We start from the raw sequence: 72,089 nt of genomic DNA, 5'->3' as shown, positions 1-72,089 counted from the left end.
TAGTAACCAGATTGAATTGGAGGAGAAGGGAAATGGAGTCAACCAGGGAGGCAGCCAGTCCTCTTTTGCTTTCCTTAGGTCTTGACATTTAAAGTAATTGTACCAGAGAAATGACTCAGTTATTAATTAGTCCATTTCCATGATGTTGAACCCAGTAGAAAAAGGTTATAATGGCATATCGAATTTATGTAGCCATAGCTTGTATGTATCTCACATGAAGGTCAAAATTGGTTTATTCATGATGAGTGGATTAGGGGATGCTTTTCTTTTTCCTTTAAGTGGGGACATATTGATGATATACAACATTAAACACTATTATGAGGGAAGGTCTTTAGACCTTAGATATTATCTATTTCAGCTCCTCTTATTTTATTTTATTTTTTAATATAAATTTATTTTTAGTTTTCAACATTTACCTCCACAGGATTTTGAGTTCCAATTTTTACCGCATCTTGCCCCTCCCCTCACCCCAAGATGGCATGCATTCTGAATATCCCTTCCCCTAGTCTGTTCTCTCTTCTGTCTCTCCCCCTCCTTCTCTTATGCCCTTCCCCTTCTATTTTCCTGTAGGGTAGGATGGACTTCTGTACCCCATTTCCTGTATTTTTTTTTATTTTCCATTTGCATATGAAAACATTTTTTTTAAATGTATTTTTAAAACTTTGGGTTCCAAATTTTGTCCCTTCCTCCCGCCCCACCCACTCTCATTTAAAAGGCAAGCAACTCAATATAGGTTATATATGTGCAGTTATGCAAAACACTTCCATAACAGACGTGTTGTGAAAAATTAACTCTGTTTCCGTTAATCCTATCCTGCCCTCCCATTTATTCTATTCTCTGCTTTGATCCTGTCCCTCCTCAGGTTCTGCTTCTCATTACCCCCTTTCCCAATCCGACCTCCTCCCTATCATCGCCCTGCTCTCTTGTCCCCTTCTCCCCTTTTCCTGTAGGGTAAGACAGATTTCCATACCAATTGAATGTGTATGTTATTCCCTCCTTAAGCCAAATCCTATGAGAATAAGATTCACTCATTCCCTCTACCTTCCCCCATTTCCCCTCCACTGTAAGAGCTTTTCTTTTCTGTTTTTTTTGTGAGATAATTTACCCTTCTACCTCTCTCTCTTCTCCGAGTATAATCCTCTCTCATCCCTTAATTTTATTCTCCAGATATGACCCCTTAATCTTCAACTCACCCTGTGTCCTCTATCTATCTATCATCTATCTATCTATCTATCTATCTATCTATCTATCTATCTATCTATCTATCTATCTATTTATCTATCTATCTATCTATCTATTTATCTATCTATGCATACATATATTTTTTCCCTCCAACTACCCTAATACTAACAAAGGTCTCATGAGTTACAAATATCATCTTTCCATGCAGGAATGTAAACAGTTCAACCTTAATAAGTCTCTTATGATTTCTCTTTCCTGTTTACCTCTTCATGTTCCACTTGAGTCTTGTATTTGAAAGTCAAATTTTCTATTCAGCTCTGGTCTTTTCATCAAGAATGCTTGAAAGTCCTCTATTTCACTGAATGACCATTTTTTTCCCTTGAAGAATTATACTCAGTTTTGCTGGGTAGGTGATTCTTGGTTGTAATCCTATCTCCTTTGCCCTCCAGAATATTATATTCCATGCCCTGTGGTCCTTTAATGTAGAAGCTGCTAAATCTTGTGTTATCCTGATTGTGTTTCCACAATACTTGAATTGTTTCTTTCTGGCAGCTTGTAATATTTTCTCCTTGACCTGGGAACTCTGGAATTTGGCTACAGTATTCCTAGGAGTTTTCCTTTGGGGATCTCTTTCAGGAGAGATGGTGGATTCTTTCAATTTCTATTTTGCCCTCTGGTTCTAAAATATCAGGGCAGTTTTCCTTGATAATTTCTTGAAAGATGATGTCTAGGCTCTTTTTTTGATCATGGCTTTCAGATAGTCCAATAATTTTTAAATTCTCCATCCTGGGTCTATTTTCCAGGTCAGTTGTTTTTCAAATGAGATATTTTCACATTGTCCTCTATTTTTTCATTCTTTTGGATTTGTTTTACAGTGTCTTGATTTCTCATAAAGTCACTAGCTTCCAATTGCTCTATTCTAATTTTTAAGGAAGTATTTTCTTCAGTAATCTTTTGGACTTCCTTTTCCATTTGGCCAATTTTTCTTTAGGGCATTCTTCCTCATTGGCTTTTTGGACCTCTTTTGCCATTTGGGTTAGGCTTTTTTTAAGGTGTTATTTTCTTCATTTTTTGGGTCTCCTTTAGCAAGTTGTTGACTTGTTTTTCATGATTTTCTTGCATCACTCTCATTTCTCTTCCCAGTTTTTCCTCTACTTCTCTTACTTGCTTCTCAAAATCCCTTTTGAGCTCTTCCAAGGCCTGGGACTGATTCATATTTTTCTTGGAGGCTTTGGATGTAGGAGCTTTGACTTTGTTGTCTTCTTCTGGTTGTATGTTTTGATCTTCTTTGTCACCAAAGTAAGATAATACAGTCTGACTCTTTTTGCACTGCTTGCTCATGATCCCGGCCAACTGCTTGAGTTTTAAACTGTTTGTTAAGGTAAGAGTCTGCTTCCAGTGTGGAAAATGTACTGTTCCAAGCTTTGGGGGTTTGTACAGCTGTGAGATACTTGTAGGGACCTATAAATTTTCAGTTCTTCCAAGGTGGTATAATAAGGGGCAGGGTGTTTACTCCTTTGCTGGCCTATGCTCTGATCTATTAGTGACCACAAGCACCCCTTTCTGACCTGGAACTGTGAGGGGGGTTTCTTCTTCACAATCACTACAAGCTCCACCATCTCAGAGCTCCTCTTTGCCCCAGGACCGCCACCCAGAACTGTAACCCAGATCCAAGCACGGGCAAAGAAGAGATTCCTGCCTCAGCACTGGCAAAGAGATCCCTGCAATCCCCTTCTGATCAGCTATTGGATTCCCCCTCAGTCTGTGAGCTGGAAGCTCAGGACACAGCCACCACCCCAGAGCCATTCCCGCTCGGGAACTGAAGCTGAGAGCTAGCTACTCTCTCACCACACACAGACTTTTCCCACTGACCTTATAAGTTGTCTTTGGCGTTAGTGGGTTGAGAGGTCTGGAAACTGCCACAGCTGTCCTCAATTCAGTCCTCTGAGGCCTGCTCCAGGTTCACTGTGGGCCTGCGCACCCCGGCCAAACTGTGCTCTTCTACCAGTACAAAGTGATATAACTTTCTGATCAACCATCTCGGTTGTCTTGGGCTGGAAATTTGTTTCCTTCTGTCTTTTTGTGTGTTCTGCTGCTTTAGAATTTGTTTACAGCCATTTTTTATGGGTATTTGGAGGGGTTGGGGAAGAACTCAAGCACCTCACTGCTTTCACTTCGCCATCTTGGCTCCACCCATCAACTCCTCTTATTTTAGACACAAGAAAATGAAGCCCAAGTAGGTTAATTGACTTACCCCCCAAATCAAACAGGTAGTTAAGCAGAAGGGTTGGTATTTTAACTGAAGTCCTGACTGCAGATCTAATTACACCCTTTCATACCCTCCCCACACACCCCCACAAGTTTCTTAGAAGATAGATTTAGAGTCAAAAGACCAATATTCAAATTCCCTTTCTGGCACTGACCATTTGTGGAACCTTAAGTAAAGCAAATAAATGTTCTCAGTTTCAGTTTCCTCATCTGTATAATGAAAGGATTTGACTAGAATAGATAATGCCCTTGTACCCTCTCTTATGACACTTTGATCTGAGATCCTTTTCTAACTGTTCACACACACACAAATTTTAAAATATGCCATTTTTATAGACTCTTGTTTGCATTTGTCTACTGCCCCTTTAAAGATGACTATAGATTATAAAGCTAATCAATTAATAACAAATGGCCACCACTCCCTGAGATCATAATTGTTCCTGGGTAGAACAAACTTTTTTGATGTCACTAGGGGCCAGCTGTACAATTTGCAACCATAAAGCCAGGTGAATATTTGTGTATCTCAGATGCCCATGGGGAAATTGATCCAACTATATCTGTTTCCAAGCCAGAACTCTCCAAGCATTTAAGAGAATGCAAATGCCTTAATCCAGTTCTAGTGCATTAACAAAGCCCCATCACAAGACCAGATTGTCATTCTGGCCCAGTCTTCTTTCTCCAGTAGATGGATTGAGGAACTCTACTCCTCTTAACAAGTGTGAATGATTTTTGAAGCTTGCAGACTAGATTTTCATTTTTTCCACTTCAGCAAAGGAGTTAAAGATGAGATTACATGTGCAAATATTTGCGAAACTGAATTCATAGATGAAAGTTTAGCTATTCCCAATCTAGTGTACACCATAATAGAATTTCATGCAAATTTTGATATTCAGTTCTGCCATCTGTGTGTATTTTAAGGTAGTAAATTAAAAAGAAAATTTGCAAAGAGATGGTAAAATTAATCTAAATAAAGGGATTCAAAATTAAATCCCCCCACATTCATTTTCAAATAGCTTAAACCAACATCTTGAATTTGCACAGGGGATTACTACTATACTAATAGCTAGCATTTATATGGCACTTTAAGATTTGAAAATATACTAGGCTTGTATCTGAAAGAGATCATAAAAAAGGGAGAAGGACCCATATGTACAAAAATATTTACAACAGCTCTTTTTGTGGTGGCAAAGAATTGGAAAGTTGAAATAATATTCCTAAACTGGGGAATGGCTGAACAAGTTGTAGTATGTGAGTATAGTGGACTATGACTATACTATAAGAAATGATGATCAGGAAGATTTCAGAAAAACCTAGAAAAAATTACATGAACTGATGCTGAGTAGAAGTAAGCAGAACTAGGAGAACACTGTACATGGTAGGAACAACATTGAGCAAGAATCAACTTTAATAGACTTAATCCTTCTCAGCAATACAATAATCTTAGACAATCCCTCAGGACTCATGATGGAAAATGCTGTCCACATCCAGAGTAAGAACTATAGAGTTAATACAGATTGAAGCTTACTATTTTCACTTTTTTTCTTTTTCATGGTTTTTCTCTTTTGTTCTGATTCTTCTTTCACAGCATGATTAATGTGGAAATGTGTTTAATATGATTGTATGTATATAACCTATATTAGATTGCTTGCCATCTTGGGGAGGGAGAAGGAGGCAGGGAGAAAAAAATTGGAACTCTAAGTCTCATAAAATTGAATATTGAAAACTATCTTTACATGTAATTGAAAAAAAAACACTATTGAGAGGAAAAAATAAAAAGTAAAAAAAATTTAAAAAGCAAAAAAATAATTACCAAGTACTTTACAAATATAGATAGAAAGATAGATTATAGATAGATGATAGATAGATAGATAGATAGATAGATAGATAGATAGATAGATAGATAGATAGATTTTGGTCCTCACAATAAGCCTTGAGGTACAAACTATTATTTTGTGGATGAGGAAACCGAGGCTGAATGAATTTAGGTGACTTCTCCAGGGTCACATAGTTGGTATGTGGCAAGATTTGGACTCAGATCTTCCTGAGTCCAGGTCTAGCACTCTCTCTACCTCTGCTGCTGCTGCTTGCTCAATTCTCAGATCCCCTGTGTGTTTAGATACTTTCTTTCCCAGCAGACACAGTAAGTCTCTCCGTTGACAGTCCTCATAGCCAACTTCCTCAGTGCTTCAGTAAGAATGGTCTGTCTGAGTTAAATGCATCAGACAGTGAAGGGCCTTAAGGCAAAGAAGTATGAGACCAGTTTGAGAAAAGAGGTTCAAGAATATAGCAGACTGCCATTATGAGTTTGAGGTTTTGGACTTGGAACCGGTACTATGCTCTACAGGAAAGGAGTAGAGCTGTGAATCTGGTGTCCTTTCCTTTCCCAGAGATAGGTGGTACAGGGACAAAGGAGAATTATGCCTTCCATGTGGTGGGGGGAGGAGTTTGTGTATTTGTGATTATATCTTTTGAAGTAAATATCATTTTGTAAAAACCTCACCTAGAGGTCGAGTCCCAAGCACACTTACCTTTTCAGATCTACCATGTGGTACCATCCTGCCTGTGATCTCAGCTCAACAAAGCTTCTTGTCCCTGAGGATCACCTCCAGCACCAGAAACTGAAAACAAAGCATACCCCCATACCCAAAGACTTACAGGTTCCACATTGGCAATGGAGACATGCTCAGAAGCAAAGTTATACATTTCCCGTCTTTGACAAATGAGCAGGGTTATGGTTTTTGTTTTTGTTTTTGTTTCTATTTTTCACAGTTCTCATCTCAAATGCAGAATGGTCCTCTGTGGTCTCTGAGGAGTCACAGAAGTACCCTTTCACTTGTTTCTCTGGTGCCCTACCACAAAGGCAATGTTGCATTATCATACGCAATCCTATGTGCCTGGATGAAAATCTATTATGGCCAAATACAAAGTTTTGCAGATTAACAAAACAAGGAACATTTCACAAAGTTCCTGAAATAAGTCAACAAAATGAGAAGCATTTTAAGAAGTTTGCCAAATATCTCTGCTTGCTTAGCCTTAGTGCCCATTTGAAGCTTTTCTAACTCTAATGGGGTCAACTTAGTATTACCTCTTTCTCAAATGATAAAATTCTCCTGGGTAGAAATTATTTCCAGCAATTCCCCCACTGCATAAGGCCATCCAAATGGGATCTGCACAAAAAGAGAGCACACCAAAACAAAAATTTTAGGGGTCCCTCTAGAATAGGTGATCCCCAAAGAGGTTTAGGCAATTTCCTCAAGATCCCTTATCTCAAATGGCATCTGAAATTCCTCCATGGATCCGTGCAACAGTCAGGGCAAACAAAACAGAAATGAAGACATACATCAAAATAAGATAGCAAGTATGCCCAGTTAGAGAAGTAGCCCAGAATGGAATGTTCACAAATGAAAAGTTCATAGAGATATCAATGGAACTGACTGGTGCAGAGTAGGCACTTAATAAATGCTCCATCACTTTAGTCATCTATCTAAAAGATTGCTATGTTTTCCTTCTCCAGAATATGGTAAAAGGAAATAGTTGTGAACTGAGGTAATCTAACCTCCTCCCTTATTTAATTTCTGATCTCCATATACAGGAATTAAGAATATTCTGTACAATGTCATCAGTGTTTCACTACACTGTGTAAAATGTATGGTAGTAGCTTCTGGGATCATGGTTTGATGAGATTTGGACTGATTCATAACACACACTGATTTGGACTCCCTCTTCTAATATCTGTGAGTCTGAAGCAGGGTTTTACTGGTAAATACTTAACAATCAGCTTCCCCCCCCAAAAAAAAAGGCTTACAACACACTTTTACGTTTATTCTGTATTAACATTTTCTCAATTATATTATTTAGTCTAGACAATCAAAAAAAACCCCAATGAAACAGTAATAATTTGATGATAATCTGATTTATAGGGTTCGCCAATTTCCAATGTATAGATGGTCACATTAGAAGTTTGCCAATTGGCTCTCAGGAAAGCCAGTTTAAGCTGGCTCTATTTTGCTCCTGGTTCCTGCTCTTGATTCACTGGCTACATGCATTATTTCAGATTTTTTGAGGTGGAACCCATTATTCCCTCTAGAGGCAATCCATTCCACTTTTGTTCAGCTATAATTATCAGGAAGTACCCTTCCCTCCCTCACTCTCCCCTGCTCTTAAATTCCCCTGGTCCCAAGTATAACTTTGCCTTATTTCAGTTTGCCAGCCATCATCCTCACCACACTGTTTATGCACCAGCATTCTCATCTGCCTACCACAGCAAATTAGATCTCTGGGTCTCCAAGCACTGGCAGATTTACTTTCACCTTATCTTGTAAGTAATCAAGGAACCATTCTACTTCCCAACCATCTTCTCATTATGTTACTAGCTATATACTCCCTCATAGATTTCCAGCTCCACTTTTTATGTTGTCTTTCCCTATTATAATGAAAGCACCTTAAAAATAAAGACTTTTGTATGTTTGTATTTATAGCCAGAAGACAGCACAGTGTCTGGCACATAGTAAGCTCTTAAAAAAGATTCTCTCCCTAAACACCATTCCATATATTCATCCATCTATCCATCTACCTATCTATCTATCCATCTATCTATCCATCTATCGATCTATCAATCTATCTATCATCAGTATGACTTCCACTAATTGCTTCTAGTTCTGCTCTCTCAGGTCAAACAAAATAATCTAATTGTTTTTCCTTGTTCCAAGCCTAGACATGTATGGAGAGATGTATCATGTTCCATCCAAACTTCTTCTTCATTTTAAAAAAATCAGATCTCATGAACTCCAAAACCTTTTACTATCTGAATTGCTTTCTCTTAAAATTCTCCAGTTTATCATCACTCTTCCTAAAAAAAATATGTCCCCCAAACAAACCCAACACTCCAGATATTAGCAGAAGCAAGCAGAATATCATGGGAGTCATTCCTCTCTTCATATATCCCAAGACTGTAAGAGCTCTCTTAGCTGCTTGTCACACATCACACAACACACACTGAATTTCCAGTACGCATGGACCCTCATACTTTTCTCATGTGAACTGCTATCCACCTGTTCCACTCTAATCGTAATTATTGGGGTAATTTTATACCCCTGGTGGATAGTCAGTCAATACATATTTATTAAGCACCTACTGTGTGCCAGGCACAGTTATAGGTGTTGGGAATGCAGATGCAAGTAGAAAACAGACAATCCCTGCTCTCAAGGAGTTTATAGTCTAATGGGGAAAAGCAACACACAAAAGAAAGATGAAAAGGGAGAGGGAGAGGTGGGAAGGGGGGGCAGGTGCCCAGCATAGGGGAATGACAAAGTCCGAAGAAGTACAGAAGCAGTTTAACTGATGGGAGATGGGGAGAAGACTGTGCTGAACAGCTTTCTTAAAGAAAAGCCCTGGAGTTCATTGCCCTGTCCTCCAGATTGGAGTTCCAATCAAAGGGGCAGAAGACACTGATGAGAGATGAGTATTAAGCAGATTCAATCTTACCAGATAATAAGGTTTCCCAATGATAAGTTTCCTGGGGAAGGGAGGCATGATGGAAGAGTCCAAAAAAGGCCAAAAGTATTGTGGTTGATGGGAAATGGGGATACAGCATGGAGATGGACTTAGAAAAGCTAGGGTTTGAATCCTTCCCGAGACACTTTGGATTATAAAACTGTATCACTGTGGACAATTCTGTTCACTCATCTTTAAAAGGACTGAAGATAATGATAGCACCTTCTTTACGGGTTTTCATGAGGATAAAATGAGATATTGTATGTAGAAGATTTTGTAAACCTGAAAGTGCTATATAAATAGTTAACTTTTTCTCTTAGTAATTGCTCCACCCATTAGCTCTACAAATGCCCAAATCTCTTTCAGATAAATTACCTCTAAATGTCAAGTTTTGCCTCAAGTACTTTTAACTGTATGTTTCAACTTAAATCTTTCAGAAACTCTGGCCTTTCTTCAAACTGAAGAGTGTAAACCTCAGCAAAGAACCAGCAGCAAGAACATTTAGGCAGGTCTTAGGCCAGGTTTCCTTTTGAATTGAGACAATTCAGGCAGCTTGCTCAGACCCACAAACTCCCCAATCCTTTCTTTCCAAATATAGCCAGTTCTGATCACAACAGCAATCTTTGCCTGAATAACAAGTTTATTCCTGTAATAGAAATGATTGCTAAGAATTCCAGGTTGGATTTAAATTGGAATTGAGTGGCTAAGCAGGCAAAGGATAGCTTTACAATCAACTGCAAACAAAGACTCTATCATATCAACATTGGAGTTGATTTAAGAGACTGGATTGGAGGCTCGTGTTCAAATGTTTAGCTGGGGATTACCTTTCATCTTGATGATACAGAAAAAAAATAGAGACTATATGTGACATCCCATAATTCTACTAAATCATAACAGTATACGTTATTGTGATACATAGGAACATGCGTTCTTTTAGGATTCATGTCCTAATATTTGTTGCTTTTGAAACTGAGAGGAACAATTGTCCAGGATGTATCATCTGACATGTATCTTGCCTTCAGTTTTCATTAAGATGGCCAAATCATTAACAGGACAATTACACCACTTAAAAATCTAAGCAGTATTTAAAAAAAATACAAATAAAAATACACTAAGTGATTTTTAGGTCTTTATAGATTTTTAAAGGAAGAAATATTCTTATCTTGTTCTGAAATCCTTTATAGTTTTTTTCTCTTCTTCGAAGAAATTCATTTTATCTGCCTGAGAAAATTGAAACTGCACAAAAGAAGAATTATAAAATTTCACAAAAATGAGAATAAATGTAGGAATAAGAAATAAAAAGAGAGATACAAAGTGATTTATTTGTAGGCTGAATAAGTCTTGTTGTAGGCATCTGTCCAGAAAGTACTTGACAGATGGAAAGTTCACCACATTTAACATTCAAACAAAAAGTCAATATTTAAAAGGAAGAGGGATTTCTTTCTGTTCTTTTTTTGGAAATATTGATTTTAAAAAAATAAAGAGGTTGTAAGAGAACACACACACACACACACACACACACACACACACACACAACAAAACCTTAAGCAAACTGGTTGAAGTTCTAAAGATATATGCAGTTCGCAGCTGTCTCAAGCGTGGTAACCAGCTGTCCCTTGGGTAGACTTAAAACATGACTTGAAAAACAATTGTCCTGAATTTCAATTCCAATACGGAAATGTAAAAGCTTCACTGAAATGGATATCTGTCAGATGGCAATTAACGCCAGCTTACTTAATGAATGCAGTAAACTATTCTGGATTATATATGTCTGAAAATCCTTGATTCTTTTTTTTCTCTTTTTTTGATCAATTAAAGGTACCTTTACCCTCTATCTCTTTTTCATGAAACTGGCTCATTCTTTATATGCTTCTCCTACCCACCAAATCTCCATCCCTCACTCCCCCTCCGAAAAAACACTATACTAAAAAAGGTCAAGTAACAGAATTATTTATATCCCCTGGGTCTTCTCTCACTACATTCACAAAGTAATTGTATCAATCACTGATTTCTGTTGTGCAGCCTAGAGCTAACCTAATACACATCTGAAAATATAAATTCCATAATTAAATGTTCTTAACTGAACCCTGAACCATAAACTAAGCCAAACTGACAGATGCAAAATTTATTTAGAACTAATGGAAGCCAATGACCTTCTCAGATAACCATCCATGTGTGTGTATACACATGCATATAGACATATATGTTTATATAAAAAGATATATCCATGAAACTAATAGCTAGATGGATAGTGATAGATAGATAGAGAGATAGATAGATAGATGCATATGAATTTATTCTGAGGTCATTAATTCATATAGATAGAAATAAAACATACAGAGCTAACAATATAGAGAAAAAGAAATAGAGATAAAAATAGACATATATCTAGATGTATAATTTCATCATCATGGGTAACTTATGGTATGAAAATACCCTCCACTGATGAAGATCAGCAACTCATCTGAAACTTAAAAGTCTCAGAAAATTGCCTGAGACTTGGAGAAATTATATGACTTGTTCATGTTGATATAATTAGTATATGTCAAAAATATGACATGCACTTAGATTATATAGAAACCAAAATTGTCATTCAAACCACTGAGTCATGTTACCCCAAGTTCAATATTGTGAGAAAAAAATAAGTCAAAAATGGTGTGTTTCTCTGTTATACATACTAGTAGTTTTTCTCAAGATCGAGTGACTTATCCATGATAACATAGCTAGTATCAGCGGCAAAATGTGAATATAGGTTTCTTTTAAATCTAGCTCCAACATTCTCTCCACTCCAAAATGCCGCCTCTTAAATGAATGACAATAATTATATTTGAATCCAGATTTGCAGAGACAATTAATGAATAGGCTCTTGCTTTAATTGTTCTGCCACCTCATCTCCTTTATACTACTAGTCATAATGCTACTATTATGGTATTCCTTTTTACATTGTGATAACAGTATTTATATGGTTTTTAGTACATCATAGAGAAATAACACATAAGTTAACTTATTTTCCCATTTCCTACTCCATGATTCTTCTCTTTTAAGAGAAATTTAAAAAAGAAAATAAAAGGAAAACCAACCATCCAATCAACTGAGCCTGATAGCATATCACACACCTATAGTTATTGACTGTGTAATGAATGGAGGGAGATATTTTTTCTCAGCTTTTCTCTGGACCCAGCCTTGTGTGTATTAATTACATTGTGTTCAGTTTTGTTTCATTTTATCTATTGTTTTTGTTGTAGTTACATTTTATTGTTTTCCCAGGTCTTCTTACTTTGAACTGTATCACTTTATATAAATCTTTCTATTTTTTCTAAATATTTTATATTTGTTCTTTCCAGATTGTAATGCAGTTATATTTACTACATTCATGTGCCATACTTTGTTTAATTTTCCAATTCTTGGCCACTTACATTTCCCCCCCCCCCATTCTTTGCTACCACAAAGAAACAAAGCACTTCTTTGAATATTTTGATGTATACGGGATCCTGTTCTTGATCTCTGACCTTCTTGGAATATGTATCTAACAGAGGTTATGGACATTGCAATCACTTTTTTTAGCATAATTCCACAGTGCTTTCCAAAATAGTTGGAACAACTGAAAGCTCCATTGTAAGTGTATTAGTGTGCTTGCCTCCTGTAGTCAGTGAGTCAATTCAATAGTCCTTCCAATATGGACTATTTCTATCTTTTATCATATTTGCCAATTGTTGTTGTTGTTGTAATCCAGGAACTAAGTTAGTCTATGATATGGTTAGGTAACAAACAGAAAAGTTGACAAAAGCCAAAAATAAACGTTTCCCTGGTGGATGATTAAAGGTATAGGCACCAGCCTACAGGTATCTTACAAGGAGGGGTTTCCCAAGGAGCATACAAGCAACTTACGTATTATTCATAGGCTTCTCACGTTTAATGGAACATCAAGATTCTTGTGAGCTGCCTTCACCTAGGTTGCTAAGGTTGTATTCACATAGCAATAGGGAAGACCATAGAATATTCCTGAAGCTACACTCACCATATGTCTTCACACCGTTGTTTAAAATTATATCCTTTGAATCTCAGTAAAGCAACCCTACTTTCTTTTTTAAAATAATATTTTTTCATCAACTATATGCAAAAACATTTTACCATTCTTTTTTAAAAAATTTTTAGCTCCAAATTCTATTCCTACATTCCTCTCCTCCCTGCTTCCTAAGATGATATGCAATCTGATATATGTTATACATGTGCAATCAGGTAAAACATTTCAATATTAGTAATTTTGTGCAAGAAAATTCAAAGGAAGGAAGGAAAGAAGAAATGAAGGAAGGAAGAAAGAGAGAAAGAAAGAAAGAAAGAAAAAAGAAAGAAAAGAAGGAAGAAAGAAATAAAGGAAAGTAGATAGGAAAGAAAGAAGGAAGGAAGGAAGGAAGGAATGAAGGAAGGAAAGAAGGAAGGAAGGAAGGAAGGAAGGAAGGAAGGAAGGAAGGAAGGAAGGAAGGAAGGAAGGAAGGAAGGAAAGAAGGAAGGAAGGAAGGAAAATTATGTGCTTCAGCCTGTATTCAGCTGTCAGTCTTTTCTCTGGAGGTGGATAGCATTTTTCCTCATGATACCTTTGCAATTGACTTTAATCATTATATTGCTGAGAATAGCTAAGTCAAGCACAGTTTTTCATTGTACAATATTATTAACTGCTTACAATGTTCTCCTGGTTCTGCTCACTTCACTTTGCATCAATTCATGTAAGTCTTTCCAGGTTTTTCTAAAATCATCTTCCTTGTCATTTCTTATAGCACAACAATATTCCACCACACTTATATACCATAATTTATTCAGCCATTCCCCAATTGATGGGCATCCCCTCAATTTCCAATTCTTAGCCACCACAGAAAGAGGTCCTACAAATATTTTTGTACAAATACGTTCTTTTCCCTTTTTAAAATTTCTTCAGAAAATAGACCTAGCAATGATATTGCTGGATCAAATGATAGGCACAGTTTTATAGCCCTTTTAGGCATAGTTTCAAATTGCTCTCCAGAATGGTAACCCCCTTTGTATTCCAGATCTATCTATCTATCTATCTATCTATCTATCTATCTATCTATATGAGGCAATCTTGGTTAAGTGGCTTGCCCAGGATCACACAGCTAGTAAGTGTCAAGTGTCTGAGGCTAGACTTGAACTCATGGCCTCCTGACTGCAGGGCTGGTGCTCTATCCACTGACTGCCTGGCTGCCTCCACATTTATCTTCTTAATGCTCACTGTACCAGATCAGAACCTCCTTGTATAGGTCAATGGTGATACTCAATGTTGTTTTGCTTTGCATTTCTCTTATCACTTATAATTTGGAATAAAATTGCATATCAATGGAAATCATTTCTGATTTTTTGAGTATTTGTTCATATCTTCTGACTACTTATTCACTTAGAGACTGCTCAAGATCTTGTTTATTTTTTGTAAATTGCATGTGTGTCTTGGTTATTATATCCTCATCAGAGTTCTTTGATGTGTTTTCCTTAATGAATGGTTTCCCTTCTTATACTAATTGAAGTGATTTGTTTTCTGTAAAACCTTTTCTATTTCATGGAATTGCCATAATTTTTATCCTTTGTTATCTTTTCTATCCATTTTTTAAAATTCATCTACTTGAGAAACTTTTCTTCATCTATTTTGTTTATTGAGTATCCATTTGGAACTTATTGTGGCAGACAGTATAAGATGGTGGTCTGAACCCATTTGTTTTTGCCAAACTGCTTTACAGTTTTCCCAGAACTTCTTGACAAATAAGAAGTCCTTGCCTATGTAGTTTACTTTCTTGAATCACTATTCTCTTCCATTGTTCTACTTTTCTATCCAGTACCAAATAGTTTTCACTATCACTATTTTCTAATATAATCTGAGGTCTGGAAGTGTTATTCTTCCTTCATTGCTACTTTTAACTTTCAGTCAATTTAAAGAGGAACATTTTCCATCAGTTACTTGAGTTACCAGATTTCCTGGAGAATTTCAGTAATATAAACTTAGTCTTAAATTGTACTGACTTTGAAAATCATGTTTCTTTTCAAAGTTCAGTATATACACCTGGTGAGTAATCAAAGGCTTAAAAACATGTTCTTACTCTCTTTGCTCAAATCTATGAATACACCAGGTGTTTGGAATGATAGAGTTTGGCAGCCAAGTTATGAAATCTTAATGGTGTGTGCATGTGTGTGTGTGTGTGTGTGTGTGTGTATGCGTGTGTGCATGCACACACATGCATTTGTTTTTCTGTCATACTGAACCAACTCTTCATCTGAGATTTCAAAAGATTGTGAGTAGGGTATTCATAATCCTAAGAATGGCTCAAAATGCTTTCAGTTTCTTCAAATATTTTCTTCTTTTCTTTGATTAGAAAGAAGGAAGAAAAAGAATTACCTCCTACCTTACTTATTGTTTTCCCCGTCTTGGAGTCCTGTAACCTGCTTTCTCTATCCTTTCTCCATCTTTACTACGATTAGAGTTCCTCTGAAATCCTATTATACCTCAATAGAGACATGTTCCTTTAAACGGTATTCTTTTTCAAAAGCGATGTACCCAGTTTCTAAACAAAATTGAAATTGATGTCTACAGATGGTCCTCCACATACCCAGACTTGGAAGTAACATCAGAGAGTAGCTATTTATACCTACATGTGTTAAAGCAGGAATTACTTCTGCATATACCCTGATAAATGGTCATACTAAAGATCACCATGGAAGGGAAATTCACTAACTCTAAAGTCAGCCCATTCCATTTTAGGATAGTTGTAATTGTTAATAAATGTTTTGGTTTTTCCCTACATTTAGTAAAAATCTGCTTCTCTGTGATTTCCAGCTGTTGGTAACCCCAGTCTCACTTGTCCAATTGTTTGCTGGGCAGTTGTCTCTATGTGTATGCCCCACTCATTCCTCAAACTCAAATGGCCAAAAATGGATGTATCACCTTCTTCCTTCTGCCTTTCTTCCTAACTTCTGTCTGTATCTGTTAAAGCCTTCATGATTCATTGTTATTCTTCATGTCAACTGCATTGACTTTCTTGATGTCCATTACACATGACATGTCTTCTCCCAAATTGAAGCTTTTGAATAGGCTAGACTTCATTCATGGAATGTATTTTCTTTATCCCTATACCTCTTACCATGCCTATATCCTTTCAACACACAGCTTAAGTGATATTTCTTTCATAAAATCTTTCTGCTAGTCACTCACCCACCTGTGGAATGAACCAGTATTTGTTTATATATATATATATATTCACATATCATTAAATGCAAGGGAAGGAAAAGAAAAGAAAGGAGAGGAGAGGAGAGGAGAGGAGAGGAGAGGAGAGGAGAGGAGAAGAGAGGAGAGGAGAGGAGAGGAGAGGAGAAGAAAGAAAAATGAAAACAAAAAGAAAAGCAATTTCTCCACTTTCAAAAATATCAACTTCATAGTGTTTGAGGTTTCCAAGTGGCTTGCCTCATAACAACCCTGTGAGGCAGATCATTAAACTGTTAGTATGTTTTTCTTATATATGAAGCTTGGAGAATTTAAGGGACTTGTACTTATTCACATAGCTAGAAAGTTTCAGAAAAGTGTTATGAAGCACTATAAATCACCTGAATCCAAGTCCTTTAGTCTTTCTATTACTTTTCTAACCTTCAGTTTCCTTATCTGTAAAACATGGGCAAAAATGTAATTTACCTTCAGGGGTGGTTATGGTGAAGAAATGAGCTAATGTATAGAAAACACTCTGTAAACCATAAAGGTCTCTTCAGACAACAGAAAATAGATGGTAGCAAAGTTAGAATTGTTTTTGAAAACACGCTGTCTACCTTAGTAAATTACATTAATTTTAGCCATTTAGCTTTTGGCCACAATCACACAATAGTACTGTTAGTTGGAGACTTCAATACAATAGTTTTCTCTTGATCCCTTAGAACATTTATCCTAATTCAACAGTGCTGAATATTTCTCTTCCCTATTATCAACACTATTTTCCCTCTGAACTGCCAAGTTACAAAATAGTGAAGTAGATTCATTAAATTAACATTCACCATGGGCACACAAATTATTTACAGACTGCTTATTATAGAGGAAAGTCTCTTAATAATCAAAAGTACTGCAGACACAGCTTTCTGGAATAAATCAGGACTTTCCCATATGCAACCACGGCTTTCTTCCTAATTCATATTTTGCATTAGCCAGTGTCAAGGTGATGCTGATGTCTGAATAGTGAAGAGAAAGAAATAAGTGTTGTACAAAGATGGAGGAGAGTACAGTGAGAATGCCCTGAGAACTTTCAGCTCTGCTGTGGTTTTTGACAGCACATGCCAGGAAGGAGACGCTTTCTGCTGGACTGGCAGAAACAAGAATGCTTAAGTGAAGCAGAACTGATGTATTCTTAGAGAATCAGCTGTGATTTCCAAAGAATGCAGAGTTTGATAGAAACTTGGTAAAGCATTTAGTGTGTCTGTATATCTCAAAAATCTTCAGTGATTCCCAGCTAAGTTTAGGATAAAATACAAGTCTCTCGGACTTTCACATAAGGCTATTCACGACAGATTTCAGACTACTCTTTTATACACATTTTATGCATTCTGTTTTCTGGCTTATTTTAATAAGACTTGCTCTTCCTGAACTCTTCATTCCATCTCCTGCCCTTATTCCTTTGCATGGGTTGTTCCCCATACTTTGATTGAAGAGGTGAGAAGAGATTTCATTTCTGCTTTTTGGAATCCTTAGCTTTCTTCAACAACTAATCCAAGAGCCACTCTTTGTGTGGAAATTTTCCCCTAATTCCTCAGATTTTCTTGCACGCCATCTCTTAACGTGCTACAGGCCCCCACAATAGTTTTTAAGCTCCTTGGGGATGCAGACTATTTTGTTTTGTTTTGTCTCTGGGTCCTAGCATACAATGCCTTTCAAATAGTAGATAGTATAAAAATGCTTTTTGAAATGAATGGAAAAATGACAATTCTTCCAGTGGGTAAATCATTTACTGAGTGCCTATTTTGTGCCAAGCTTAGTGACAAGTGCTGGGAATGCAATGAGAAGTAAATAATAATAATAATCCCTGCCCTGAAGAATCTCTCAGTCTAATGGAGGAGACAATGTGTAAAGATCTACATACAAACAAAGCTATATGTAGAATAAATTGTAGATAAAAAGAAAGAAGGCACTAGAATTAAGGGGACTAAGGAAGGGTTTCTTGGATGAATCGAAGAAAGAGTCACCATTACAGTGGAAACTGTTCTGAAAATTAGCCACAAATAAGACCAAATCAATAAGACAGCTATCTTCACAACCATTTAGGGTTTGATTCATAAGTATGTGATTATATTACATTGTCTCACATTAAGTTTATCATGCTGATTTTTAAATTTGAATCCCTGTTTTCCAGGTTGCTTTGATCTAACATTATTATTTTTTTATTTCTGTAAAGAAAATCAATGTGGCTTTTCTCCCACCTCAGCGTTGCCTTCCTCCCTCCCACCCCCCCAAAAAAAACCCCAAAAAACCTCTGAGAAAGAATGCAGCAGTCTTTATGGACTTTTAGAAATGGATGCCAATGCAGCTGTGAAAACAGGAAAATATGACAATTAACCATTATTCTGTTTTCATATTTACATGATCCCTGGCATTGCAGCACACTAATATTATATTTGTCTGAGATATGTACTTCATCACTGTTGTCCCCACTACCCCTGCTGTGCTTCCTTTCTGCAAATCAATAAACTTGAAAACTGCCTAGTAATAGTTACAGCATGTGTCTCCAGGGAGGAATTGTTGTGTTAGTGTTTCTCCTGAATGTTGACACTCTGCTGAATTCTTTTGCCAATGGACTGACAGTTGAATAATTCTGATAACCCAGCATATGCCCTGCAATACGGTATCTCATCCTAGGACTACCTATCTTTGTGTAAATCCCTTCATTTTACGTATGTGCAAACTGAGACCCAGAGAACTTAGGTGACTTGTCCATTATACAGCTAGTAAATTTTTTAAGGAAAGATTCGAGTAGGACTTCCTGACTTTATCCTGAGCCCTCTCTGCTGTGTCTCTCCATTATCTATCAGTACCACTATCCTTCATCTGATTTCTCATCTTTAAAAATCTTGATGACTTTTTAAATTTTACATTTACTCTTATTCCTGTTGATTCTACCATCCTATTCTTTAATTCATTCTCTTTTCTATCCTAGTATTTTGCCATTTTACCACTATCTATATTACTGTAAAATCTTCTCAGTGTTCCTCCTTCCAATTTCTCCCTATCCTGGTCAACTTTTATCCTACTGCCAGACTAATCTTCCTTTTGCATATACCTAATAATGTTGGCTCCAAAATCATTCACACTTCTCCCTTGCATACTTAGTAAAGTTCAAACTCCACATTAAAAATTAACCAACCAGTGTAATTAAAAGTTCTCCTACTTATCTAGTATTTTCTCATATTGCTCTTCTCCACATGAGCTACATTCCTGCCAAACTGTACTATGGTCTGCATCCTGAACACTTTAACCATTTTACTAGTTCAACACATTTTTACTACCTCTACTCATGTTGTTTTCTCCTTTTGGATTGCTATCCCAACCCCTCTTCATTTGATGAATTCCCTATCTTTGAAAGCACAAATCCAATACTACTTACAGGAAGCCTTCCTCAATCCCTCCTATTGGGAAGAATCTTCCTTAGGATTCATAATTCACTTTTCTGGTTCTTTTATCAAGTCATATTTTGTCTTTTAGTGGTTGGTATTTTGTGTCTTTATCTTCTTGCAAGTCATTCAAAGCAGGGATGTTGTTGCCATGATTAAATTCTGTATTTGGCCCAGGGTCTAGTATAGTAAGAACTTAAATATACACTGAGTAAATGAAAGAGAAGCACAGGTGCCCCTGGGTAGAAAGGGGTTTGCAAGAGGAGTGGATCCTCCTGGTGATCTGTGGAGAGCTATGATCAATTGGATTTAGTTTCTCATATCTCCATAAACTCCCATATACTCTTAGTTGACCTTTGTGTTTAATACTATATCTGAGATGCAAAGTATAATACATTTCTCAAAAGCAGTGTCTTCTCCGGATTCAATGATAACCCTTCCCCTAGGTTATAATGATAGCACATAAACATATGTATGCATGTATATATGTATGTATGTACATATATAGATACCATATATATATATATGTATTATATATAGACATATGGTTTGCAAATAATTTTAAACACATGATCTCATTTGATCCTCATAATAACCCAAGAGATAGGTGTTATTATTATTTCCATTCTACAGTCAAGGGCTCTGAGGCAGAAAACGGCTATGTGATTGACTCACGCTCAAAAGGCCAGCAGTAATATCTAAGGCAGGATTTGAACTCAGGTCTTTCTAACTTCAAGTCCAAGCATATACCCCATACTACTTATTTTTTCAGGCCTAATGAAAGTGATTTGGAGTTGTGCCCACTGTCTGCATTCAAGTATCAATATTATTGTTCTGATTCTGTTAGGGAATGAATGCTAGTTTTTAGATATGGTAACCCAGTTCCTTTGAGGAATAAAAGAACCACACTGGACAGTAATGTTAATAATGAATAAAGCAGCAGACCTTTATTATAACAGATTTTCCTTACATAAGAGAAGACATAAAGATTATTTAAAGAGATCCAGGGTTCAAGCATGAGTAAAGAGGGGCAAGGGAAGAGGGGAAGGAATCAAAGAATACCACTGAGATTTAGTGACTGGAATTGAGATGGCATAAAAAATACATCTTGCTCCCAGACAATAGAAGAATCAATTGAAAACAAGATAGTGTATAGTTTAAAGGGTTTTGAAATCTGAGTTAGATGACCTGAGTTTGAATTTTACTTCAGGTTATAGCTGTATGTCTTTTGACCTCTTTAAACCTCAGTTTCCTTATCTATAAAATCAGGAGAAGGGGATTCAAAGACCTCTAAATATATGTTCCCATGAAGCTTGATAGCCATGTTAACAGAAGGAATGAACAAGAGAGAAGGGTAGGGGTATTATCAATATTTCTTCTTGAGGGGCAGCTAGGTGGCACAGTCGATAGAGCACCGGCCCTGATGTCAAGAGGACCTGAGTTCAAATCTGGCCTCAGACCAAAAACTAGATGCTTACTAGCTGTGTGACCTGGGCAAGTCACTTAACCCCAATTGCCTAAAGACAAAAAACAAAAAAATACCAAATATTTCTTCTTGAGAGGCAGCTCCCAAATTCAGAACAGCTAATTTTGCCAACATGACTTATCCCCATCTTTGACTTCATATGCATGGAACTCTTTCCAGTAAGTGGACAAATATTACATAGGGGATGATTATATAATGGGTGGAAATCGAAGTGTAGCAAATTTAAAATCATTATCAGGGAAAACATTCTAACATTTAGAGTTGCACAAAAAGAGAATGAGCTATTTTGAGAGGGGTAGTGTCTACATCTTTGCAATTTTTCAAGCAGAAGCTGGATAACCATTTGTCTGGTAGTGTGGACATTCTTTTCAGTTATTAGTTGGATTAGGTGGGCAAGAAATTCCTCACCAACTCCAAAATTCAATGATTTCATCATTCTTGGAAAAGATTGTGGCTTTCAAAAAGTTACAAAGTAAAATTCAAGAAAATGGTCAAGAAAATCAATAAGAAAAATGGGAAGAAAGTCACAAACTGCACTGTTGGGCAAAGGCTGCATTGATATATCTCTAGGAAGCACAAACCATTGCATAAGATGACAAGAAAATATCCACAGTGAAGAAGGTGCAAGTTAGTCACCCTGTGTTCCTGCTACTGTAAAGGAATCCATATATTACAGGACCTGAATCATATGTAACTGTGAAGTATCTGCCACAAAAACTAAAGCCCAGTTAGTCTATAGGTTTATAAACCCTTCTTTCTATTAAACTCTAAACATATGGGGAAGAGAATTTTCCTAATAAAATACCGATCTATCATATGAATAAATTATAGAAATGTGAATTATGTAAGTGAAATATATCAAGCTGTACCCATTGAAAAGTAATATCAGTTACCCCAAGCAGGTTTTTCTCTAGAAATGTTTGCTGTCAGAGTCTCTATTTTAATGATTCTCAAAGTCATATAACAAAGTGGAGCTTAGATACATATTGACATTTTATAAGTAGGTGGATGGGTCCTAGGTTTATTTATTTAATATGTAATCAAAAGAGGGCAAAATATACCTACACTAAAGGAAATCAAGAGCCAGTTTAAATCAAGTGTTCTCACATTTTTTTGTTTCTCTCCTGAGGCACCTTAGGCTATATAGCAGATAGAATGTTGGGCTTTGATTCAGGACAATCTCAGTTTAAATCTAGACTTAGATACTTAGATACTCAGGCAGCTAGATGGCACGGTGGATACAGTAAAAGGCCTAGAGTCAGGAAGACATCTTCCTGAGTTCAAATCTGGCCTCAGACACTTAGTAATTGTATGACCCTGGGTAGGTCACTTAACCCTGCTTGCCTCAGTTTCCTCATGTGTAAAATAATCTGGAGAAGAAAATGGCAAACCATACCAGTATCTTTCCCAAGAGAGCTCCAAATGTATTCATGGAGAGTTAGACATGACTGAAACAACTGAACGACAATCAGATATTTACTAATTCTGTGACTCTGAGCAAGTCTCAGTTTCCTCATCTGTAAAGTATAGATAATAATAATACCAACCAAATGAAATCATATTTATAAAGCATTTAGCACAATGACTGACATGTAGGCATTTATTAAGTGCTTATTTCATTTCTTCCTGAATCCCTTTGGCAGTCTTCAGAAACCTATGGACCCCTCCTCAGAATAATGTCGTCAAATGCATAAAATAAAATACTTAGGTTTATAAACAAAATCAATTCTATTGAAATACAGCTTTCTCTCTATATGTCTCCCTCTGTCTCTCTGCCTCTCTGCCTCTCTCTCTCTCTCTCTCTCTCTCTCTCTCTCTCTCTCTCTCTCTCTCTCTCTATATATATATATATATATATATATATATATATATATATATATATATATACATATATATGTATATATACACACACACACATATGTATATATGTATGTATGTATGTATTTAAAGTTTGTAGACCCCAGTTTGAGAATCTCTGTTCTAAATTGTTATGTTACCTTTTTTAGCTATTTCCTTGGCATTCTTTGGCTGTCCCTCCTATTATTATTATTCACAAGGATTGCAAGTCCCAAATGAGATACTACATTAATTGTATTGTGGGCAATTTTCTGATGACAACAGAGAGGATGAGACCATGAAAACTAATTTCTTCCTTTCAATACTTCAGGGACCTGTGATATCATCAGTATGAGTACTTCCTCCACACATGCAAAGCCTTTAGTAGATGTCCTTGAGAGCTTCTGTGGCTGAAAAATTTATCACCCTATAAAGGAGGTGATGACAAGCCTTTCCAAATTATCAGAGAGTAGATATGCAACCAATCATTGAGTTCTTGCTTGAAGGCTTTCCAGTTCCATAAGAAGTCAGGATCACCTCCAGATTACTACGATGAGTCCTTGAAGAGGACATTACTGGAAGAATGACAGTATTCAAGGATTTACAGATGTGTGTGTGTGGAGAGGAGTGATAGATGACAAAATGTGGCTTGAGAAGCAATAGAAATTCCTCCTACATCCTGATTCTTGTACTAAATTTTGGCCATTTCAAGTCCCAATGTTCTCTTGAATCATACACATCTTTGCCATTTCAAGTGTCACTTTGGTGATGGTTCCTGCTTCTTCAGGTTCTGTCAGTCAGATGGGTAGTACCTGTAGTGAGTAGAGCAAAGGAGAGAAATAGGGCAAGAAAGCCAACAGTAATAAGGGAAGAGAAAGGCAAATCAGAGGCAGCATCATTTCACATGGAGAAAGGGTTTATCCCAGAACTTCTCCCAGATATTAAAGTTTATTACAGCTGAGGGGAGTCAACGAGTTGCATTAACTGAACTAGACAATTGAAGCAGGTGTCTGGCAGCAGGAAGACATAGAAATGGTTCTCTTTTCTATCTGCAATCAAGATGGGAAAGATATAACAGCATCACATATCAATTCCAAGGTCCATACATGCCAACTATGCACTGCAGATGGAAATGTGCACAACCTCCCAAATGATTAAGGACATAAAGTAGTCAAAACAAGTGATCAGTGATTCATACCCAAGTGAAAGAACTGTTCTTTCCGCCACTCAAGTCATGAATATGCTTCACAGATGTAGTCACAGAAACTTGCTTCCTTTCTATGACCAATCTCTGCCCAAAATAAATATATACGAAAGGAAATCATGAATATTTACAATTCTTTTAATGCAATTCATTTCATTCGCCAATATTTATTAAGCCCTACTCTGTGCTAGACGCTATGCTAAATGTTGGGAACACTAAGTCTAAAAAAAAAAATCAATCCTTGACATCAAGAAATTTCTGTTCTCCTGAGGAGATACACTGTGTACAGAAATAAATTAATCCAAAGTAATACAACAAATAAATACAAAATTATTTATTTAGGGGAAATATAATTTAGAGGGATCAGAAAAGGTCTTATGTAAAAAATAGCACTTGACTTGAGACTTGAAGAGATGTGGAGATTACAAGAGGAAGAGGTGAAGAGGGAGAGCAGGAGGGACAGCTTGCAGAAAAGCACAAGGGAGAGATAAAACATCTTGTGCAGGGAACAACTGGTAACCAATTTTAAGTGGAATTTAGCATGTATGAGGGATAGATATAGATGATTTTGGATGAAGGATGGAAAGACAGATTGTCAGATTTCCAGAGGTCAACGGGAATGATGTAATGTTAAATTAAAGATTTCCAATTCTTAACTAATTAAAAAAACATAATCTGGAAATATGTATTTTTTTCAATCCCATAGAAAAAAATATTTCAGTTCAATTCAACAAGCACTCACTGAGGACTTTCTACAGGGTAGATAATGGCCAGGCATTTGTGATACAAATTAAGAGATAGCCCTTGCCTTTAAGGAGTTTAAACCCTACTGGAACATAAAATGTCTTAACATAAGTGATCAGTTGTGAACAATCCAGTTTTCTAAAGGCCTCTGAAGTTTTCAAAGATATCAGGGACTCATGCAAAATATGATGTTAAATTTCTGTCTCCTTTGATGAGTCTTAAAATATATCTGCTACAACCACAATTCAAGCTTGCCACTTGGATCAACGACGTGGAGTTCCATTCTTGGTCTGGAACAGATGAGCAGTTAACATCACATCAACTATTTTGCTGGTCTGACATGAAGTTCACCTTGGTGATGCAATTCTACAGGCAACAGGAAGTGAGAGGGTACAGAACTAAAAACAGGAAGAATCTATATTCCCTTTTCCTTTTTACCATAACTCAGGAAAAATGAAATGAGATAAAATAGTATATAGAGAGAAGAGGAGCAGAATAGAGTGCTGTGGGACACCCAGGTTTAGTGGATATGACCCCATTGACAGAGGTGGCAATCAGCTGGAGAAAGGCTACCTCTTCATGTGAGACAGGAGTGAAGAAGGAGATAATGGGAGAAAGCATCTGGCTGATATGAATGAAGAGGAGGGGAGAAGAGGAGTTCTTAGAGAATTTTTTTTTCAGCCTGAGCATGGGGTAAGAAGGAGCCATAGGAAGCTCAAGGAGAAATGAAAAGATTTAAAAGAACCACTGTGGTTAGTGGGACAGCGAGTTAATTAGAAAGTAGAAAAAGACTGCCTTGAAACAGTGAGAGCCTAGTTGAGATTATGCAACATTAATTTGCAGTGGTTTCAGTCCGCACAGTTCTGGAATTTTCTCTTCCTCTGCTCAACATCAGGCTGTGGGTGGTGGGAGTTATCCAAGACTCAGGCAAGAGCAAGTTCAATTACATCAAACTAAAATCTGTCATTCTGCTAAGTCCACCTTGTTCTGCCTTTAGATTTATACAAAAAAGGCATACTATTCCTTCCACAAGAACACATTTCATGTGCTAGAAATCTGCATAACCCCTTAGTCTTCTCCTCTTCAGCCTAAACATGTTTGTACTGTATGGTTTTCAGTCTCTTACCAACCTCCTCCTCCCCCACCCCATTTTGGATGTTATCTGTGATATTTGAAAATTCTGAGAGATGCAATTTCCATGTAATTAATAATCAATTTTCTTAATTATGGCTAGCAGAAAATAAAATGGTCATTTGGCTTTCTCTTATAAACTAAAGATGAATTATGAAGTCCTTTCAATGCTTACATATCCTTGGAAGAATAGGTGTTCCCAACAGGTGGAAATCAGTTCTCATTGGTTAACAATTAATGAGAGAATGAATATTATAATGAGACATGGGCCTATTCTAATGAGGGGGTGGGAACATGACTCTGATAATGTCATTCATGGACAAAGAGAGACTCATTGAAAGCCAGACCACTCCCACCTAGTAAATTTATACAACATATCTATCCTCCACCCAGTAAATATGGTAAGGTAAGAATTCCACCTAGATAAGATATTCTGTGCAGGTTGAATTCTTTGAGCAGGGTCACAAATGCCCTTGAGAGGTTGGACTTTGAATGAGGAAATAGAAAGGGAAAAAAAAAAAACCTGGATCCTCCCCCCACATATTAATTAGTTATTAATATAAGAGAAATAATAATTTCTCTCAGATCCAATTTACCACTGTCTTTTATAAACTTTTCCTCCCATAAGTACATACACTAGGTGTGATCTGAAGATCCAACCTAAGGTACAACAGAATTATCACCTTCCCTTGACTGACACTAATCTACTGATGGACTCAAAGGCCAAGCCCAGACTTTTCTCTGCAATGTCACTTCACTGACTAATTTTGAACTTGTAGTACTTTCAAATCAACTGTCCCCTAACCATACTTACTAGTGCAATGAATATTTTTAACCCAGGTTCGGGACGTTACATTTGTCCCTGTTAAATTTAATCTTATTCATTGCTGAACATTATGTAGTCACTAGAAGGGCATCCAGACACTTTAATAAGTGGTGGTACCCATAGGAAGAAGATAATATGCTTAAGTTAATTGAGTTTAACTTTTCTAAGTTTGAAGGTTGTATTCATGAAGTGAATTTCAGATCAGAATTTTACTTAGTGAAATTTTATTATGTAAAGCAATGGTGTCAAACCCAAGCTGTGGGCCACAAATTAGGAAAAAATAAATTAACATTATGTGTATTTTTATTTATTTTGTTAAACATTTCCTAATTGCATTTTGTTTAGTTCTGGATTGTACTCAGAGTTTTGGGGGTTGGTTGCCTGTGAGGAGGTAAGTTTGATACTTCTGAATTGTAAAGCATACATAACTATCTCCACATTTCTGCTTTCTTCTGACACAATCACGTTCCCTACTTTGATATCTCTTTATAGGTGAAAGTACCTTATAAGTGTTTTGGATATTTTTGTAAGTCCATTCCAAAGCCCCATTTGGTAAATATTGGTAAAACTAGATTTTTTTTGATATAACTGTACAAGCTGGATGAATTGTAAATTATCTTATATAAATTTGAGAGGCATCAAGAAGGAGCCCCTGACTAAAACCTAACGTATTTCACATTCCTACCATGGTGAGTGAAATTTCACCATTCATTATGGAAATGGTGGGAAAAACGTTGGATTTGGCACTAGGAAGAGCCTAGTTCAAATATCACCTCTGGCTTTTTGTATAGTCATTGGCAAGTCCTTAACTTTATTAAGTTCAGTTACCTCATCTATGTTAACAGAGTAACAATACTTATACTATTCTCAAAGAATATTTATGGGGAAGCACTCATAAAATGTAAAGCTTCATATAAAGAGGAGTTATATTAGTATTATTTACTAGATTGTTTCATGAGATATGGCCAAAATTCCTCTTGAAACTGAAAAATATCATAGTAAAGTTAGGGAAGCAATATATAATAATGAATAAAGTGCTAGATTTGGAATCAGGAAGATCTGCGTTCAAATCTTGCATCTGACACTTTTTTGCAATGTGAATTAGGTTGCTTTGTATGTATTTGTTTGCATGTCTCCTCCATTAGATATCTGGGACTGCTCTTTTGCCGCTTTTTGTATCCCTAGCTCTTAGCACAGTGACTGACAAATAGCAATCACTTGAATGTTTATTGATTATTGATTGATTATGGGTCAAAGGGATCAAGTCATTTAACTTTTATGTGCCTCAGCAATTAACTAGGACTTATCCTGTTTTTGCCACTTCCTGTCTGACATTGTGCAAATCATTTAGTCTCTGTGTGCCTGTCTTTATAAAATGAGATGGCTGTACAAGATGATCTCTATTATATAGACATTGTGTCTCTGTAGTAAATATATGATCCCTTTATTTAACAGATCATTGAAGGATTATGAGCTGAATTGTGAGGAAGTATTTCCCTTTTGGAAGTTTCAAGACTAAATAAATCAAAACTGTCTGGCATATATGGCTAAGATCCCTCCATGTACGTTTCCAGGGGAAAGTATTATCTAAAACTTCTACTCATAATTGGTACCTGTTTCCATGTGAACAAGCATAGCTTGACTTCAGAGAAATCACCTTCAAATTCTAAGCCTAAGGAATTTAGGAAATGTCACACATTCACTTTGTGCAATAGCATCCCCCAAAACTACAAAATGTGAGGCTGTTGTGCACACCATTTGTTTTCAGCTGCTGACGCCAGCAGTTGCGCTCAGCTTGTCTCTGCTAAATGAACGACATTTAAATTTGCCAATGTCCGAAACAGCCAGCTTAATTCAAGAAATGTTTGGTAAGAATACATGTATATTAAAAAAAAAAGATAGATCCTTGACCTTAATAGATATGCTAAAAGAGCTTGAGAATAGAATAAACACATTCACAAATAACTACAAGTTAGTCTTAAAAACAGGACAGGCCCAATTGACTTGTTAGACTCAGGGATAGAGGATTCAGAGATAGCTAAGCTTATCAAGAGAAGTTCTATGGGAAATAGCATCTGATTTGGGGCCTTGAAGAAAAGAGGGAACTTCAAAAAGTAGGAACAAGAGCCAGGCAGACTATTTTAGACAAAAGAGACGGTGAAAGCAAATGCTCAGAGGCTATGAAGAAAAAGATGAGATTAGGCAAATAGTTCAGTTTGGATGACATGATTTGTACATTGAATGATATTTTCATAGCATCAATGATAAAGCTATAACTAATCCTGAAATGACTGACAAAGTATATCGGACTCAGATATTTGAGGGCATTGAATGTTGGGCTCAAAAGTGTGTGTGTGTGTGTGTGTGTGTGTGTTTTCCACAGTAAGCAATGGAGACTCATTGAAGTTTTTTGATGAAGGAAGTGAAATGATTATTAATATGATTAGAGAGGAGAGACAAGACAGGAATGCCGGTTTATAGAGTATTAGAGTAAACAGAAAAGATAATGAGGATTAAAACTAAGGGTTTGGCAGTGGGAATAGAGTACACAAGAAAAAAAAAATATATGTAATATATGACCTTACTAGGTGACAGACACTGTGCTAAGTTCTGGAGATACAAAGATAGGTGAAATCAGTCCCTTCCCTCAGGAAGCTCCCACTCTAGTGGGGGGAGCAAGGAAGCAACAAGCAAATGGAAGATGAGAAGAAATAGGGAAATTAGCAAAAGAGGTATGTGTTTTAGAGAAAAGTGATGAATTCAGTTTGAGATTAATAATCACTGTTATCCTGAGCACTAACAGCCTCCATGTAAACCAGTTGAATAAAGAAATCATTAGGATGGTAACAAAATGGTCACATAGGTACAATTCAAAGTTGGTTATCATACAGGATGTTAATCAATTGTTAAATAATTGGCCAATGGGGAAAACAGAGCTATACTTTCAAGAAAAATACTGATCAAATGATTGACAGATTGAGCTGCTTTATGACAAAAATAAGACATTTAGGCTCTTTGCTCTAAATGCCATCTAATTCTATCCAGCTAATGTAACAGTTATTCAGGTGCTACTAGGTGAAGATACTTGGAAAGGCAAGGGAAAGAAAAAGTTAATTTTGAAAATTAGAGAAAATATCCCAACCTGCTTCCAAAAAATTAAAGCTCAAATTAAATTATCTTGGTTATTAAGCTCATAGGATCTAGTATCATAGATTTAGAGTTAAAGGAACTTTTGATATCATCAGGACATTTTATATAAGAAAAAGTCAAATGTAAAAAAAATGAATAATTTGCTAAAGATGTATTCTACATTCCCTTTCAGCAGTGTTTTTTTTTAATTTGGTTATAATGTGATTATAACAAATATTTTGAGCATTAGTTTTAGGTTTTTTGTTGGAAGGTTAATATTTTTGTTAATTATACTGTTTTTTTAAATGTATTACTGCCTTCATAATTGTGATTTTATGACATCCAGAGGCAGATATTTCTCCCAATGGAATGAATCCTTAATCATAAGAGGATGATGAATGAGTAAATAGGATTCAGGTTACAGAAATTTAATTTATGGTAAATACAATGATTCCTCTTTTAAATAAGGGATAACTATGTTGGGAAATTGCACAAATGACCATTTCAGACATTGGCCTTCAGAGATCAGATACCGGGCACGGATCAATAAGCTGGGAGCATGCCTACATTTCTAGTAACTAGTGCATTTGTAATGGCATCAAATTGGATTCCACTGTGTCACTCTGGCCATATGCTCATTTATGCAATCCAAACTCCATGGATTATAATGGTTCCATGGATCTGAAGCTGCCAGCTTCAATCTTTCCAACCAATTCTAAGTCTATGAACCAAAACAGATATATAAAATGATTGAGGGATGAATTCCACGGCCAAGAAAGCAACTTAAATGTTTTTTCTTTGTAAATGTTATCAAAGAGGTAAAATAACAGCATAAAAAAAAACATGGTCCCAAATTGAAGTGACTTCCTTCAAAAATAGATACAAACATAATATTACCTAAGATTATAATTTAATCAGCAAGGCAATTCTTTGAAATTTAGTAAGCATCCAATAACAAAAATGTACAAGCAAAGTCTTTTGGTCATGATGCTAACTGTATGCACCATAGGGTAAATCTCCATAACAAAGCCACATTTACTAAGCCATTCGTGAATATACAGTGTTGAAAAATTTGGAATGCCAAGTCATTCTCACAAATGGGTTGCTGTGTACCATATGTAGGAAAAATACAGATGAACTACAGAGACTCCATGAATTGCCATGGTTTAACAGCCAGAGCAGCACACCCCCATTTCCTGCAACATTAAGATTTGTTGATAGTGTAATTCCAGGGTACATGTACATATGATTCTCCTAGGCTCAAAGAAGGTAGCTGACCAAGACAGACCATTCTACTAGGACTTCAGATTTTGCTTTATGATTTAAGGTCAATTTTAATCAGAAGAGGTGAAAAGGGAATAAGATTGTTCAATCCATAGCTTCAAGAAATCAGAACGATCATTCAAAATACCAGGGGTAGCTAGGTGGTGCAGTGGATAGAGCACCGGCCCTGAAGTTAGGAGGACCTGAGTTAAATCAGACCTCAGACCAAACACTTGACACTTACCACTATATGACCCTGGGCAAGTCACTTAACCCCAATTGCTTAAAAAAAAAATTCAAAATAGCAGCCATTTTTCCAAAAAGAAAATGTTAGCTTTTTTTTTTATCATTTTAACTGTGAAGATATTGGAAAATATTGAAAGAAAGGGTAGAAATAAAAAAAATCCTGAAATCTTTAAATTTATGAGATTCTTTGTTTGTTTTGCTACTGATTTATTTGGGGGGGGGGGAAAGAGGTTTAAATACAGTCAAATAATCCAAGGGGAGTGTTACAAAATTTCGAAGAGTCATTTTGTTAGTAAGTGCCTGAGGGAATGTCTGCACCTATCTCTCCATGTTTCTCTTTTAATGGCAAAACATAAACTAGAACAGGTGAAAGGCCAAGGCTGACTTCTAGGACTTGACACTTTGCTTCAGCCAACACAAGTTGACTGTAACTACCTATCTGGGCTTTGCCAGCAGATATTTCCAGAGACATAACAGTCACAGTTTGCTTTCTGGGTTATTTCTATCCTCTGCCTGACTATAGTTAAAAATTAAATGATATGACTGCTGGGCTTCAAACTTTGCCTAAGCACTGTAAATGTAAAGTGATGGAGATAGGAAACTGCCATGGGAGTAATCAGTGTTTGTCCACTGTGCTCTGAACTTGAGAGAAAAAAGGGCCTTTCCTGGCCACATTCCATTAATGGAATATGGAATGGAATAAGCATTTTTAAAGCACCTACCATGTGCCAAGCACTGTGCTAAGTGTTTTACAAATATTATCTCATTTGATTCTGTCAGTTTTTTTCCTCCTTTTATAATTGAGGAAACTGAGGCAGAAAGAGGTTGAAGACTTGCCAAGGGTCACACAGCTACTAGGTGTTTGAGCCAGATTTGAACTTAGGTCCTCCTCTCTCTAGATCCAGCATTCTACCTACTGAATCACCTAGCTGCCTCATTAATAAGTCAATAATGTCTCTTACTTAAATATACTCCTGCTTAAGCTTCTTCAAATCTCTGAAATTAGTGATAATGATTTCTCTAGTGCTAGAAACTCTAGGGCTAGGGTATGCTAAAACACTCAGCCCCAACTTTATGCTTGTCTAGTAAATGTCTGAGTTAGGGTTTGAACTCACTCATTGAACAACCTTCCTGACTCCAAATCTAGCACTAGAGAAATCATTATCACTAATTTCAGAGATCTGAAGAAGCTTGAGCAGGTTGCCTGCAGGGATTCTTATGTATACTTTAGTGACCACTGTTTGTATGTGAGTTTATACCAATGTTTTAAAGGACCTGTATCACTGACTCTTCCCCTGAAGGGAAGAGGGGATGGGAATGCTAACCTATCTCTTGGGGTTTTAATCCTTTTTGTATTGTGGCCCCCTTTTGCTGTCTGGTGAGTCCTGTGGATCCCTTCTCTGAATAATGAATTTAAATGCATAAAGTAAAACTCATAAGATTAAAACGGAAAATTATTGTACTGAAATACAATTACCAACATATTCCCTTACCCTCCCCCAAAAAAGTTAGCTCATGGAGAGTCTCAGATTAAGAAACTGTAGGGCTAAGGTATGCTAAAGCACTCAGCCCTAACTGTATGTTTGTTTAGGCTCTAAGTATTCCAGGGAACTATCTAAGGTTGTAAATTACCGAGGAGCTAGTGATCTACATCAGTACAGGGAGTTTCCATACGTAATGATTCCACACCAATGTGTGATTCACACCAATGAAATCACAGGTCTGGGCAAAAAGTGAAGTAAAAAGAGTCACACAGGTATTACATCTGAAAGTCACGCTACAACTGTGAGAGGTAGGTAGCATAAATGTGTTTTTTTTTTTATTCTTGTACATAAGGAAACTGAGTTTCAGAGAGGTGAAATGACTATTGGTAGACACATGGCCAATGAGTCCTGGAGCTGAGATTTCCAGGTGGGACTCATGTCAGCTGGATGTTCTGCTATATCACTGCCAATTTAGTGCTATCTAACTTTAATGTGATGATTAAGTTAATCAGTTACAAAGTAGCACACTTTGAAAGAATATTCTGAAACCAATTTATATTCCATGAAAAATAAAGTTTTTATTTCAGTCTGGTAAGAGTGAGGTAGGTCCAGTAGAAAGAGTGCTGGGCCTGGAGTCAGGAAGACTCTCCTTCTTGAGTTCAAATCTGAATTCAGACGCATACTAGCTGTGTGACCCTGGTCAAGTCACTTAGTCTTCTTTCCCTCAGTTTCATCATTTGTAAAATGAGCAGGAGAAGGAAATGACAAACCACTCTAGTAGCTTTACCAAGAAAATCCTAAATGGAGTCCTGAAGAGTCTGAAATGATTCAACAACAAAAAGAAAGAGCCAGCGTGACCTGACAAAGTCCTGGATGTAGGTTCAGGGAGACCTCAGTTAAAAGCCTGCTTCTGGCACTCACTAGCTGTGTGACTATAAGTAAATCTCTTATTCTCTCTGGGTTTCAGTTTTCTTTCCTGTAAAATGGGGGTAATGTATTTTCAGTACCTCACAAGTTTGTAGAGAGGTTTAGCTGATAAATTGCATGTAGAAAGCTTTGAAAACTCTTCTGCTATCTACTTAAATCACAAATAGATCAATCATCTTCTGGTTATATTTCTTCCAAAATAATAATAATAGCTAACAATTACATAGCACTATATACTAGGTACTGTGTTAAGCACAGTACCTAGTATATAGTGCTATGTAATTGTTAGCTATTAAATAGGATAGTTATCCTATTTAATCATCACAACCTTGAAAGACAGGCACTATTATTATTCTCATTTTACAGATAAGGAAATAGAGGCAGAGAGAGGTTGAGTGATTTACTCAGAGTCACAAGCTAGTAAATGCTTACAGTAAAACACATAGGATTAAAAGGAAAAACAATTGTATTGAAATACAATTGCCAGCATATTCCTCTATTCTCCCCCCAAAAAAACTAGGGCAACATTTAACAGTTTTAAGATGTAATAGTACCTGGGTTTTATGGGTTTTTTATTCATTTTGTTAAGTATTTTCCAAATACATTTTAATCTGGTTGTAGCAGAACTCAGGAGGGTGTGGACCACTTGTCTGACACCTCTGCTGTAGAGTGTATCAGCACACACTCTACATTTCTGTAATTCTGAGATTAATTGACTAGCCCAGGGACAGCCAGCCAATATATGTCAGGGGCCAGACTTGAGCTTGAGCCATGCAGATTCTACTGTGAATCTTCTGTCCACTAAACACTCTGCCTCTTGATGATATAATGATGCATGGAAAATTGTTTTTGAAAGTTCTTATGGGGACAAACATTCTTCTCACTTCCTCTCCCTAAAGCTCTGCAAAGTTACAAATTTCATCTCCTTCATTTTATTCCTTCAGGGGCTTTATTTCCCTCAGTGCTTTGAATATTGTGGGTACCTAGAAAAGGTTCCTTGTTGAATTGAGAGACAACTAAATGCTTCCTCTTCAGAGATGAAGCAACAGAAATGAAACTTCTCCCCTAACCACATCACATCTTCTAATGTAAACTGATTTAAAATATTATTAGTTTGTAGGGTTTTTTTTCTTTTTTGAAGCCAATAAAAGAAATTCTTATACATTTAAAATATATGGGGAAAAAGGGGGAAAAAAAACCTCCCTGGGTAAGAGGAAACATGTGGGAGTAGAATATTCACTTTCAAAGCCCTTCATTCCCTAGACATAAAAGGCCCTCTCATTTTCTCCAAATGAATTCCAACCCTGACTTCTTCTGTGCTGTCTGATTCTGGCATGTAATAAAATGACCCTGATCTGGAAGCTTTAAAATGCTCTCCGTCTCCTATAATATTAACGAGACTGTGCAGGAAGCTAAGGAGGCAGGAGGCTGGACCCATTCCATCTGAGATCATCAGCAGCTCTTCAGAGGGATTTATTGAAGGGAATTTTATCTGGATAATAGTATCTTCCTCATTATTAATGATGCTCTGAAATCATGTCCTTCCTAGAAAGCTTTTCCTTCCCTTTACCAAACTGCTTCATCTCTTGAAAATGGACGGGGCGCCAACAGTTTCTCTAAGGGGCTGGAAAGGGCCAATCTTTGATTTCTTGCCATAGCCACAAACACATTTCCCCTCCCTGTCCAACTAATTAATGAGGCATTATTACCCAAACAACCTCAGTATAATAAGAAGTTTTAAATGCTCATGTAAGGTTTAATAGGAAAGAATGTTGCAAATGCGGTACAACCAAGATGAACAGATCACTTGAGAAGGACCATAGAGTGAGAACATCATAGGAGACCACAAGAGACATTGTTTTCATGATATCTATTCCATCTAAATAAGAGCAGAAAAATAACCCTGGGCCTCAGATTGTTGGGAAGCTTTCCATGTTGTCGGTCCATGTTGTCGGTGTGCTACAATTTAGCTGGAATAAGTATTTCCAGATTCCAAAAACATAATTTATAATTCCCATCACTTGCCTCCTTACCCTTGAACATTGTAAATCAATAGAAGCATTTAGGACTAGGATTAGAATAATCTGGCAACATTAATTCAACCAACATTTATTAAGTGCCTACTGTACGACAGCCTCAGTCTTTCTAATATCAACATTCTTCCAATTTATTGTGTTCTCATGAGCCATGGAGAATTACAGGTTCTAAAAAATTGCAATTGAATATTATTAAGAAGGCAGGGAACAGATGATGGATATGAGCATACTGAAATATATTATAGAAAAGAACATGGGAATGAAAGAAAAAAGTAAAGGATGTCATTAAAGAAAGATGTAATTGAGAAACATGGATTTCTCATGTGATGAGAGTAAAGGCTAACATATGGAGATTCTGTGTCCTGTGGAAGAAATAAGGAAGGCCCACAGATCAGTGGGTGTACCCACTGTGGTGAACACAGAAGTTATGCACATGAGTCACACAGGATGGGAAGGTATAGATGGGTCCTATCTACATCATTGAAGAGAATATCTGTATCAAAGATATTAGTGACCCAAAGCCTTCGAGATAGAAACACAACAAGGAAATAGCCCCTCCTCCTCAAGGAGCTTACTTTGCTAATATAAATTTAACTGAATGAAAACAAAATGTCCGTATTTAAGTAAATAAAAAATATATTAAAAGTCATGAGTATGCTGCAAAGGGGGTGTGGCTAAAATCAGAGAGAAAGTATAAGTATGGAATGAGGAATACACTATCAGACATTGCTAAAGTATTGTTATTTTTGCTGTTTGTTTTATTGTACTTATTTTTTTTTACATGGAAAGGTATGGTAGTGATCAGGGAAGTCTTTAGGAAGTTACAATAATGCAAAAAAAACCCCACCATATTTGTTTAAAAACACAGAACAAAACAAAAAATAAAATAAAAAATAGAATGGAGTCAGGTTATGAAGGGTTTTTAGTGTCAGTCTGAACTTTATCTTAAACATAATAGGGAGCTATGCAAACTTCTTAAGTTAGAGAGTTATAGTCATACTTATGCTATAGTAATATCAACTTTGACATCTACGTGAAAGATGAGTGCGCTGCAAATACCAGCTAAGGACAGCTTTATGTAGGGTACCCAGTTTATTAGGTAATGAAAAGGTAAAAGTAGAAAACTTACAAGGAAGCAAAGAAAAGATGGACAGCTCTCAACACAATGTGTAATATTTATGATACAGGCTTTCTTGAAACAAAAAGTTATTATTGTATATTTTGATTTTTTTCTTATGTTCATCTATGCACATGACAAGATTTTTTTTCTTTTTATACTTTATATTTAAGTTTCAATTTATTTAAGTTTATGACTTTTTTCTTTTCTCTATTCTATATTTGAGTTCTGGTGTTTGAATCTAAAAATTAAAAACAAAAGAAAAACTATTTTTAAAAGGTAAAAGAGTTAGCGACTAATCCTACCAATTTGTCATACCATTCTGTATCACTATTTCCATCTGAGGCCTCAAAAAGGTTCAAAATTTTTATCAGCAAATATACATATGATGAACTACCCTGAAGCTCTTCTCTGCCATTGTCTTTGATTTCTATGATGAAGAAGGATGATGGGGATGGGAGGGATGGTCTCTGTTCACAATGGCACCAATGATATTACCAGTTCTACCATTCCTCCATTGGAAAGACATAGGATTTAGAACAAGATTATTCCTCAACACATCAGGGATCTCATGAGTAACTTACAGATTGAGAACTAAGAGGTCAAAATATATTTGTTTGTTTGTTTGTTTTTCCCTCCTCACTTGCTCCAAGAGCTATTTCATCTTTCTTGGTCTCTTTATCTATAAAATAAGGAGGCTAGACTAAGTTTCCTCTGGTTGTGTTTATCCTTCATTCTTGAAGAGGACCATCACATCAGGGAGATGATTACATGACTTTCAACTGACTTTGATTTGAGTGAGGGAGTGCTGTGCAATGTCACCAGCCTCACTTTCTCCTCCAGAGACATCTGGGTCCAGTGGCCAGACATTCATCAGGATGACTGAAGAGGTCTCTTGCAGCTCTAAAATAGCATCAGATAACTGTGATTTCTTTGTAATCTGTGTCTTTATCTCATGATTTCAAAGTAATAGTAATCTCATCTGGCATTTATAAAGGTTTTTACAGTGCTGTTTGATCATCACAGCCACCTTGTGAGGGAGATGCTACATTATTATCTCCATTTGAAGAAATCACATTTCAGAGAGGCTAAGACACTTGCTCAAGGACAAATGGCGGGAAAGTCTAAGAGGCAGGCTTCAAACCCAAGTCATCTTAATGCCAAGTCCAATGCTCATTCTTATTCATCACATTGTCTCTAAATAAAGTTGATTTGAAAAGTTTGTTGCTTCCTTGCTTCCTAAATAATTTACATGTGTAACCACAAGATTATGTGTAACAAAAACGTAATCAAATGACTAAAATGGTGTGAATAAAAATGTCATCAATTGTAAATAAAGTGGTACTGTCTTTTCTTCTTAGTACCTTTCTCCTTGCAATCCATTGCGTGATACTCAAGCACAGAGATTGAGAACTGGAAGGGACTCCAGAGACCATACATGGTATAGCCCTTCATTTTATAGATGAGGAAATTGAGGCTGAGGAAGGTTAAATGATATTCCTCAGGCCATATAGGTAGTAAGCATTGAAGATGGGATGTAAACCCAGAGCCTCTGACTCCCCTCTGCCAAATGAGGAAGAAGCCAGATAGCATCAATTAAAAGACACAAATAGGTTAAGATTGAGTGTGTCCCACAGCCCTTCCATAATTTAATAGATAAATCTTAGGAAGTTGTCTGAGACTCAGAGAGGCAGATTTACTTTGTGATGTCTTCCTGCTTCCAAGTCTAGCTCTCTACGGAAAATGCCATATTCCCTGTGGGCAACAATAGTTGCAATATTCTTGAGAATCCTGGAAGAAAAGGGGCTGAAAAGATTATTTTGCTTTAAATGCCTCTATAACACTTCCTGGACTTAAGTGCTTTAAAAGAAAGTTTCTTAACTCTTAATTAATACGAAATTCCCAGACAAATAAGAATTCAGTGGTACTACTGTTACGACAATTTGAAGACATCAACCCCAAAACACTAACACAGAAAAAAATGTTGATAATGATAACTGGCATTTACATACTGCTTTAATGTATGCAAAAATGCTTTCCATATGTTGTTTTTCTTTTCCAACCTTACAAAAATCCAATAAGGCTGCACTACAAGTTTTATTATACATATTTTATTGATGAAGAAGCTTGAGGTCAAGTGGCATGTCCATGGTAATACAACAAGTTGATTGTCAGAGAATGGAATTGAACTCAAGTCTTTGTGCCTCCAGGTCCCTCTCTTTCTTCACATTTCTTTTTTAAAAATACCTGTAATTTTATTTTTATTTTTATTTTTTTGCGATACACATGAGCAAATCAGGCCTTATGATAAGTCATTGATATAGTTAGTGTTCACAGGATTGTAACCTGAGAAAAGACCTTAGAGATCATCTAATCCAATTATTTCACTTGATGGGAAAGGAAATTAAGGCCCAAAGAATTTAAATGACTTGCCTGGGGGCATATATTTTGGCAGTTGCAGAGGCCAAATCTTCCATTCTTTCTCATCAATTTAGGATTTTTTTATTTCACGAGTTGACCCTCAAATAATAAAATGATCGTTGAATTGTCAATCTAATTGATTACTTAGTCACTGACATACAATATAGTATTGATAACTAATTACTACATATGTTGTATTTGCTATTGGATGAGCTAAATCCATCTGTTTCACATTGATTTATTAAATTATATGTGTATTGACTCAAATATTCAGTTGTGTAACATTTTGGCAGCACACTGTCACTCACCTTGCAGGATGAGCATCCCTGGCCTGGAAGAGCCCTGCACAACCATAGTGGAGGGTTCACTGGTATCACTGGATAATGGGTGCCTCCAAGCTGTGTCACAGGAGATGTACTGTATTTGTGGACCATTTCTGAGGTTCTGCCTGGATTGGCCCAATCACTTGTATGGACCATGAGTTACAGAATTTGGAGCTAGCTAAGACCTTAGAAATCATTTAGAAGTGACCCCTTCATTTTACAGATGAAAAAAACAAAGGCCAGAAAAATCAAATGAATCCCCCAAAATTATAGAAGAGTGTCTGGGAGGGTGCCAAATTTCTACATGGAAAATCATAGAAAATCAAAAGGCATGATAAATAGCCCATTTTATGTCATTGAAAATTTAATCTTGGAAAATTGACATACATTCAAGGGGATTAGCTATTAGATTTGTCTAAAACTGACATTCTGTCCTATCTTGCATCTCTTTTTTTCTTGTAAAGATGATAATTCATAATGATGAGGATATTGTTTCAATATTACTGCTATAATTTCAGAAGTCCAAAGCAACCTATGTCTCTCAGGGGAAGTATTGCTCTGGGGGAATTGGAGCTTTTGTATTCTCCCTCAGTGACAGTTCCCACACTGTATAACTCAATCTCTCCTACAACAGATGGGAGGGGTAGAAACATAATGGAATTATTGGCAAAAAAAAATAGTGGATTGTAAATCAATCTGGAACTTCAAAGTCATGAAGACACCCCTAGACAATTAATTAAGGAATGTTTGGAGAGGGAGCTGGATTCTTGGAAGTGCTCATTTGGTGAGGGGGAGTATCAAAAAGAAAGGCAACTAGAATGTACAGTGGATAGAGGGCTGAGCCTAGAGTAAGAAAGATCTGTGTTGAAATCTGGCCTTAGACACTAGCTGTGTAAAAAGAGGAGAGCTGTAAAATTGAGGAAAAGGCAATAATGGAGGAACAGCTGTCTGAACCTGAATATGAACACACACACACACCTATGTGTGTGTATATGTGTGTACTATATATGTATATGTACATGTATGTATGCATGTACATGCTTGTACTTGGGTAGGTTAATAGAAATAGAAATAAATATAGATATGGATATGATGTGGAAAGGAAAGAAAGATGAGAGTGTATGTGTCTCTGTGTGTGTGTGTGTGTGTGTGTGTGTGTGTGTGTGTGTGCGCAAGAGAGAGAGAGTTTCCCAGAACAATGTCATAAATAGAAAACAGTATTTCCTACCAACATGAATTGCAGCTATTTGGATGCTATGGTATTTGTCTTTTTGAAAGAAAACAAAGTATTTTCCCAACTTTATTTTTCATTCAGCTTCTTCTGTGGGTAAACATAACCCTATGGTTTATGTTTTCCACATCCACATTCCACAGGTTGTTTAAATGCTTTATGACTTGAAATTGCTTTAACATTCTATTGCATCTAAATATATCAATTAATCTCGGTGTGTGTTCTATCACCCTCCCCAGTAGAGTGTGAACTCCTTTAGGGCAGAGGTTATTTTTTTTCTCTTTTGTAACTGTGGAACCTTTCAGAGTACTTTGCTCAAAGGTCTCTGTACTTGATGAGTAAGATGTAGTGGACAATATCAAAGCAGCCGCATTCACAGAAACCTCAGTTGAAGGGTGTGCTGGAGTCAGCTTATACCCTCTGGAGAAAGTTGATTGTTAAATTTTCATTGTGAGGAATTACACCTCAGAAATTAGCCAATAATAGAAATCAGGACTTTATTTGTTTATTGTGGTTATTGATTGTTTGGACTTGATAAAGTGATGGAAAAATGTTAATAATATAAATTAATGCTTTATTTTTTTCTTTCAGAAAGGAGTTGTTAAGCATTTACCAGCACATCTTTGTCTGAATTTGACTTGTCTCTGACAGTTATTAGTCATGTGGCCCAAGGTAAGTCACCGAACTTGTTCCTTAATCTGTAAAATGGGGATAATAATAGCACTTACCTCACAGGGCTGCAGTGAGGATCATATAAAATGTGTAAAGTGACATATAAATGTTAATCATTATTATTATTAGCCACTTACTAAATTTTTGTTGAATTTAATGATGCTTTTTAAGAAGAAGGTTAAAACCAAATGAAAATAGGTTAAATTAAGGTTATAAAATATCATTCCTTATATACATTTTATCACAATAAATTTGGGTCTACCTAAATAGTGCCAACTCCTCTCCCCCTCCCTTCCAATATAGTATGAGTGATTGTAGAAAGAAAACAGTAAGTTTGGAACAGAGATGATTTGAATTTTCCCATTTTGTCACCATCTATTTATAACATTTCAAATGATGGCAATTGGAAGGTTTTCCCTAGGAGACTGCAAAAAACTTTGATCAACTTTCATAGAAAACACAGCTGCAGTATTTTGTTTTTAATTATAGCTTGTTTGATGATGACCAATTACCACATTAAATAGGGAGTCTGTCAGACCTCATCATAAAATGTCTGCTGGTGAAGCCATTGCTTTAATTTGGGAACATTCCTAATCCTAAAGATTTTGTTGAATTTAAGATCTATCCATGTCTTTCAATTGTTGAAATGATCCATTGAAAGGAAAAATTTTGGTAGGGAAAAGAAAGATAGTGCAAAAGAGAAAGAAAGAAAGAAAGAAAGAAAGAAAGAAAGAAAGAAAGAGAAAGAAAAGAAAAAGAAAGAAGAGAAAGAAAAAGAAAGAAAGAAAGAAAGAGAGAGAGAGAGAGAGAGAGAGAGAGAGAGAGAAAGAAGAAAGAAAGAAAGAAAGAAAGAAAGAAAGAAAGAAAGAAAGAAAGAAAGAAAGAAAGAAGGAAAGAAAGAAAGAAAGAAAGAAAGAAAGAAAGAAGAAAGAAAGAAAGAAAGAAAGAAAGAAAGAAAGAAAGAAAGAAAGAAAGAAAGAAAAAGAAAGAAAGAAAGAGAATGAGAAAGAGAGGAAAGAAGAGAGGAAGAGAGGAAGGAATAAAAAAGGAAGGAAGGAAGGAAAGAAGGAAGGAAGGAAAGAAAGAAAGAAGGGAAAAAAGAAGAGAGGGAGGCAGGGAGAGAGAAAAAAGAAAGAGAAAGAAGAAAAGGAGGGAGGGAAGGAGGGAGCAAGGAAAGAAGCAAGGGAGGAGACTGGATTATGACCAAATCATCAAAGATGATTAAAAATTAATAGCTTACCCAGTACATAGGTCTCTCGTGTCAGGAGGTGGCCTGAGGCTTTGAATGCCGTGCTATAATTGGCATTGATTTCATTTTACATTTGAAGAAGTCAACCTTTTTCTGGCTGCTTTAGAATCTATATATTTAAGAATCTGATTTCAATTGAGTGCTGATCCAGCACATAGCTCAATGCCTGACATAACAGGCACATGAATACTTGGGTTGAAATACATTGAAATAAGTCAAGATAAATAAAAATGATTTACCTCTTTGATTTAAGGTCATTTTTGCAGCAAATATGAACTTTGTTGAAGTATTCACCATGTCTTCCCTCATATCTGTGATATGGTCTAGTGTAATAGCAAGTGGGCTGGGTTTGGAGTCAGGATTACCTGGCATCAAACCCTGACTCTGACGTGTCCTAGCTGTATCACTGAGGGCAAATCATTTAAGCTTTATGAGAGGCATTCCCCAATCAATGTCTATCAATCCACAAGCATTTACTAGATTTATTATAAGCTAAGAAGTGTGCAAAGTGCTGGAGATACATAGGAAAAGCTAAAACAATCCCTTCTGTCAAGAGTCGTACATCTGAATGCAGGAGATAATCTGTATTACACACACACACACACACACACACACACACACACATATACATATACGCATATAAGATGTATGCATATTATGTTTAAAAATGTGGATAAGTAGTATAATTTATTCCATGTCTTGTACACCTTCCAAAGGACTATGCTGAAGTCCTTTATTTTTATCATTATCCCCATCCCTACTTTGCTGTGAACAAGGGAGACCTTCAATAAACAATGAAGGTGACAAGGATCCAGGGGATCAGTCAATCAGTCAACATCGATTTTCTAATACCTAGGATATGCCAAATACTTGGCTAGCTGTTGAGGATACAAAGGCACTAAAACAGTGACTGCCATAGAGGAGCTTCCATTCTGTTGGTAGAGACTCATTGTAGATATAGACATACATATAGAGGTGCAAGGTAGCTTAGAGAGAGAGGGCAATAGCCTTAGAGGAGATTAGGAAACGCCACATGTAGAAGATGGTGTTGGAATTGAGTCTTCAAAGAGCTAGGACATTCCAAGACGTGGCAGTGAAGAGGGAGACAGGTGTAATGTCATGTGGGTGCCAGTGAAATTTATTCAGATACTCATTCTGAGACTGTCATGTGATTCCCAATTCCAGAGAGATCATCTGGAAGAATCAGATTATAATTGTGACTTGGAATATTAGAAGAAACTGTAACTTTCAATTTTTTGGTCAGCATCAATTATGTTGTTGGCATAGTGAGCACCCTGTAAAGAAAATCCCTCTGGAAACTGCTCAGCAATTTATAATCTTGAAGAATTCCTTGAAACACTGAGAGATTAAGTTATTTGTGCAGGATCACAGTCATTAAGTGTCAGAAATGGAACCTGAAATGAGGGAGCTCTGACTGAGGACTTCTCTATATACCTATGCCATACTGGCCCCAACCTTAATTTTGTTGTAGTTTAGTCGGGTCATGGAAACTCCTTAAAAGCTTCTTGACATTTAAAGACAGTGGTTAGAGAGAGGCAGTTTCATTTTAATGTAAGAAAGACACAACTAGCGCTGTCCTAACTATGTAATGGAGTTTTTATGCACAAAGATACCCATGACTGTACGTGTTCAAGTAGAAGCCAAATGATTAAGTGTTAGGGACAGTGTAAAGGGAGTTTCTACTTTAGATAAGAAGTTGGAACAGAAAACCTGTAAGAGAAGTTCTTCACACTTAGGTACACACCGAGATTTAATGGTTACATGAAAATGAAAAGGAAAAAATACATATATACTTCTTTTCACTAGATTTAAACTAAAATTTAACATTTCCTTTAGTTATGCTTAAAAAATACATATTCTGAAAAGTCCATAGACTCTACAAGACTGCTGAACACAGCCATGACACAAAAATAGGTAAGAAGCCCTGATCTATAAGATTCCTTCTGATTCTCAGATTTAATAAGACAAAATTGCTCAACTTCAGTCTATCTTGCTCTCCTTTCTTCTACACTTAGATTAATCTCTGGTGAGAGGATGGTAAGTGGATGCCAAAGGTGGATAAGCAGCCCTGAAAAGGACTTGGCAAGCCCTCATACCAGTGGTTCTAGTCTTCTCTGAACACTCCACACCTTCAACTCTCATCAAACTTCTTGAGTTAGGGGGATGTCTACCCCAAGCACATGAAGACCTCTCCCTGGCGGAAAGGATCGGTGAAGACAATTTGCTCCAACAGCCCCGAAGGAGCTGTGGAGTGCTTAGAGTTGGGTTAGACATGGAAGACACCAAGGTGATCCACTGCATCCTAAGATATTGCCAGTTGTCCTAACTTTTGTCTTGTCACTGGACTTCCATGATTGGAAGACAGAGTGAGACTGACATACATTTGGTGCAACACTGCCTCACTTAAATCCAGTACGTGCAAAGGTCAAAACATCACCCTATAATGTCGTCAGTCCTCGTTGAAAAAGCCAAAGATGAAAACAAGATTAATCCTTGGGAGTTGGGTGTTAGGCTAGTACAGTAGATAACAGGACAGTCTTAGAGTCAGCAAGACCTAGATTCACATCCCACCTCTGACATAGTGCCCATAGACCACAGGCAAGTTACTTAATCTCTCAGTGTCCTCTCCCTTCCTCATCCAAGGCTCTAAACTACAGAAGAGTTGCTTTTCTGCTTTAGTAGATAAGGATTCCCTCACTGAGAATTCCCTATACTAAGGAAATCACAGATATTGATTAGATTATTCTCTCTCTCTCTCTCTCTCTCTCTCTCTCTCTCTCTCTCTCTCTCTCTCTCTCTCTCTCCTCTAGAAAGACAGTGCTCAAATTTTCAAATTAGAGTATTGCTTTTCAATGTCAAAAAATGTGTAGACTTTCACATAACTTTCACATGAAGGTAATTTTATTCATCATCCACTGATTAAGAAAATTGATGACGAAAAATATAAATCAGAAATGCTTTTAAGGACATTTATATTTTATTTATCTCAATAGTGTCTACACACTTTGAAATTAATTAGTGAATAAAAAAACATTTATTAGGCTCTTATTGTATGCCAAACAATGTGCTAGGTACTGGTAATTCAAAGATAAAAGTAAAGATAATCTTGGCCCTAAAGGAGCTTACATTCTCATAAGGTAAATACTTATAGGAGAATGGTGGCTAAGAAGAGATATTTTGGTTGCGAAAGTCATGAGAATGGTGAATGGAAAATAGAGAGTAGATTAGGACATCCTTTTCAACAGCAATGGCAGTAATAATTAGATTATATTTCTAGAACAACAAACCAGGAATTTGTGTGAGTAGGAGGATATGCCAGTATATCTAGCATGTATGTGCTCCATCATGGTATATGGAAAAAGAGTTTAGGTATAAATTGAAGAGTGGAAGTGTGGGCCAAGTTGTCATTCATTAATGAAGACAGTGGGCCACAGGATGGAAGCCCTTGAATTGAAAAGATTTGGTTCTCCAGAACATGATTTCTGATGTAAAAGGGTAGCTGATGGGATAGGGAGAGCTTTTTTTTTTTTTAATAGCTATATCTGTGCACCTTTTATTTAGTCTATGGAAAGTACATTTACTTTTTTTTCCTTCTCCTAAGTCCTGTTAAATATTTACTGAAATTAAAAAGTCAAAATAATGCATAATAGAATACAGATTTTCAGGTCCTTTGCAATAACTCTGTCAAACCCCAGACACAGGTAGTTTCACAGTTTGGCAACTACTGCTCTAGATAATGTGTCACAGCATGCATGCATGCACATATGCGTGCACACACACACAACATAAATGTTATTGTAGTAAAATAGTTTGAAAGACATCTAAAGACAGACTTATTTCAACTATAGTCAGTAAAACAAATTTCAGCCCCATGGGGTTTGATGCAATGTGACTTTTCTTGTATCATGGTGCCCAAGTGGCTGAGTTAAATTATGAGCCTCCTTAAGTAATAAATGTCTATGGGTGACCTACATACTGAGAAAAACATCTATTCTTTCTGTCTCTGTATTACGCATGAGACCCACTACAGAATGCAACAATGCTATACCTAATTTGCTAATAGTTTGTCAATCTAAATCAGAAAGAAAAGGTTCTCAAGTGCTGGATGAATAAAGCAGTGGGATGGCAGTGTATGTGTGTGTGTGTGTGTGTGTGTGTGTGTGTGTGTGTGTTGGGGAGGTGTATTTGTCTGAACATGTGATTTCTTAGACATGAGAAATTCACAGGGTAGAAACTCCCTCCAACAATACAGATCAAGGTTACTAAAAATGTAAAATTATTTGCTCAGGGTCACACGACCAGTATGTGTCAGAGATAGCATTCATAATCAGCTCCTCCTGATTCTAATTTCAGAATCCATCATGACCAACCATCATGCCTCACTACCTATCTGTACTATGATGTAGGAGACAAAAGCTGCCTCCTAATTGTCCACCCCATTTTATGTTTTGTCTCTATCATTTAATCTTATAGCATTCCTGGCAAGGAAGATTTGTCTGAGAAGTTATAGGGATAAAATCTTAGGGACTGATCTTTGCTTGTGAAAACTTGATGCGTGCTGGGTGGCCATTAAGTACGTATCCTGTCAGAAACTCAATCTTATGTTGGTAGGGCAGCCCACCCCTGACTCATGTCATATTCTGGTAAGTCTGCATAAAAGAAGATTGTCAAGTAATTAATTAATTAGCTGAGAACAATGCTCCTGAAGTAGTTACACCATCTTCTAATATACTTATACCTGTTGCCTGCTGCAACTTTCCCTGACATTTCAGATGGTCTGGCAAGAGGGGAACACTCACTGATCCAGGGAAATTATTGACCTAGGGGTAATATCAAATACAGTTCAGAATTATTAGTTAAAGAAATTTCCTGTCTCTCCTTCAGTCTGATCTGGGAAGCTTTTGCCTTTATAAGATATACACAATTGATGTTTCTATAATCATATGATTTACTAAACATAGCCCCCCCAAAAAAAAAAGCACCCTTTAAAGAGACTACCAAGCAGTCCATCTTTTTGGAGCCCTTTGCCTAATAATCTACCAATTTCCTCTTGGTTTAAACTCTCATTTCTTTAGTATTTCTGCAGGATAGCCCCATATCATCTGATTTGACCTATTCTAGAAAGAGAAGAGAGGGGAAGGCATTATTCTGTGTGTGTGTGTGTGTGTGTGTGTGTGTGTGTGTGTGTGTGAGCATGTGTGCATGCACATGCATATATGGGTCTGGTGGCTCACTTCTGAAGCTAGAATTTAAATAAGAAGTCAAGGACAGTAGAGCCACACAGGTCAGCCTCTCTAGACCTGATTCTCTTTCACATAACTGACATTCTTTGGACCTCCCTCTCCATTTGTTTCCTGGTCTTTATCATGACCAGACAGCTTCCACAGTGCTAGCTACATTTCAGCTCCTAATCCTCACAGGTAGAGTTTCCAGCCATTTAAGCTTTTGTTCCTACAATCTAGTCTCAAATCTCCCTCTGCCAGTGTTGGTCATAGCAAATAGAGGTTCAAATCTTAGCTGTCGGAAAAGCGAGGCCCAATCTTCAAAACACACTGCCATCTGCCAGCCTGCCAGGGAAAACTCTCAGTTCCCTTTATAACAATTCTTTTCATTATCATTTCCTACTCCTCATCCTCCCAACCATCCTAGGATGTGGAATGAACACCCCAGAAGTCTCCACAGGGTAAAAAAAAAGATTGAAATAAGAGTGAAGAGGGCAGGGCAAACCTGTGCAAACCTTGCATAAATCTTACCATCCCACCATCTTCTTAGTGCAGATTCCTGTTCAAACAGCCAAGAAAAGAATTCCAGAGAATGATGGGGAGGGGGTTGGGGGAAAAACACTGTGGCCCCAAGAAATACTCCATTGTCCTAATCTCTGTCCATGGCCTGACATCATTCTGGGCCCTGGAGCAGAAAGAAGTCCAGAACAGTTAAGTGAAATCTGCCCTGGCCACTCTGGCACGGACATTTGACTATATCTGGTTTGTTTTGGTTTTGGTGGAGATGATTTTTTTTTGTTGTTTTGCACATGAAAAGCTCCATTAACTATGAGGGGTCCAATAATGTCTTCTACAAGGGAGTTAGGGAAAAATGGCAATGTCATTTTTCTTAGTGTTTCAAGTGACAATTAAAATATTCTCCAGACCCTATATGATATATATGTGTGTATATATATATATATATATATATATATATATATATATATATATATATATATATATATATATATATATATATATGTATATGTGTGTGTGTGTGTGTGTGTGTGTGTGTATAGAATGAACAGAGATAGCATTTCCTGTTCTGTGCTTATAAAATGAGAAAGACATAGATACTAGCAAAATACATCATGAGGTCCTTTCTGTACCATATGAGTTTGGGGAACAAATCAATTGGTGCTACAGTGTTCAAGAGGATTGAGAGGAGATAAAAAAAGAAATACAGCAGATGTGCCATAGGAAAAGTAGCAAAAAAAAAAAAAGGACCTCAGTTAATTTCTAACAATTCTGAGATTTGATGTAAGCACAACTCAGGGATCACCTCCCTCACATCCACTTTGCTGCTGCTCCCCAGATGTTGCTGTTCTCTCCCTTTTGAAATTACTTTTCATTTAATAAGCTCTTTGAAAAATATGTTGCTAATAAAATGAATTTCACTGTAAACATCTGAAAAATCTAAATACAGACAAAAAAGATTCATTAAATGTGTTATATAGTTAGATATCTGTCCACCAAAAGAAAAACAGCATCATTCTGTAATAAGACATCTTCTCAATGCTAGATTTGGCCATATAAGGGTTCATTACCACTGGGCTTGACTTTTAATGTTTTTCATACATGATCTTCAGTAATTTGATCAACTTTTCAGGATAATAAATGCATTGTGACAAGTCAAGAATTGGTAGCATTCAACATTTCCATAAACAGACATGTGGAAGAGACAGCAGTGAGTAGGTAGGTAGACTAGATACATAGATAGACAAACAGACAGAGACATACATAGAGATAACACCCATAGCATTTACCCTGGAAGACTTGTTAGACTTAAATGAAATTTTATATATATATATATATATATATATATATATATATATATATATATATATATATATATATATATATATATATATATATTTATAAAATACTTTGTAAACCTGATAATACAGTCACATATGATATATATACACATATACATACATATATGTGTGTATGTGTATGGATATACACACACACACATGCATATGTGAACTGTGTATAGATATAAAATTGGAAAGAAGTTTGGCAGAAATTTTGTTTAGGCCAATAGCTTACACAAAATACCACAAAAGCTCCAAACAAATAAATGGTTTAAATATAAAAGATTATGTGGGGAAAAAAGTGGCAGAGAATTGAAGGAGCTGTCTCACACAGTTATGGTTAGTGGAAGAATTCCTAACTAACTTGAAACAGAAATATCCTTAGAAGAAAAATAAATATGTAAAGTTAACAGCCTTTTACATGAACAAAATCAATTCAGATACAATTAGAGAAATTGTTAATTGAAAACATTTTGTGACAAGTATCTCTGACAAATGTCTGATATTCAAGTTATATAAGGAATTGATATAAATTATAAGGTATTCCCTAATGGATAAATTCTCAAAGGATATGATCAGTTTTCACAAGATGAAGTGAAAATTATCAACTACCAGATGAAAGAATATTCCAATTCTCTCATAATGAAAAAGTAAAAATTAAAATAACTCTGAGGTTTTAGTTCATATTAATGAGATCAACAAAGAGAACAAAAGACAGAATTAATAAATCCTGGACAGGTTGTGAGAAAACAGGCATACTAATGTACTATTGATGAAGCTGTGAATTGGTCTAATCACTATAAAACAATCAAACAAACTTGGAATTCTGCTAAATTATATGTGCTCTTGACTCATTCATGCCACTATTAGAATATACCCTCTAGGAGGTGAAAGAGAAGAAAAAAATATACACATGCACACACACATATACACACTGCATATATGTGTGTATATGTATGTGTATATATGTATGTTTACTATCATATACCATATATGTGTGTCAATACATATATGGGTGTGGGTATGTATATGTGTGTATGTGTGTATGTATGTACGTATGTGTATGTGTGTGTATCAGCATGTAATAGTAAAAAAATAAAATAGTAAATAGTATATAACTGGAAGAAAAGTGGGTGCTCATTGATTGAGAAATGGCTGAACAAATTGAGGCATACAAATAAAATATAATCATATTGTATCATAACAAATGACAAATTTAGAGAAACTTGGGAAGTCTTGTCTGAATTGATGCAGAACAAAGTAAAGTTAGGAAATCAATTTGCACAATGACCACAAGTATGTAAGATTTTTAAAAAAGTGAAAGTCTTCCTAACACTGATGAATGTATTGACCAATAATGCCATAAGATTATTTGATGGTAATGCATACCTCTTGCTTATTGGCAAAGAAGCAAATGAGCATAAGTGTACAATGACATGCATGCTTCCAAAAACAGAAAATGTGTTGACTGCCACCATACCTAGTTGTTATAAAGAGAGTTATTTCTCCAAGAAGTAATGATAGGAGAGTCATTAGGAAATTACAGCAATATTTTAAAAAATGGAGAGAGAGAGAGAGAGAGAGAGAGAGAGAGAGAGAGAGAGAGAGAGAGAGACAGAGAGAGACAGAGAGAGACAGAGAGAGAGAGAGAGAGAGACAGAGAGGAGAAAGAGAGAGAGAGAGACAGACAGACAGACAGACAGAGAGACAGCGACAGAGAGAGAGAGAGAGAGAGAGAGAGAGAAAATGAGTTAGACAAGAAAAAAAAGAAAGATCTATCCCAAAATATTTTTTCCAACAGTTCAAAGAAAATTATGCTCAAATGCCATAGAAGTTGTTCTTCACTTAATTGTTTATCTATAAATCTTGGGTCTATTTCTGCATGTAGACAATTCAATGAATAGACTTAGAGACCATTTATACCAATTCCCCCATTTTCCAGATGAGGAACTTGAGATCCACAGAGGTAAAATAGCTTGTTGATAGTTATAAAGGTAGTAAATGACAAAAGACAATTTGAACTGACATCAAGTTCTCTCATCCCAAACCTACCACAGTTTCTAGGGCATTTCACTGACTACTTTTGTCTACACATGTAGCTCATACTGGTTCACAGAATTCCAGAATTTGACTAGGAAAGGAACCCAGAAGCCATAGCTAATTAAAAATCATAGATGTAACATTCTAGATAAGTGGTCATCTAATCTTTACTTGAAGATTTTCTTAGGAGAAACTCATTACATCCTAAGACAATGCATTCCACCCCATGGAGTAACTCTGTCTTTAATAGGAATACTGAGGAAACACTGTTTCCACATCTATCTGCCTATCCTGGGAACATGACAATAGCTTTGTAATACTAGTATGGGGGTGTGAGTATGTGTATGAATAACTCAATCTTTTAGTCAATTTCATTTAAAATTGGCAAAGCTGGGCTGCACCTGCAGAAGGTGAGTAATGTTCATCTAGCTTGGGGAGAAAGGAAGCTATTTCTAATAACATGGCTTATTTCAAAGGAAAAATCATTTTTGTTTGTTTGTTTTGATCCAAATCCAAAGCCAGAAGGCTGACTTCTGCCATGAAAAGAATGTATTTTGGGATCCTTTTGAAAAATCACAGCCCTCATAGAATCCCCACATGTTGAGCAGGATGTTTATCTGAAGTATAAGGATGAATACAAATCATAGGAATCTCAGTGAACAGGATCATAGAATGGAATTTATTCCACTTATAGGTTCATTAGTTCAAACTATTCTTCTTTTGATAAGATTGCCCATAGATGGAGATGAACCATGCTGAGCACAGTCTCATGACAGTATTCTGCCTCTCCTCTCTATGGTCACATTTTCTTCTTAGGCAGTGTGACATAGTGGAAAGAATACTGGATTAGGGGTCATAGGACCTGGGATTGACATTGAGCTCTGCCATCTACTCACTGTGTGATCTTGGGAAAATCACACATCTTCTGTGAACTTCAGTTTCATCATCTGGAAAATGAAAGAATTGGACTAGATGGCCTCTAAGGTTCTTCCAGGTCTAAATATATCCTATGATACTGTTCTTTAAAAAAATCAAATCATCCTGCTGAGATTAATACTTAATAACTAATCCCCAGGTGCAGGGCCAAGATGGAGGAGTAGAGATAGCAACCCAAACAAACTGTCCTAAAATAGCCTTCCAAACAACTTTAAAATAATGCTTCAAAATGAATTCTGGAGAGGAAGAGCCAAGAAAAGGTCAAGCTGAAACATTTTTTTTTCTAGCCCAAGACAACTTAGGAGGTCAGTATGAGAAGTCTATAACACTGGGGTGGAGGCCAGCCTAGAATTCACATGGCAGTAGAACCAGCACTGAGCCTTAGGGGTGGCTGCAATAGCAGCAGCAGCAGCATGTTCAAGAGCTCTCAGCACAAAGACAGTATGGGTGCTGGTAAACTAGTTAGAAAGAAATTAGAGGGGACCTTTTATTGACGTTGGGTGCTACTGGTGCTTTTTGGCAACTATTGCCCCTACACAGATTCAGGGCAGAGAGGAGAGCTTGTGGTCAGTCACAAGGGAGTAAGGGCTCTGGTCCCAGTTCCAAGGCAGAGAGGAGGATTAGCGCTTGCAACTGCAGGGAAATAGCAACCATTCCAGGGCAAAGACTAGAGTATAGAACAGGATAGCAATGACCACACTTTGCCTTGGATCACACCAGCTTGGAAGCACCAAAAACGTTCAGATCCCCAGAACTATCTCTGAAAACAGCAGCAAGAAAATGTCTGAAGATTGGGATAGTGCCTCTTCTCACAGTGAGCAGAGCCTGATTTTACTGTGAAGTTCAAAGTCAAGAAATGGGCTAGAAGAACGAGGAAAAATAGAAAAAAAAAGTTGACCATAAAAAGCTAGCACAGTAGAAGGAAAGATCAAGACGCAAACTCAGAGGAAGACAATTTGAAAAGAGCTAACACCAAAGCCTCAAAGAACAATTTGCCAACTGGACACAAGTCCAACAAGAATTCCTGGAAGAATAAAAGAAAGTAATATTAGTGGTAAAGGAAAAATGGAAAAGAAATGAATGTGATACAAGAAAATTATGGAAAAAAATTAACAGCTTGGTAACAGAGGGGCAAAAATACTGAAGAAAATAATATCTTAAAAAGAAAAAAAAAGATTTTGCCGAATGGTAGAAAGCAGAATAGGCCAAATGGAAAGAGATACAAAAGCACACTGAAAAAGATAATTCCTTAAAAATTTGAATTGGGCTAGTGGAAGCTAATGTCTTCATGATATATCAAGAAACAATGAAACAAAGTCAAAAGAATAAAAAAATGAGAAAATGTAAAATCTCTCATCAAAAAAAACAACTGATCCAGAAAACAAATGGAGGAGAGAAAATTTAAGAATGATTTGACTACCTGAAAGCCACGATAAAAAATGAGTCCAGACATAATATTTCAAGTAATTATCAAAGAAAACTGCCTTGATAGCTTAGATCCAGATGGTAAAATACAAATTGTAAGAATCTACCAAATATTTCCTGAAAAAGATCCCAAAACAAAAACTCTCAGGAACATTATAATCAAATTCCAGAGTACCCAGGTCAAGGAGAAAATATTTCAAGGAGCCAGAAAGAAACAATTCGAGTATCATGGAGCCACAGTCAGGATCAAACAAGATTTAGCAGCTTCCATGTTAAAAGAGCAGAATGTTTGAAATATTATGTTGTGGAAGGCAAAGGGATAGGAATACAACTAAAAATAATCTACCCCCCAAAAAATAGAGTATATTTTTTTCAGGGGAAAAATAGATAGTTAATTAGAGGACTTCCTAACATTCCTGATGAAAAGACCAGAGCTGAATAAAAAAAAATTTAAAAATGACAAATAAAAGCCTCTAAGAAGTATAAAAAGGTAAACATAAAAGAGAAGTCGTAAGTGAATCAATAAGATTAAACTGTTTACATTCCTATATGGAAGGTGATACATGTGACTCCTAAGAATGTTATCATTATCAAGGCAATTGGAAGGAGTCTACATAGATAAAGGTCATAGATATGAGTCAGTTATGTTGGGTTGATCTTAAAAAATAAGATAAAATAATAAAGTAAAGGTTTGGGAAAGAGGGGTACACTAGGAGAGGGGAAGGGAAAGGAAGAATGAGAAAAATTATCACACAAAAAGAGGCATGCAAGAAAGAGCATTTAAAGAGTGAAAATAAAAAATAAAAAAAATAAAGGGAGAAATGGTGGGGGTAGTGGGCTATTCCTTAACCTTACTGTTATTGGGATTGGTTCAAAGAGGAAAAACTATATATATTTATGTATATGTATATGTGTGTGTGTGTGTGTGTGTGTGTGTATAGGTATACACACACACACACACACATACAAAAAATCAGTTGTATATGGAAATCTATCTTATCCAATAGGAAAATGGGAAGGGATAAGAGGAATGAGAATAGGATGATAAAAGGGAGGTCAAATTAATGGAGGTGGTGGTCACAAGTAAAATAGACCTTTGAGGAGGGATAGGATAATAAGAAAGACAGAGAAGAAGAAACAGAAGAAATGGGGTAGAAGGAAATGCAGAGTAAGTAATCATTACTATGAATGTAAATGGGATGTGCTCACCAATAAAACAAAAGCAAATGGCAGAATGGATTAGAAAATAATCCAACAACAGGATATTTTCAAGAGGCAGTAGAAATAAAAAGACAGAGAATTAAAATAAGGGGCTGGAGCAGGTTATGCTCCAGCTGAAATAAAAATGGCAAGGGTAGCAATCATGATTCCAGACAAATAAAAAGCAAAAACAGACACAATTAAAAGAAATAACTAAGGAAACTACATTTTATTGTAAGGTACCATCGACAATGAAGTAATATTTTTTAAAAATTACCACAAGTTTCTCTGATAAAATTCTCATTTCTCAAAAAGATAAAGAACTGAGTCAAATTTCTAAAACTAAGAGCCATTCCCCAATTGATAAATATGCACAGGATGTAAACAATCAGTTTTCAGAAGAAAAAAAATCAAAGCTATCTAATGTTATATAAAAAGTGCTCTAAATAACTATTGATTGGAGAAATATGTATTAAAATAACTCTGAGGTACCACCTCATGCCTATCAGAATTGATAAATGCTAAAGGGGATGAGGAAAAATAGGTAAACTAATGAACTGTTGGTGAATAGTGAACTGGTCCAACCATTCTGTAAAGCAATTCAGAACTATACCCAAAGGACTATAAAACTATGCATACCCTTTGATCCAGCAATGCCTTTACTGGGTCTATATCCCAAAAAGATCAAAGAAAGATGAAAAGGTCCTATCTGTACATAAATATTTATATCAGCTCTTTTTGTGGTGGTAAAGAATTGGAAATTAAGGGGCTGCTCATCAGTTGGGGGATGACAGTACAAGTTGTGGTGTATGATTATCATAGATTACTATTGTGCTATAAGAAATGACTAATGCTAAAAGACATGACAAGACCTATAAGAACTGACACAAAGTGAAATGAGAAGAACTATGAGATAATTGTTCACAGTAAGAGGAATGTTGCAATGATGATCAACTGTGAAAGACTTGGCTACTCTGATCAATACAATGATCCAAGGCAATTCCAAAGGATGCATGATGAAAAAATGCTATCCACTTACAGAGTGCAAATGGAAATATAATTTTCTCATTTCTTTCCTTCCTTCTTTCCTTCCTTCCTTTCTTTCAAAATATGGCTAATATAGAAATATATTTTGCATGAGTTCACATGTATAATTAATATTGTATTGCTTGTCTTCTCAGGAGGTGAGGGTGGCTGTGGGAGGGAGGGAGAGAATTTGTAACTTAATTTTTAAAAAATGTTAAAAATAAATATTTTGAAAGTAAAAAAGAATATCATTTTCTGTCCAACTTCTGATGATAAGTCTCTCTAAACTTGGCAAGACAGACCTTCAGCTAGCAGCCACAGCATCTCATCAGGCATGTGCTTTGAAGGCTTTTCAGATTGGTAGAGACAGCTCAAACTCCTACTCTACTGTCAAGATGAGTCTCTAGAGGGTGACTATAATAGAGTTGATGAAATGCATGTTGCCTTTCTAATCTGACTTTTGCTTAGTACATAAAAAAATTATTTGTAACATATCCTAAGATGATAAATTTTGGCAAAAGCCTAAGAAATGAGTGACTTTTCACTATGATTTAAAAATCTTTAACATTTCCCCTACGTCTCTCCCCACTTTTTTTCTTGGTTTAAGATTTAAAGGAAATGCAGCTGCATGATATTAACACAGGTGATGGAGTGCAAATAGCAAGTTTTTTAATTTATTTTTCTTTTCCAGTGTTTCTGTTAATATTTGAACCTGTTGGGAAGAGTCTTAAAGATGCTTTAAGGCTAATGTGTCTATTCATCCTTGTGTTCAGAAACATCTCACACTCTCTAGCATATATATGTAATCTTTCATCAGAGACACACATGACTCAAAAAGCTTTTTGTGGGAATTATCTGACTTTCTTGGTTCATCAGCTCCCAACCAAAAAATCTGGAAATAGGTACAATATGTTTGGTACCCCACATTTTTATAAAGCCAAGTCCCCATGGAAAAGTTTACAGGTTTTTTCAATATGGAAGAAGAAAATTTAATTAAAAGGAAGAAAACAAAACATAGGCCTGTTCATTTGAGTCTAATTAGCCCCAAATGTTCCAAATCCCCACAATTACTTATGTTCCCCTTAGGCAATCTAGACTATGCTAGTGTAGTGTATCCCTAGTGGAAGCAGCCCCAGGAGGCTTTCTCCTTTAGCTCTTTCCCATTCTGAAAAAATCATGCTACTTGGTTTGTAGGATCTCATTTCCAGTGCTGAGATTCTCAATTAAGTCTAAGAGATACAACAAGATTGTGTACCACTTTGCAAGAGTTGCTAAGCTTTCTTCCCCTTTCTTCCCATGCTGGGAAGGTCTCAGGGCTATTTTGGAGTTAGTCATTATACAATTCAAGCCCCTTTCCCGTGGTTCAAAAAGACACCAAAGAGTAAGAACTAGATTAAGGATAGGGAAGTAGAAAGGGTAGCTTGTTATAAGAATTTGTACCCCTGTGAATTGGGGAAAGTTTCCTTGTCATTTAGATTTGTATACCATTTTATTAAAAATATTTAGCTTTAAATTAATCTACCCACTGGTTTGTCTAGGAAAATAAACACAAATGGGAGCTCATTGTTACTTTGAGCAGATCTGTGATAGATTTCCCAAGAACCCGTGATTGAAAGGGCCTTCACTAACTTTAGTTTAAGATGGAATTAAGAGACAGTTATTCTGTTTATAGATAAAACCTTTGAAATATCCTGAGAAAAGGAAAGTTTGTGAATGAGTAGCTGGGAATTCTTAATAGTACCAGGTTACTTGGAGAAAAAAAGAAGCAAACAATCTATATGAACAAGGGTCCAAAAACAGAAGCTCTGTTCTTTCATCTGGTTGGTGAAAATAAATGTACCAATAATACATTAATAGCCAAGATCTGTGAGCCAGTAATAGCACCCTCTCATTTATAACAATGGGAGCTGAGAGAAAATGGCAGGCAACTTGGTGAGGGGAGAACTGCCTTGTGAGAAGATGGAGACCATGGTTCCTTTCAATTGATGTTGGCATGGGAGATCTGGCACAGTGAGAACCAGGGTTGACCAGCATCTACAATATGATAGGCACAGATGTTATCAATTAAATAATAGGCCATCAATAGATGAAGTTAAATGTTATAGACATGGAGCCTACTTTGGTTAGATTCTATCTGCATTCCAAAATGACCTGGACATCTGGGAGACTGCCATGACATGAGATTAGTTGTAGAAGTTAACAGAGGGAAAAAGGAACCAAAACAACATCAAAGGCAAGGAAAGGTAGTAAGAAAAAAAGAGAAAAATATATAAATTGAGATTTAGTTTAAGCTATCAGAAATGTGAGGGGGTGGTGGTTATTAACCTTCTCTCATATCACACCTTATGAGAAAAAAACTGGTCATAAACTGTAATTATAACAAAAATCGCTTGCATGTGTAGTAGAATAGACTTGTAAGCATTCATTAGAAGAAATATAAAATGTAAAATCATGACCCATCCCACTTATGATCTCTTAAGAAATGAATACATCTTTTTTGGGATGGCTGAACAGGTATTGCACGTTCATCTTAAATCTGTACTGTCTTAGCAACTTACAAGGTCCATATCTTCTGGCCAGGCATAAATACCTTCTGGCTCAGAATGGTCTTCTTAATTGTCATCTTTACTTCCAAAAAGAAGTATCACTCAGGAAATACCCCCCATTGGGTAAGCAGTACTGAGTCTAGCACCTAAAACCTCTAATGCTCACGTGTCTGCAATAAGCCCAGGAGTGTCTTATCTCCAGTTTGCTGGTTTCTTGGTTTATATCTGTGCTTAGGGAGGAAACACATAGGAAAAAGGTTCATATGAGACTTCGGGTCTTATCTCAGATTCTACTGGACAGGCATATGTTGACTGTCATTGCCACTGAACTTGAGATACAGTTCACCATGGTTGCTAGAGAGAGGGAAATAAATCCCTTCCCTTCTGCTAGGGGTGCAGAAATATCTGGACCTGATGCTATGAACACCTGAGTTCAAATTGGGCCTCAGGTACTTATTAGTTTTGTGACTTTGGGAAAGTCATTTAATCAGTTTGCCTCAGTTTCATCAGTTATAAAATGGGAATAATAACAGCATCTACCTCACAAGGTTGTTGTGAGGATCAAATAAGATATGTGTAAAAGAACAGTTATTACAGTGCCTGACACATAGTAGGTACTATACAAATGCACATTCTTTTCCTTTCCCTCCAGATCTCCTGGCTGGAAGTTCAAGGACAAGAAAATACTGATCTTTTCTATAGAAAAGTCCTCAAAGGCAATCAGAAGTATTTTTTTTTTCACTCACACCCTATGGAAGAGGGAAGCTCCCCCCACCCATGACACTCAATGGCCAATCCTCTTTGACATAATCCCAATCATAGGAACCAACGAGAAGGTATTGTATTATCTCACTAAAGCACAACCTGTATCCTTCAGCAAGAGGCTAATGATCATATTCATTCCAATGGAGCCAACAAGCTCAATCCCTAGGACATTTCTGAGTCCAGAAGATTGGAGGAGTCCGTCATCGCCTGTGTTATACATACATAAAACACATTTACAAGATATCTTGTAGGCATTTTCTCACCAGAACTTTATAAAACCTAATGGAAAGAAAAATGAACTTGGTGTAGAACACATGAATTTGACACACAGATCACTAATTAGTTAATTACTTCTGGTGTGGTCTTGAACAATACATGTCACTTTCTTGGGCCATAGTATCCTTACCTGAGAACTAGCCAAGTTGGACTATATCAGGAGTGGGGAGACTGTGGCCTTCTAGGTCCTTGGGTGCAACCTTTTGACTGAGTCCAAGTTTCACAGAATAAATCCTTTTATTAAGGGGATTTGTTTTGTGAAGTTTGGATTCAGTCAAAGGATCACACTTGAAGACCTAGAGGGCCACATGTGGCCTCGAGGCCCCAGGTTCCCCAGACCTGGACCAGATGATCCATTAAGGCTCTTCAGTTTCTAAAGCTGATGAGCCTATGAGGAGGGTAGGACAAGTTCTATTTGTCCCCACATATTTTAATTAATTGGTAAAATACTGTCTTTAGTTTTTGTTCTTTTTTTAAATATTGCCATTCCTATTTTATAGATGTGGAAGCTAAGGCTCAGAGTTGTCTCAAGATTTGCATGGCTTATAAGAAGCACAGCCAGTCTTTGAATCTAGGTATTTTGAATCCATGTTCACATATACACAACAGTAAACAATTGTTTTGGAGAAATGTTTCCTAGTATAGACAATTCAGTCATACAATTATTTCACTGAAATGATTCTGCAGGTCTATTCTGGTAGCTGCATCCATAAGAAAGATAATTCTTTGCATGAAAGTATCTTTAGCTTCTTATTTATAGCCATGATAGATCAGGTTTCTACTCTCCTTGATGCTCACTTATCACTCTCCAATTCAGTGCAGACACCTGTGACAGTTAGTAAGCTACGTACAATGTTCAAACTCAAGAATCATGCTGAAGCTAAAAGTTTCTTACAACATATACACTGAGATATTTCTGTTGCCATCTATAAGAACAAAACAAAACAAAAACAAAAATAAACACAGAATAAGTCCAATAAATGAAACCTAGGGACATGGGAAAGATGAATTGTGGGTTGAGTTGAGAATTTAGAAAAGGAAGTGCAGGTCAGGAACAAGAAGAAAAGAGTCTGGGATTTTTTTTTTAATTCTATCATGTTCAAATGAGAGAGAGAGAGAGAGAGAGAGAGAGAGAGAGAGAGAGAGAGAGAGAGAGAGAGAGTCAGATAGACACACAGAGACAGAAACACAGAGACAGAAAATAGAGAGAGATGTTGAAGACAGAGTCAGAGAGAGTTCAAAGGACATATGCAAACTTCAAATATTTAATATTAACTATCAGTACATGTTCCATTTCTAGCTGAGATCTGAAACTTTAAGAATTATTGGAATTGCAGTTTCAAAATAAAAACTAAATTCATTAATTTTTAATTGTACTGTGTCACCAGTCCACCTTGAATGTCTCTGCTGTGGTATAAAGAAATTATAGTACATTTCTATAGTATGTTGAGGTTGACAAAATGTTTTCTTTAAAATAGCCTTATGAAGTGTATAATTTGTGTTATAGTTAAAAGATATAAAAAGATGTAGTCAAAGGAAAAAAAGAGAAGGAAAAGAATGAGAAGGAAGAGGAGTAAGAGAAGGAGGGGAAGAAAGGGAGAGAGAAAGAAAAAGAATAAAGTTTTTTTTTTTAATTATTCATGTAAGGAAAGTGAAGGATGACCCCATGCACTTAATTGGGGTCCTGTTGATGTGATGGCAGGACAAAAGGAAGAAGACCTTCAGCTTGTTGGGAGTACCCTATATGGCAAACTTACTGGAAAGACATAGAGAAGAGTCATACTAAAGGGGAAGTCCTAGATAGGTCGCGATCTGCATAAATGGAACTAATACTTACAATGATGAAATCACAGATCTGTTAGCATTTCTGAGGATTTTTTTTTGTCATCTTGTTTTTGATAAGAGGAACTTCAGCTCAAAAAAACTGAAAACTGAAAATAAATAACTGAAGAAATGTCCATCGGTCGGAGGATGGGTAAATACATGAATGGAATGGAATACTATTGTGACATAAGAGATTATGCAAGGAATGGTTTCAGAGAAACCTGGAAAAAGTTGCATGAACTCTTTCAGAGTAAAATGAGCAGAATCAAAGGAACAATTAATGCAATAGAATTAATGCAAAAAAAATTTTTTTGAAAGACAACCACTCCGATCAATACAATAGCTAACTTGTCTACAGGACTGGCTGTCCACACCTCCTGATAAACAGATGATGGACTCAAGATAAAAAATTAGACATACATTTTTTGGCATGGCCAATATGACAGTTTGTTTTTGTTTGATGAAGCACAGTTATTAAAAGGGGTTTTTTCCCCTCTTTTAATTTTCAATGGGGAAGGTAGGAGGAAAACAAATACTTGTTAAATGACAAAAATAATGAATTAAGGCTTATATAAATTGTATTTTACTTGGAGTTGCAAAGCTAGTATTAGAAATGGAACTAAAAAACAACTTCTCATAAGGGTTGTTATAGAGACAGAAATGTGAAGAGGCTTGCCCCTGCCACTTACTATACTGGATTAATTTCATCCTTCCAAATACAACCATCCTGAACATCATTTACATGCATTAGAGACTCCAAGCCTCAGGCCATCAAAGGTACTACAGTGCCTGCGTTTCCAGGGACTCCTAGGTCTAGAGTCAAGTATTTATCCATGCATGGGGTATTGGGAGAGTACAACTCAGTCCCTGACATCTTGAGGTGAGGATATATTGAGTGACTTCAGTTCTATCTTGTGACTACTTCACTGGATATTAAATGACCCAGATGATTGCCACAGGTCAATCCCAACAAACTCCACCCCACCCCTGGTGCCTCTTCCATATCTGGAAAAACAAGCTGAGGCTGCTGACCCTATATCTGATCCCATACCAACTCTTCACAGGATACTGAAGGGCATTGGTCCTGATCAACAGGCTCTTTCCCTCTATTACATCAGATAAGCTTCTATCTTCCACTTTCCTTCTCCTTATCCTTAGGTCATGCCAATTTCTGAGGACCACATGCTTTATGCTTGCTACTTCTTCCTACCTCTTATACCTATCCTCCTCTATTTCCCCTTACTAGTGTGCATACTGGAATACCTCCTGAATCATTTAATAAACATCACTTTTTCTTACATATCTTTTTTCTCATTCTTTCCATTTTCTGGCACATACTTAGAAAAAAACACTCTTCACAGAACACAACGCATCCTTTTTCCTGTGGGTTACTCCCTCCTTCCTGGTACACTGGTCTAGGGAAAAAAAATTAACATTTGCTTTACTCTTCTTGGCCACTTCTAAGCTCCTCTTCTGCATTATTATGCAACTCCTCCTTTGGGTTCACATAATTCATCTATATCCCCCTATCCAGATTCTGGTTGCAGTTACCTCCTGTCATCCAGGTCACATTACCTTCTTTCTCAAGATATTCAGAACCTGGCTTACAGGACTTCTCCCTTTATCCCTAACTTCATACTTGGTGGGTGGGAGGGCCTGAATTAGGTTCATCCCCTTTTAATTTAAGTCTGATATTAAAATGCAATTATACACCAGTAGACCATTTCACAGTTGACAAAATAAGGTTAGCACAAAAAGGTTACTCAATAATATAAAGCAGCCAAACTTAGCACTTACCTTGTGAAGATACCATCACTGTTCCCTCCTTATCTCTCTAGGTAAAGTCTGGTGACTTGTCTTGCCTTGAGAGATCCAGCTGCTCTTTCAGGCCCTGAATCCACACAAGTGAAACTTTTTATTCCTTTAGATGGCTAGGATTCCATGTCAATAAGACCAGAGGCTACCAGAAAGCTGGGTCAATGGAGTCATTGCTTTAGCCTTAACCTCTGGACAAAATAAGCAATAGGTACAGTTTCTTTGTCTTTTAGAGGAAGAATCTAAGATAGAGGCAAGAAAACTCAGGTAGATATTGATTCTATAACACTTGGGGACTTCTATACAAAACTTCATGACTCTTCAAAGACTTTAGTCTCCCAGCTCACAACCTCTTCAACTATTATAACCTACATTTTTACCTGTGCCATCAACACTCATTTTCCTACTTTAAAGCTCATTGACAAATTCATAATTTCTTATTCTGAACTGGCCTTATCTGTTATAATCTCCTCTACTTCCATCTCTACCTTGATCTCAGTCATGCTAACACCATTATTTTTGACCTCAAGAACTCTTTTTTAATATAATCATGGCTAAAATTTTGTACCAAGTCTATGGTTTCATCAGCATAGGGAACCTCCCTAGCAAGGAATTTCAACTAGAAATGCAAGGGGCACTTATTTTTGGAACTTCTAGTTTTAGGGATTTGTTTGGAGCAGCGAGGAATGAAGTGACTGGCCCAAAGTTACACAAGTATCTGTCAGAGAAAGACTTGAACCTGGGTCTTCCTGGCTTCCTGGAACCGTATCATGCTGCCTCTCTAAGCAAAATTACAATAAATACATTCCAATCTTCCAATATTGCCCCTTCACCACTGCAAAGTGAGCAGTAACCTAGTGCAAAATACAATTCTATAATATTTTATATTTTAAAACACTTAGTATTGTCTTTATTTTGCCACTTTATTTTGTTTTAGTTTCCACCACCAAAAAAAAATCTATTCTTTTTTTCCTTATCACCTAGATATAGTTATTGTATGGCATTCACAAATTTGAAAATGCTTCTTGATTAGAATTATATTTCCTTCCAAATACAAATATTTCTGTAAGAAAGTTTTATGTCCTGCTTAGGCAATTTATCCTAATTTTGTTCTTAGACAGCTACATTTGCCTCTTGAGGCAAAAGCTTCTATGATTTCATTAAGTAGTAGGTGTTTTCTCCTAAATCTCAATTAATGATTGTGTTGTTTTGAGGACAGAAAATGTTTCTCACACATGGCTGTAGACTCACATCTATAAGCACATGGATAATGGATAGGGACAGAACCTATGTCATTGGTGGGGAACCTGTGGCCTTGAGGCCACATGTGGCCTTCTAGGTTCTCAAGTGCAGCCTTTAACTGGATCTCCTTAATAAAAGGACTTCTTCTGCAAAACAGAACAGTGTTCAATAGTCATTATAGATAACTCCCAGATGGAGAAATTCCCTCTACTAATACAGGTTGGTACCTAATTCACAACTTGTTGTCTTAGAGTTGCCAAGAATACTGAAAGGTTCAATGACTTGCCCGTGGTTACAAAGCCAGGTTGTATAAGAGGCAAAACCTAAACCCATGTCTTCCTGGCTCCAAAGCTGGTGTTCTAAACATCAAATGATGCTGCACACATAGCTTAATGAAAAACTTTGATCTATTGAATTCTTCATGGCCCTCTCTACAGCCATGAGGTATGATGGAAACTTAGAAATGTAATTTGACATAATAAATAATTACTCATCAAATAAACCAAAATATTACGTTCTATCAGAATCAACTTTGGTAGTTAGGTGGCTCAGTGGATAAAGCACAGAACCTGGATTCAGTAAAACCTGAGTTCAAGTCTGGCTTCAGACATTTGCTAGCTCTTTGACCCTGGGCAAGGCGCTTCACCCTGTTTGCCTCAGTTTCTCATCTGTAAAATGAACTGGAGAAGGAAATGGCAAACCACTCCAGTATCTTTGCCAAGAAAACTCCATATGGGGCCACCAAGAACTGGACACAACTGATAATGATAAGAACAACAACAACAATGGCACCTCTGTGATCCAGCAACATTGGACCTATTGCTGCTGTTCCTGGAATGTGACACTCAGTTTCCCAACTCAAAGCATTTTCACTTGCTGAACCTCACACCAGAACTCTCTCCTTCTTCTTCTCTGCCTTCTAGCTTCTCTGGCTTCCCCCAGTTAAAATCCAACCTTCTTTGAGAAGCTTTAGCCATAGTTTCTTCCCTCTTAGCCAATTTCAATTATACATAGAGATCACTCGTTAAATTGTGAGCTTCTTGATTACAGCAACCTGTTTTTCTTGATTTTCTCATTGTTATTGGTGAAGTGGTTTTTGCATTTCTTTGTATGCTTAGAACAAAGCATTGTGCCTGGCACACAGTAGAAGACTTTAGGCAGGAAATAAGAAGCTGCCAGCAATAGTGAAGAAATAAGGTGTTGAATATCTGCATCAGAGCTCCAATAATAGGAAAGTAGAAGATAGGAGAGACATATTGTAGTAAGAATACAAATATTTTGTGACTAACTGCATATACAGCATAAAGGAGACATTTGGGTTGAGGGTGATGCCGAAGTATTGAGTTGGCTAGGGGGTAGCAGGAGTTGAGAGTAGTAAAATGTTTTGTTATTATGGGTTAAGATTGGAAGAGTAGATTGCAGCCAATTTGTAAAAAACCCTCAATGTAAGGAACAAGAAGAGTTTATGCAATGTTCAAGAGATAATCAGGAGCAATTAAAGATTTTGAGCAAAGTAAGGGCATAATCAGAGTAGAGTATTAAGAAAATAAAGAAAAAAATTTTTAAATAATGAAGAAATGTGGGATATGCTAAATGAAGAAAGACTTGTTAGGGGGCTATTACAGTAGCCTATATGAGCAGGGCCCATATTTACAATGGAATTTGAGAGGAGATAGATAAAAGTCACCCAGTCATTTATTTGGTGCAACATACCTTCTTAATTATGACTAAGGTGGTAGCCCTTTTTATGGAAAGCAAAAAAAAAAAAAAGGGATCCTCTTTGGCCAGATTCCAGACTTCTTCTTTTCCTATATTCTACTATCTTTTAATGATGAAAGTGGGACAAGATTAGTTTTTAATAGTTCAGACATAATAACATAAAACCTTCCTTTGGGATTTTTACCAGCTTAGGTATCCTCACATGAAAGGAAGCATATAAGTTCAGTTTCCTTGATATTATTTCAGGTCATTTCTACTTTTTTCAGCTCTGCTGCCTTATGCAAATGCTCTGGTGATAAGTTTTAGGAAGAAGGAAAGAATTCCAGCATGGAGACTGCCCAATTCAGTCGATGTTATGCTAGCATGCATTAAAACCAAAAATAGTACTCAAGTCAGAAAAAGGACTAGTATGCTAAAAACTTATCATAAGGTAAAAGGAGGTTAAGGCAGATTTGTTTCTCCTATTTGTTCTTTTCTATCATCCTACCATGCCTCAAGAATCTCATTGTTGGGACATCCCCTCATTCTGCAAGGTCTCATCAATTTTGGTACTCATACCTAATCAGATTTATGCTACTTTTGTCTTTCCAATGTGGAGGGTGGTACCATGAACTCAAAAATCTCAATGTAAGGTGGAGGTCAAAGATAACCATTTCTACATTTCCCATCTTGCTGTACTCTTTTGGACATTTTGGACTTCTTCTTCAAGGTCCACAGTATAACTGCCTCACCCACATACCTTTTCAGCTTTCTTTTGTGTGTTGTTTTCCCCAAGGAAATTGTAAACTCCTTGAAAGTAGGGACTATTTTTTCTTTTTATTTATATTTGTATCTCCAGCTCTTAGAACAGTACATTGTTCTAAGAATACAAAGGCAAAAAAACACTTCATCAAAAATAATGAGAAAATCAAGAAAAACAAGTTCCTGTAATCAAGAAGCTCACAGTCTAATGAGTGATCTCTATGTGTAATTGAAACTGTCTAAGAGAGAAAAAACTATGATTAAAGCTTCTTAAGGAAGGTTGGACTTTAGCTGGAACTTGAGAGAAGACAGAGAAGCTAGAGGGCAGAAGAAGAAGGAGAGAGTTCTAGGTGTGAGGTACAGTGCGTGAAAATGCTTTGAGATGTAGCACAGAGAAAGCCTTGATAAATTTTTATTGAATGATTACTATGAGGGTTAATGATAAATCACTTATTCTTTCTACATCTTGTTTTCAGTAAGTTAATATAAAGATGACTGATTTTACTCAAATCATTTTCACAGATATAGCTTGGGTCCCACCTGACACAAATATCTTGCTACTCAAGGTTCATTATCGGATGGTTTGTGCTCTTGACATGTTTAACTTCTCATCTAATGCTTCTGATTCCAACTCCTCCTAGAAAGAATAAACTAAATTCATTATATACACTAATTTACCCCTTCCTTTCCCATGCTCCCCCTGCAAACATCTGATCCCACCACTTGATTTAAGCAACTTACTCCAAGAGCATCATTGTACCATAGGATTTTAGATCTGCAGCTACCCTGGCCCCTTCATATTTCAGATGAGGAAACTCAGAGACCAGATGATTTCCAATTTCAGAAACGTAGAACGCATCAGGAGTAGCATTTGAATACATATCCCATAATCATGTGGTATAGGTGGCTTGTACTGACTCTAGAGAGATGATTATTAAATAATCAGTGTAAGCATTTATTAATCAGGGCTTGGTTTCTTCTTGTTGTCAGTTATCTAAGAATGTGACAGAGAAAAATGCTAATAATGCACATTAAGCTCAGAAATGTGCTCTATCTGCTTCCCCCACTCCCCTCAGAGATCTGTTTGTCAAATATTTATCAATATATCCCTCCTCTCCAGGTGCTTCTTTCACTATTGTATATATCTCACTCTTACTTTTCAAATTAAACAGATTTTTCTCTATCCTCATCTTCCTTGACAATTCTACAATGTAATAATTGAAGATCAACACTCTCTTCTAACTAATTTATATTTCCCTAGTTTCCATGACATTTCTTTTTCACGGCTCTCTTCTATATTGTCTGAACATTAGTGCTCAGTGCTCAGCTATCACCTTCCTCCTTTTTCCTACATGTCACTTTCTCTCAGTGCTCTATCTCTGACCTTCTTCTCCTTATCAGGCAGCTAGGTGGCACAGTGGACAGAACACTAGACCTTGAATTAGGAAGACCTGAGTTTAAAAATGGCCTCATTCACTTATTAGCTCTGTGGTCCTGGACAAGTCCCTTAATCCTGTTTGTCTCAGTTTTTTTATCTGTAAAATGAGCTAGAGAAGGAAACGGCAAACCACTCCAATGTCATTGCCAAGAAAGCCCTGATTATATCATGAAAAGTAGGACATTACTGAACAATAACAGTTTATATATTTGGGCCAGTAGTTGGCACAGTAAATAGAGCACTAGTCCTGAATTCAGGAAGACCTGAATTCAAATCAGGCCTCAGACACTAGCTGTGTGACCCTGGGCAAGTCATTTAACTCTGCTTCAATTTCCTCATCTGCAAAATGAGCTGGAGAACAAAATGGCAAACCACTCTAGTATCTTTGCCAAGAAAACCACATATGGAGTAACCAAGCATTGGATATAACTGAAAACAACTGAAGAACAACAATAATAGCATCTACTTCCCAGGATCATTAAGAGAGAAAAATGAGATATTTTTAAAGTGATTTGCAAACCTTAAAGCACTATTCAAATGCTAGGTATTATTACTAGCTAGCTATTATTCACTGAAACTTCTTTCTCTGCAGTTTACTTGATTTGAACAAAACCAGGACATAAGGGATTTTAGAACAAAGAAATTCAGGCTGGTAAAACTTATCTATAAAATATCTGTAAGGCACTAGGGACCAGAGGGAGGCACTGCACAAGAATAACCTGGAAATTATTGGTGAGTAAGAGTCCTCATCAATAATAGAAGTTACAAAAAGTGTGGAATGAGATTATTGGGTTTGAGGGCATAATGAAGTTATACAGCTGGGGTGAGAAATTATTTGAGGGCGCTGTATGTTTCTGAGTTGATTTCGTCTTGCAGAATGATGAGTTTCTGGAGACGAGTGCCCAGGAGGGAAATGATTAGGAGAATTTTCTGAGTGTCATCCTTAAATGGAAGAGGATCAGGGAGTAGATCCCAGGAGTCTACCTCTCATCCTCTGCAAGCAAAGCAAGGGAAGAATCCCAAGGAAAGGGGTGCTAAGGTGGTATGAGTTACCAAGTTGATTTCATCTTGAAGAGTGATGAATTTCTGCAGATTATGGATTCCAAGATAGCTTCAGAACACCAGCAATGGGCTTTCCCAAAGTATAACAATGAGGTCATATCATCAACATTTTCAAACCATTGCATGATTCCGTAGGCCCCAAAAAGGGTCTTGTGGTACTCAAAGCTTCTACTAATTTAATGGTAGACACTTACAAAGTACTCTCACAGAGCTTTGAGGCTTCATCAAATATAATAGACACATGTGTTACCTACTTTTGCTATTGTTAGAGACCTCCAGCCTACTACTCTATCCTGACCCACACCCAAGGTCTCCATAATCCCATGGCACAGATATAATATTATGGCTGGAGAATAACTTTGGATGGTCTCTAGGAATGTCGTATCAACTTGCAACATGACTGAAAGTTACAAATAGGCCACTTTCAGGCCAAGCAAAAGTCCTTAAGAATTAGAGTTGTCTAAAAGGAGAATGAATTATCTCGAGAGATGATAAGCTATTTTTTTTTCCCTTGGAGGACTATAATCATAAACTCAATGACAATTTGTGAGGCTTTTATAATGAAGATTCATTCCTTTTTTTTTTTTAGGCAATTGGGGTTAAGTGACTTGCCCATGGTCACACAGCTAGTAAGTGTCAAGTGTTTGGTCTGAGGCCGAATTTGAACTCAGGTCCTCCTGACTTCAGGGCCAGTGCTCTATCCACTGCGCCACCTAGCTGCCCCTAAGATTCATTCCATTTGAGTATTGGTTGGAGTAGATGGCTGCTAAGGGCCTTTCCAAGTATCTAATTCTCTGATTTATGTGACCAAATGTTCTCTCCTTAGGAATTGATCTCATGGTTATTTGGTTCTTTGGTATGAGGGTGGAAGGAAGCCCAGATAAAACCATACATACAGAGCCTGAAGAACTCAGGAGCAACTTCACTATCGTCATTGCCAAAGAAAGGGTAATTAAGAGGTACAGATGAGGGACAAAACTCAAAGAACGTTCTTATGGGGTCCATTCTGCACAGCCATGACTATCGACCTCACTTTGTACCTTCCTTACTCTACTTTAACAAGCAAATCCTACAACTTGGAGAATTAAAAACCATTTCTCCAAAAATATAACAACTTCATTGCCACTGTAAGCCCAGGAACAAGTATTCAGTCAAGCAACTGGAATGGTCCTAAAATAATTATTACAATTTTTAACCCCTGGTTGGGGTGTTGTGGTACAAGAAAACACAAATTTTGGAGTCATAGAACCTGGGTTCAAATCTTTCCCTTATTGCTACCTGTGTGAGCTTAGGAAAAATCATTTAAATTTTCTGAGCCTCCGTTTCCTTGTCTGTAAAATAAAAGTGTTGGACTACATTGAGGTTCTTAACCTAGAATGTGAATGTAAAAACATTTTAACAACTATTTTTCAATATACTATGTTTCCTTTACAACCATATGTATTTTGTTTTATACTTTAAGAAGTATTATTCTGAGAAGGGGTCCATATGCTTCACTAGATTGCCAAGGGCCTACAACATAAAGAAGGTTGAGAACATTTAGCCTAAGAAGTCCTTAGGGATCACTAAGGTTCCTTTCAAATATAAATCCTTGGTCAGAGGAAAAATGGATTCACAAAAACCTGTAATGAAGCCCCAGTGGTAGTTTTATCATTATTATTTACAAGGACTTGTTCTGTTTTGTTTTGTTTGCTTTTTTTTTAAGGACCTTGAGTCTTCAGTCTCAATCCTTTTTTCCCCTGTTGCTGTTGTTTAAACTTCAGAATTGGGAGCAAGGACTTTCTCATCAAGGCAGAGAGATGGCTTCAGAGTCAGGAAGACCTAGGTTCAAACCCTACCTTTATTACCCATTGGCTTTGTGACCCTGGGCAAGTCACAGCATTTTGATGCTCCCAGGCAACTCTGTAAGATCCAAAATTACCTAACTTAATTGGGGAAGGGAGTCTCCTTACTAGTAAGTCCAACAGTGTGCTAGAGAGCCACTCTACCTTGAAAGAAATGAGTTAATCATAAACATAAACTCCAGAAA

The sequence above is a fragment of the Phascolarctos cinereus genome, unplaced genomic scaffold (assembly GCF_003287225.1).
Source record: "Phascolarctos cinereus isolate Bilbo 61053 unplaced genomic scaffold, phaCin_HiC Scaffold_9;HRSCAF=440, whole genome shotgun sequence".
Taxonomy (NCBI): domain Eukaryota; kingdom Metazoa; phylum Chordata; class Mammalia; order Diprotodontia; family Phascolarctidae; genus Phascolarctos; species Phascolarctos cinereus.
This window is presented reverse-complemented; position numbering follows the sequence as displayed.